Source organism: Anas acuta, chromosome 17, assembly GCF_963932015.1.
Source record: "Anas acuta chromosome 17, bAnaAcu1.1, whole genome shotgun sequence".
Classification (NCBI taxonomy): domain Eukaryota; kingdom Metazoa; phylum Chordata; class Aves; order Anseriformes; family Anatidae; genus Anas; species Anas acuta.
The window spans coordinates 9,216,944-9,277,891 of record NC_088995.1 but is presented as its reverse complement, the minus strand read 5'-3'; the positions used below and the strand labels follow the sequence as shown (position 1 = coordinate 9,277,891).

At 57.0% G+C, this 60,948-nt stretch overlaps 8 protein-coding genes across 14 annotated transcripts in view; 2 read left to right on the top strand and 6 right to left on the bottom strand.

The window, feature by feature from the left end:
- Window positions 1–5,772: 5,772 nt before the first annotated feature.
- Window positions 5,773–8,156, bottom strand: LOC137841278 (vacuolar protein sorting-associated protein 29-like). The gene is made up of 4 exons (XM_068654009.1): window positions 8,078–8,156; window positions 7,580–7,768; window positions 6,777–7,012; window positions 5,773–6,209 (listed from the first exon to the last, which is right to left on the bottom strand). Exons 1-4 carry the CDS (start codon window positions 8,078–8,080, stop codon window positions 6,092–6,094), a joined length of 546 nt encoding a protein of 181 aa, XP_068510110.1. The 5' UTR covers window positions 8,081–8,156; the 3' UTR covers window positions 5,773–6,091.
- Window positions 8,157–8,616: 460 nt separating this feature from the next.
- LOC137841150 (pre-B lymphocyte protein 3-like) lies at window positions 8,617–9,571 on the bottom strand. Its single transcript, XM_068653743.1, has 2 exons — window positions 9,439–9,571; window positions 8,617–9,216 (listed from the first exon to the last, which is right to left on the bottom strand). Exons 1-2 carry the CDS (start codon window positions 9,485–9,487, stop codon window positions 8,888–8,890), a joined length of 378 nt encoding a protein of 125 aa, XP_068509844.1. The 5' UTR covers window positions 9,488–9,571; the 3' UTR covers window positions 8,617–8,887.
- Window positions 9,572–10,849: 1,278 nt separating this feature from the next.
- On the bottom strand, window positions 10,850–15,976 carry LOC137841147 (polymeric immunoglobulin receptor-like). Its single transcript, XM_068653739.1, has 6 exons — window positions 14,726–15,976; window positions 13,661–14,014; window positions 12,971–13,327; window positions 11,827–11,901; window positions 11,172–11,314; window positions 10,850–11,059 (listed from the first exon to the last, which is right to left on the bottom strand). Exons 1-6 carry the CDS (start codon window positions 14,769–14,771, stop codon window positions 11,009–11,011), a joined length of 1,026 nt encoding a protein of 341 aa, XP_068509840.1. The 5' UTR covers window positions 14,772–15,976; the 3' UTR covers window positions 10,850–11,008.
- Window positions 15,977–16,099: 123 nt separating this feature from the next.
- On the bottom strand, window positions 16,100–20,162 carry LOC137841146 (uncharacterized). The gene is made up of 6 exons (XM_068653738.1): window positions 19,980–20,162; window positions 18,914–19,267; window positions 18,224–18,580; window positions 17,100–17,174; window positions 16,422–16,564; window positions 16,100–16,309 (listed from the first exon to the last, which is right to left on the bottom strand). Exons 1-6 carry the CDS (start codon window positions 20,023–20,025, stop codon window positions 16,259–16,261), a joined length of 1,026 nt encoding a protein of 341 aa, XP_068509839.1. The 5' UTR covers window positions 20,026–20,162; the 3' UTR covers window positions 16,100–16,258.
- A 3,380-nt stretch (window positions 20,163–23,542) lies between these two features.
- LOC137841145 (polymeric immunoglobulin receptor-like) lies at window positions 23,543–31,304 on the bottom strand. Of its 7 annotated transcripts, XM_068653734.1 has the most exons (7): window positions 30,606–31,293; window positions 28,093–30,509; window positions 26,943–27,296; window positions 26,253–26,609; window positions 25,130–25,204; window positions 23,878–24,065; window positions 23,543–23,752 (listed from the first exon to the last, which is right to left on the bottom strand). In XM_068653734.1, the coding sequence occupies exons 2-7, from the start codon at window positions 28,136–28,138 to the stop codon at window positions 23,702–23,704; spliced, it is 1,071 nt and encodes a 356-aa protein (XP_068509835.1). In that variant the 5' UTR covers window positions 28,139–30,509; window positions 30,606–31,293; the 3' UTR covers window positions 23,543–23,701. The 7 variants fall into 7 exon arrangements, with proteins under 7 accessions (XP_068509835.1, XP_068509836.1, XP_068509834.1 ...); XM_068653735.1 differs by lacking the exon at window positions 28,093–30,509 and having other exon boundaries at window positions 31,186–31,304; XM_068653733.1 differs by having other exon boundaries at window positions 28,093–31,293.
- Window positions 31,305–31,397: 93 nt separating this feature from the next.
- Window positions 31,398–35,306, top strand: C17H22orf15 (chromosome 17 C22orf15 homolog). Its single transcript, XM_068653741.1, has 5 exons — window positions 31,398–31,520; window positions 32,628–32,714; window positions 32,959–33,084; window positions 33,436–33,510; window positions 33,970–35,306. Exons 1-5 carry the CDS (start codon window positions 31,496–31,498, stop codon window positions 34,083–34,085), a joined length of 429 nt encoding a protein of 142 aa, XP_068509842.1. The 5' UTR covers window positions 31,398–31,495; the 3' UTR covers window positions 34,086–35,306.
- CHCHD10 (coiled-coil-helix-coiled-coil-helix domain containing 10) lies at window positions 35,291–36,638 on the bottom strand. The gene is made up of 4 exons (XM_068653742.1): window positions 36,468–36,638; window positions 36,206–36,374; window positions 35,978–36,131; window positions 35,291–35,552 (listed from the first exon to the last, which is right to left on the bottom strand). The coding sequence occupies exons 1-4, from the start codon at window positions 36,521–36,523 to the stop codon at window positions 35,533–35,535; spliced, it is 399 nt and encodes a 132-aa protein (XP_068509843.1). The 5' UTR covers window positions 36,524–36,638; the 3' UTR covers window positions 35,291–35,532.
- Window positions 36,639–45,784: 9,146 nt separating this feature from the next.
- Window positions 45,785–60,948, top strand: part of MMP11 (matrix metallopeptidase 11) — a 17,243-nt gene continuing 2,079 nt past the window's right edge. The window contains exons 1-6 of the mRNA XM_068654370.1: window positions 45,785–46,021; window positions 53,428–53,672; window positions 54,891–55,034; window positions 55,983–56,116; window positions 58,685–58,932; window positions 59,082–59,295. Coding sequence (XP_068510471.1) covers window positions 45,929–46,021; window positions 53,428–53,672; window positions 54,891–55,034; window positions 55,983–56,116; window positions 58,685–58,932; window positions 59,082–59,295 — 1,078 coding nt within the window. The 5' untranslated portion in view covers window positions 45,785–45,928. The remainder of the gene's footprint in view (window positions 46,022–53,427; window positions 53,673–54,890; window positions 55,035–55,982; window positions 56,117–58,684; window positions 58,933–59,081; window positions 59,296–60,948) is intronic.

Genomic DNA, 60,948 nt, shown 5'->3' with positions numbered 1-60,948 from the left:
TCCAGTGATGGTTAATGTGGCCGTGGAGCCAGATGCAGAACCAGAGAATTGTGAAGGGATGCCCGAGGGTCTGTAGGTGTTGCTATAGATCACGGTGACAGGAGCACTGCCAGAGGTCTTCTGCTGGAACCAGGCATAGTTGCTGCTACTCCCGGAGCAGGTGATCTGCACGGTTCCTCCCAGGTTCACCGACTTCGAGGCCGGCTGAGTCAGTGCTGCCTGAACCAGGGAACCTGGAGACGGAGAGGAGAGAGGGGGGAAAATGGGGATCAGCGAGTGCCCCACACACACAGCCCTCACCCCACAGTAGCGGGACAAAAACAAACCTGGAGGCTCTTACGACACCGAGGCAGTGACAGCCCTGAACACTGAGCCCATGGCCTGAGCCCCACAGCCTTACAAGGACACCTGCCAGAAAAAGGAATGCTGAATACCACAAACAGTGGAGAAGGGATTGGGCCCGGACCGTGTTGGATGAGTAGACCCCAGCCCAGTCCCAGAGATGTCCCCAGGGCACTGGGGCATGAAAGGGAGGAAACTCACAGCTGTGGCCATGCAGGGGGGCCAGGAACCTGCCTCAGCCCCACAGTGCTGCTGAATGCTTAGGGACAAGTGTAGAAAGCCTCTGTTTCTAGCTGTGGTCCGTCCCTCACTTCCACATTGCTCCGTGTCACTATACCAGCACTAGCACTGCTGTCGTGGCTGCCACAGTAAATAGACTGTCAATGTGAAGCCAGATGCAGAACCAGAGAATCTTGAAGGGATGCACAAGGGTTCCTTGATGTCGTCATAGATCACAGTGACAGGGCCAGTGCCAGGGGTCTTCTGCTGGTACCACCCATAGTAACTGCCAAAGTAGTTGTAGCTACCCACAGAGCAGGTGATCTGCACGTTGTCTCCCAGGTTCCCAGACTTCGAGGCAGTGATGGTTAACGTGGCCGTGGAGCCAGACTGGGAACCAGAGAATCGTGAAGGGATGCCCGAGGGCCTCTGGTTGTTGTCATAGATCACGGTGACAGGACCAGTGCCAGGGGTCTTCTGCTGGTGCCAGCCATAATAATATTTGCCATCACTGCCAGCGCTACTCCCAGAGCAGGTGATCTACACGGTGTCTCCTGGGTTCACAAACTTCGAGGCCAGCTGAGTCAGCGCTGCCTGGACCAGGGAACCTGGAGAGGGAGAGGAAAGAGGGGAGAGAACGGAGCTCAGCGAGTGGTCCACATGCACACACCTCACTGTGCAGCTGCTGGACATCCTCATAGCTCTCTGACACCCTGACACCAACATAGCTGCTGTCGTAGCTCCCACAGTAATAGACGGCCTCGTCCTCGGCTTGGACCCCAGTGATGGTTAACGTGTTCGTGGAGCCAGATGCAGAACCAGAGAATCGTGAAGGGATGCCCGAGGGTCTCTGGTTGTTGCTGTAGATCACAGTGACAGGGGCAGTGACAGGAGTCTTCTGCTGGAACCAGCCATAAACGTAGCTGCTGCTACCCCCAGAGCAGGTGATCTGCACGTTTGTTGTGGTTTTACTTGGGTGGGCGGCTGAGCTCCACCACAACCAATCTCTCTCTCTCCCTCCTCAAAGGGAAAAGAAGAGAAAAACATGATGCAAAGGGCTCAAGGCTTGAGATAAGGACTAGGAGATCACTCAACAATGATCGTGACAGGCAAGACAGTCTCAGCATAGGGAGATAGTAAGATTTATTGCTCATTACCAACAAGCTAGAGAAGTGAGAAACAAAGAAAAGAAGCCAAAAGCACCTTCCCTCCATCTACCCTCTTCCACCTCCTCTCCCCAAGCAGCGCAGGGGAAGAGAGGAACGGGGGTTATGGTCAGTCCATAGCGCTTCTCTGCCGCTCCTTCTCGGTCACTCTCGTCCCCTGTGCTGTGGGGTCCCTCCCACGGGATGCAGTCCTTGATGAACTGATCCAATATGGGCTGCCCACAGGCAGCAGCTCTTCCAGAACTGCTCCAGATATGGGTCCGTAGCACGGGGTCCATCCCTCAGGAGCAAACTGCTCCAACTTGGGTCCCCTACAGGCAGCAGCTCCTGCCAGGTCACCTGCTCCTGCGTGGGCTCCTCTCCACGGGTACAGCTCCGGCCCGGAATCTGCTCTGGCAGGGGTCCTTCACAGGCTACAGCCTGCGTCGGGGCAGGTCCACCTGCTCCACCGTGTTCTCCTCCATGGGCTGCAGCGTGGAACTTGCCCCACCGTGGTACTCCTTGGGCTGCAGGGGGGCGGCTGCTGCACCATGGTCTCTCCAAAGGCCACAGGGGACTTCTGCTCTGTTGCAGGGAGGACCTCTCGCCCTCCTTCTTCACTGACCTTGGTGCCTGCAAGGCTGTTCCTCAATCCTCTCACTCTCCCATATGCTGTGTGGCACAGTGGTTTTTTTTTTTATGTTTTTGTTTCTGTTGTTGTTTTTCTCCTAGTTTCACAGAGTCAAGGTCAGCTGAGTCAGAGCTGGCTGGACCAGGGAACCTAGAGAGAGAGGAGAGAGGGAATAAATCTGGGCTCAGCGATTCTTTAAACTCAGTTTTGGTCCTGTAGAGGGGCCAGGAACCTGTCACAGCCCCACAGCACTGCTCAGCCCTGAGAGTCACGGACAAAAAGCCAGCACAGTACTGCTGTCCCAGCTAGCACAGTAATAGACGGCCTTCTACTCGTCTTATACCTCAGAGATGGTTAAAGTGGCCGTGGAGCCAGATGTGGAACCAGAGGATCGCTTAGGGATGCTCGAGGTTATGTAGGTGTTGCGATAGATCACGGTGACAGGGGCACTGCCAGGGGTCTTCTGCTGGAACCAGCCATAGCTGTTGCTACTCCCAGAGCAGGTGATCTCCACGGTGCCTCCCAGGTTCACAGACTTCGAGGCCATCTGAGTAATCGCTGCCTGGACCAGGGAACCTGGAGAGGGAGAGGAGAGATAACAGGGCTCAGCAAGTGCCCTGCACACAAAACCATCCTCATATACTGGGAAAGGGAACAGCATCACTGCAAGAGAAGAGGCCTGAGCTACACCCATGAGAGAGGAGGACAAAGAAACTGTTTTTATTGCCTGTCTTTCACTCAATTCCACATCTCCCTGCATCACTAAACCAGCACCACTGCTGTCATAGCTCCCACAGTAATAGACGGCCTCGTCCTCAGCTTGGACCCCAGTGATGGTTAACGTGTTTGTGGTGCCAGATGTGGAACCAGAGAATCGTGAGGGGATGCCTGAGGGTCTGTAGGTGTTGCTATAGATCACAGTGACAGGGGCAGTGCCAGGGGTCTTCTGCTGGTACCAGCCATACCAGTAGTTGCCAGCACCATCAGCACTAGCACCAGAGCAGGTGATCTGCACGGTGTCTCCCAGGTTCACTGTCTTTGAGGCTGGCTGAGTCAGCGCTGCCTGGACCAGGGAACCTGGAGAGGGGAGAAAACCGGGCTCAGCAAGTGCCACACAGAGACCTTCCCATGGACTAGGAAAGGGAACACCAGCACTGGAAGAGAAGAGGCCCTTCATATTTAGCTTTGGTCTGTTTCTCACTTCCACATCTCCCTGTGTCACTTAACCAGGAGCACTTGGCTGGTGTGCCTTGTTCCTGTCCCTAAAACAGGCACGGATTTATATTGTCCCCAGTCAAACTGCCTGCTCCCGTTGGTGCCTCTCTTGCTACTGCCTCCAGCTCTCCTTGCAGTGGCCCTGGGACTCTGTCTGTTGTTTGTGTGTGGGGCTGTGGTCCCTGGGTGGGAAGAAGATGTTTTGGCACTGGGACCACCCCCATCCTGCTGCTACATGGTGAGGGCTGTGCGTGTGGGGCACTCACTGAGCCCCGTTTTCTGCCATCTCTCCTCTCCCTCTCCAGGTTCCCTGGTCCAGGCAGCGCTGACTCAGCCGGCCTCGAAGACTGCAAATCCAGGAGACACCGTGCAGATCACCTGCTCTGGGAGCAGTGACAACTACTATGGCTGGTACCAGCAGAAGACCCCTGGCAGTGCCCCTGTCACCGTGATCTATGACGACACCAGGAGACCTTCGGGCATCCCTTCACGATTCTCTGCTTCCACAAACACGTTAACCATCCCTGGGGTCCAAGCTGAGGACAAGGCTGTCTATTACTGCGGGAGCTCCGACAGCACTGGTGGTGTTTCAGTGATGCAGGGAGATGCAGTCCAGAAGCTGGTGCTGGCCTCCAGTTATCCTACTCCGCTTTTCCTGGGTGACCACTTTGGCAGACGAAGTCATAACCTTCAGCAGTTCTTACGGACATTTTGGGAGAGGATTGTCAAGTGATAGAAGTACCTGTTTGCGTGTCTGTTACAGGACAGGGAACGGTGCTGATGCATGTAGAGCCTGAGTGTGATACAGACGGCATGGAATAACGGGTGGGGATTGTGCTGGGTCTGCCTGGGATCGAGTTAGCTCTCCCTGCAGCGGCCCATACAGTGCTGTGCCCTGCACTTGTCACTAGAACACCACTGCTATGACAGCGGTGCTGTGTCTGGTGCTGAGGGGTGCTGGCACAGCACCAGGACTGCCCCCAGCTCCCCCCAGCAGCCTGGGGATGGGCAGGAGGTGGGGAAGGGACATCACCAGCCAGCAGGCCCAAACCGACCAAAGGGATATGGCATGCCATACGAGGTCACACTCAGCAATAAAGGTGGGAAAGGGGAAGGAGAGGGGGGCTCTCATTACAAAGCCATCTGTCTTCCTGAACAACCACTGCACCTATCATGGTCCTGCATGTGGCTCAGCATCGCTTGGTGAGGCAAATGAAAGAATAACTTTTCCTCTTTCTGTGCTTCCACATGGCCTTCGATGTTTTTTTCCCCTTTCTTCCTTTGCTTTTAACTATACCCTCCATAGCTCAAGCTGTGAGCTTTTCCTTTTTTCCTTCCAGCATACTTTCTTCCTCCCCTCTCCTTCTGAGGAGAGGGAGTGAGAGCACGGTTGTGGTCGAGTTCAGCTGCCCAGTGAGGTAAAAGCATCCCAGAGGTACAGACCAGAGTGAAAAACGGAGGCTTTCTGCCCTTCTCCCCGACAGAAGAGGAAGGTTTCTGTCTGCACAGGTGGCCATGGCTGTGAGCATCCTCCGTGTTCTACTTCGCTGTGTGGGAGGCGATGCTGGGGACAGGACTTTCACCATCCCTGTCCCCTCCATGGCACAGCACTGCACTACCCCCAGCCCTGCCACCCATCAACACTGGCAGCCCAGTCCTTCTGCTACTGCCAGAACTGCCTCTGTGCTGGGCTCTGATGCTCCACTGTGGCCGTGGCTGCAGTCCCTGCTCCTCAGATAGTGGCGATCCCCATCCCGCTGCAGCACGGTGAGGGCCGTGCGTGTGGGGCACTCACTGAGCCCTGTTTTCCTCCCCCCCCTCCTCTCTAGGTTCCCTGATATGGGCAACACTTACTCAGCCAGCCTCAAAGTTGGTGAATCCAGGAGACACCGTGCAGATCACCTGCTCCAGGAGTAGCGGTGGCTATGGCTGGTACCAGCAGAAGACCCCTGGCAGTGCCCCTGTCACCGTGATCTATGGCAACACCAACAGCCCCATGCTGCAGCAGCACCTCCTGCCCACCACGGGCCTCACACAGGCACCAGGAGGGGACCGCAGGGCCATCAGAGCTGTTACCAGTCCTCAGGCAGCTCCAGGCACTGCAGAAAGGTTTCATGGCATCGCTCAGGAAGCAAACAGCAGCTCCCTTTCAGGCCCCAGAGAGGCCCCTCAGACTCAGTTCCTGCCCCCATTCTCAGTTAAGGAATAAGTAGGATCCTGTCACATGAAAATATAGGTTTATTCTATGCTTATCTTACATATGTTCAGTCCCAGCAACCACCACCATTGCTACCTCTCCCGGCCAGGAGCACAGCACCTGCTTCTTGGACACATGTTTTTGGATGAACTCATCAAGTTTCTTCTGCTTCAAGCCTCGACCACAAACCAAGACTAAGCTTTACGAGCTCCCAGTCACTGATACAGCCCATTTACAGCTAACATGCTGCTGCAACAGCACCCCCCCGTGGCCTGTCCCCATTTAAACTTGGAAGAGCAGGATGGAGGCAACAAGAAGCTAGCAAGCAGGTTTAACGATGTATCAGTATTTCTTGAACTCAATCCTTTCCACTTTCACATCATCCTCAATTAGTTGGTAGACATAGGTCACAACCGTGGAAGCCTGGATATCCATCAGTACAAACGAAGGGATAATGTTCCTGGAATGAAAACATACTTTGTCAGTTACCTGGATTAGCTTATAATTCTTGTTATTAAGTTATTTTGTGTGAATGTGTTCTAAAATATTGATTGCAAAGGGCTGCAGGGATCAGGGTACTACCACAGCTCAGAGGCAATGGCAGCAGCAGCTCAAACAGAGGTGCAATTCCCAAGAACAGCCCTCAAGATTGGATGTCCCAGCTGCTGCGTGGCTCAGCCCCCGGCAGTGCCTCAAAAGGCCTCATTTCCTACAAGAGGACAGCACACAGCTCCTGGAAGGCACCAGAAGGCAGGACAACTCCAAGAAGCTGCAGCAGCTCACCCCTCTGGTGCTGGCTGGTTCCTGAGCCCGCAAACACGCCAGTGCTAGGCCATCAGGCCCAATTAATGAACTAAAAGTCTCGTTAACAGGGGGAATGTTAGGCTGCATTCTCTGGGAAGAGGAGAGATGACCTGCGTGTCACAGCTGCTCAGCACTGCTCTGCAATGTGGGGGCTCAACACACATATTTGGGGTAACATGCGTGAGCTGTGCTATACCAGGCAGTTCAAGCTCATTTCACTCACGTTTCTAAAGCACTGTAGGCTCCTGTAGCTGATCCTGGGTTGATGTAGAACTTATTTTCATGTTCAAATGCTTCAAATTTGTGCGTGTGTCCTGAGATGAGAATGTCCACATCCAGCTGCCTCTGTAGCAGTGCCAGGCTGGCCACATCACCCCAGGGAATAACCTGATGTCCGTGAATTAACCCAATTCTGAACTGCCCAACAGTTACAACCTTCTGTTCAGGATAACTCAGACTCTGAGAAGGAGAAACACAAGGGTTAGAGATCAGCCAAAGACCCCTCACCGACACCGTGCAGGCTCACGCGATCCAAGACACAAACCCACCCGTCTGCACCCAAGCTCCCAGTGCCTCCCTCTGTCTGTGTGCACACCTGGGGATGCCTGCACCATTCGCCAGCTAAGAGCAACTGCAGAGCAAAGAACTGGGATCTCGTGCCCGACAGGAACTGCGTGGGCATCAGGACCTTCAGGGCTACTCAGCAGTAAGGAAACACGCACACGTCCCCCGTGCCTGTGACTCCCAAGCCAGCTGCAGTGGCTTCACAAGTCACAAGCAGACTTGTACAGGCCTTTGTACAAATTAAGTGCCTGTTTTACCACTGCACACTAAGTCCTCCCTTGTTGCAAATGCAATGAGAAACATCTAGAAAGGTATTTCGTTTCTTCAGTCTTACTTATTCCTATTTCCTATGCCAGCACCTCACCTCTAATTGCCAACACTGAAGGACCTCCCAGGTTTCACTGAGACAACCACAGCATGCAGGACAGCAAACGGGGGAATTAAGAGCAGCAAGAACATTACCTCGGAGTCCCCCCTAACAACGTGAATGTCCCCAGCCAAAGTTCTGAGGTAGTCATAGCTCTCCTTGGTGCAGAGGTTTCCCGTGCACAAGATATGCTGGATCTTTCCTGGAACCAGCAGGTTCTTGAACTTCACGGGCAGACCGCTGCATCGGTGCGGGATGTGAAGGTCCCCGAGTACTAACACCAGCTTCACACACAGGAAAGAGAGAGTTTTAAGCCACGTTACAAAGCCAGTTAGCAGCTCCGGGGCGCTTGCTAATTCCAGCAGCCTTTACAGGCCCGGGATCAGCCCCTCAGTGCCCGAGGGGCCGGCAGGGCAGGCCCACGGTACTCCCCCCGGGCAGCACTGCGGGCTCCAGGCTCTCGCTCCCCGGCGGAGGGAATTCACCACCCAGCAACAGTGGGGGCGCAGCAAGCACCGCGGCAAATCGAGCCTCGGGGCCCGGAGGCACCGCCGCAGCCCCGCGGTGGGAGGCGATGCGGGGCGTCCGCTCACCATCGTGCTGCGCCGCAGAGCTCCGCCCGCCCCGTTACCCCGACGCGGACTGCGGTAACCAGGAAGTGCCGCGCCTCCTTTTCCCCTCCCACAAGCCAATGGCAGCGCTCGCTCCGCCCCACGTGACGCCCCGCTCTCCAATGCCACGCCCCCTAGCGCCCCCTCCCCGAAGGGGGGGTGCGCGGCTGTGCTGCGCATGCGCGCTGGTGCGGTCCCTGCTGCGAGCGGGACCCTAACGAGTTGTGCCCCCCCCACCAAGCATCCCCCCATTTTTCCCATAGCGTTTTTACGTAATCTGCGAGAATTTAACAGAAAAATGCCTCGCCCCCCCTGCGTGCCCATGCTCATAGGGAGCGCCCAGCGGCGCCCGTGACGCCCCGCGCCCCCTGTCCCCCCCTCAGGAGCCGGGGGAGCGCTGGGGGGTGCCACAAAATGGCGGCGGGGGGCGCGGGGGGCACCACAAAATGGCGGCGGCGGGGGGGGGGGCACGATGGCGGCGCGGGGCAGGGCGCACAGACACGAAGCCAGCAGCGCGGTGGTGGGGGAGCGAACATTTTTATTGCCTTGATCAAACCGCAGCCCCTGCCGGCCGCCAGCCCAGGCACCCCGCGGCACGGCCCCGTGCTCCCACCTCCGCTGGGATGAGGGGAGAGTGGGGCTGTGAGGGGAAGGGAGGGGAGGAAGGTGAGGGAGGGAGGGAGGGAGGGAGGGAGGCGGCTGCAGCACCGTGCCAGAGGAGGTCTGTGCCCCTTCCCTCCAGCCCTGCATCGCATCACGGCGCATGGGGCAAGCCGGTTTCGCTCCCTGCTGCTACAGCCAGCTGTTGGTGGAGGACAGCGAGCAGTAATATCTGCCGTTGTCTTCCTCCTGGGCGTCCGTGATGGAGAGGATGCAGGCGTTGAGGGCAAGGTCTTTGGTGGCGAAGAAGCGGTCGGGAATCCTGGCGGGTCTGTGGTTGTCGTACTCCGAGTTGTAGTAGAGCAGGTAGCGGAGGGTCTGCCCTGGGCGCTGCTGGTACCAGGTGATGCCGAAGTCGGTGATGTTGTACTGGGGGCTGAGGGTGCAGGACAGCCGGGCGGTCTGCCCGGGCAGCACCAACACGGTGGTCGGCTGGGTCAGCACCTGCTGAGCCTGGCAGGCTGCACGTACCGGGAATGTGGTTACTGATGGAGAGCCATGCCCCACCGCCCCCAGCCCCAAAACATTCCCCTGCCCTCTTCAGGTGTCCCCGCTGCCCAGCCCTGCTCGTTGCACCATGCAGCTTTAGATCAAACCTCCCAGCTCAGCTGAACATCGCCCGTACACACCTCAGTCCTGCCCACCTTCCCCAGCATCAGCTAGCACAGCCACCCTTCCCTTACCTGTCCCTGCTGTCCCCACCAGCAGCAGGACCACGAAGCCCAGGGCCATGGCAAGGACTAGGATGGGGAGCAGAGGAAGGGAGGCTGTTTTGGAGACAGGCTGTGGTACTGCACAAGCCGGGCTGCTGTGCTGCTGGTGCTGGTGAGGTGTATGTAAATGACACAGGGGGCTGGGGGACTTCAGCTGCCCGTGTCACTCCATTTGCTGCAACTGGTCTTCAGCAAGGGGCCTTGAATCAGTGGGGCGAGAGCCCAGCATCAACACCTTTGCCTCCAGGCACAGCTTGCACATGTCAGCCTGCTCTACTGCCTTTGGTACTGGGGTACAGCGTGGGGACACCACCAAAAACAAGTTGACCTTCTAGAAGGCATTTACTGAGGGACACAGTGCAGGGGGCTGTGGCTGCAGCACAGGTGGTGTCTGGTGAGGAAGGACTGCAGACCGGTAAAGCAAAGAGCTGCCAGAATCAGTGGGTGTGAAGGCCCTCCTGTCTGAAACGCCACCACATGGCATGCACAGCTCTGCAGCCCAGCTCCCAAAGCATCTCTAAGCCCAAGATTTTTGTGAGCGTTTGGGCATGCTCTGTGTTTGAGGGAAAATGGAGCCACAAGATCCGGGACAGGGTCCTGCCTCGTTAGACCATCCCAGTGCTGCATCTCTGGTCCCAAAGACTGAGTACTATAGCCCGCCAGCAAGACGGATGTTCGCTCTGCTTCAACACGCTGCAGTAGTCTCAACAAGGGCTCACGTGCCCAACGGCTCAGCTATTTTTGTCTTCTCTATCAGCTGGTCTAACAAAAGCAAATACTTCCTCCTACACAACCTGGACCAATTTACTGTGATGCAGCCTCCCCAGGGAGCAGTGAGAGCAAAATGAGAGCAGAAAGTGGTGGCTGAGGCTCCTCAGAGCCACCATAATGCCATCGCCTGGGAGCGGGCTGCATGCTCACAGCACAGGAGGCAGCAAGGATTGGGTTGTGCCTGGTGGGACTGCATGGCCCCATGTGTCTCGGCTATGGCACGCAGCTGCCGTGGTCGTACAACCCCACGAGGAGGCTGAAACGCACTGGCCCTGCTGCTCAGGGCTGGGCAGGGATTTGCTGTCTGTGCTTCCCCTGAGGCTGTGCAGTGTTGGAGCATTTTATTGATAGGACAGCGACAGGAACAGAGACATCAGCACCTCTCTGCTGCCCTGGGTTAGAGGAGTCCCCATGCAGGCCTTGCTTCACCCTGCAGAGCTGCCAGGCTTTTCCTGCATGGGAGGAGGACGTGGCTGTGCCTGGTGGGTAGCATCAGCCCCTGGGGTGGTGCAAGGGTTGGGCTGAGCCAGGCTGGACACAGAGCAGCTGAAAGCCAGCTCCACAAGCAGCCAGAACAGCCAGATAGAGCAGAGACTGAATGTACACAGTCTGTCCTCGAGAGGCTTTAATTGAATACAAAAAACAACCATCAAGGGAGAGAAGGCTTTGCTAGGGACCTTGGCATGATACGCAGTGGAGGGGAGCTATCCACAGTGCCATGAGTACAGGAAACCCAGCACGGCTCCCACTGGGCTTTCCTGGGCTGTCATCATTGTCCCCAGTCCCCTGCAGCGGTGTTCCTTCCCGGGAAAGTGAGGAGCTGTGAACAAAAAACAGCCTCAGTTAGCATCGGTGGCCCCTGGGCTCCATCACCAACCCCTGCACTGCTGCAGGAGCCAGCAGTGGCTGTCTCTGCCCGGCACCCCACTCACCCTGCACTCTGCCGTGCTGCCAGTGCTGGCACTGACAGCTTCCCCGCCTGTGGGCTGCCTCGCACCCTCCTCTGCGGGCCTGTGGCAGGGATCCGAAGCGTCCTGCACGGTGCGCTGCCTTCTCAGCTTCATGTGGTGCTTGTCTGAAGCAGAGCAGAGGGGACACAGCTCTGCTGGAGCAGCCCCCGCTGAAATAGCATGACTCTAACACAGCCTTCCTGCTCACAGACCAGGACTGGTCGCTAGCAGAAGGATTTTCCTGATGGATTTACCTCAGTATAATGGGCTGCTCTGCACCTCCTTGCAGCCCAAAGGCTGAAAGACACGGCAGTCTTCTACCTAGTATTCTGCCAGGCCATGGAGGAGCTTTCAGCCTCCTGTCGCTCCTCCTCATGACAGCAGGGGAGAGCAGCGGCCTGATGCAGTGCCACCCACGCCAGTCCCAGCTGCTCCCAGTGCCCCACGCTTGGCCGAGCCCACAAGGGATGCAGCGAGGTGTCAGCAGAGGACACAGCGCAGGGCAGGTGAGGGCCTGGCCATGTTGCTGGAGAGCCAGAGTCCTCACAGCAAGGCAGGATACAGCTCAGGCCACTGCTGTGATAAGGCCTGAGGTGATGTCTGGGTGAAGCCCAGTATCCTTCCCAGTATTACTTACACACAAAGTACGAGCACAGAGCCATGACGGCAAACTCAACAATCCACAAAATGACCAGCAGGACAGCCGAGGAGCCTAGAAAGGAGAACAGAGCCTTGTACTCCTAGTTCATATTGTCATGTACACTGGGACGCGCAAACCTGCCAGCGGGTTGGTGGTTTCAGTGAAAACGTGGAAGGATCCGATCTCTGCAGCTGGGGGCCGTGGGTAAGACGTTGAAGAAAAGATGTGAAAAAAGGCTAACAGCAGTGAGGAGGCCCATCATGGGCATGATCAAACGCAGGGTGCCTGCCCCTGGTGTGAGGATGAGGGAACGGGAGCACAAGAACCAGCACAAATTGTAAGAGCTTCTTCTGAAGTATGAATCACATCTTTTTGGCACCAAATCAGCAGGGACACGGCATGTCCTACACTTCAGAATAGGGACCTGCTTCATCCTCACATCTGGTATTTCCCAGTTGAGTCATGGTGAGTCCAAATTACTGCAAAATTGCAACTAACTGTGTTCTGGATTAATTGGCCGGGCTGCAAACACAGCAAACAATTCTGCTGGGATTTGTTACTGAGTTACCCTGGATAAAGGTACTTGTACACATTAAAGTAAATGCATTAAAAATCCATGTCTTCGTTAGGTAGAAATGAAATTCTGTTCCTGAAATGAAATACCTGTTCCTGAACCTTTAACCATCAAGGCAACCAGTATCTTTTCCAGATAACCCCCTGCAGCAAGGGGCACGTAACCCGTGTCTCTTCACAGATGACATTCTGTGGTTTTGTAGACACTTTAAATTTATCCGTGCGTCTCACTTTCATGTTCTGTGACTCTGCAAAGCTTTACCATTGCAGTACAACAGCAGCTCACACTCTGGGCAGCCCGCCCTCTCAGCCCGTTGCAGGTAGGAGCGTGCTGCAGACACAGCTCCAGCTGCTGCCTGCCTGCACTCCCCACGCTCTGCAGGACAGCGCAAGGCGAATGAGAAGCACCCCGCACGTTGGGATGTGTCCCAGCTGAGGAGTGTCACACGCACCCTGTCATCAAGCCCCGAGCAGATCTAGCCCGTGGGTTAGACTGACTGTGAAATACGAAGCCTTAGCAGAGCAGAAAGCTTTCTCTTGCTCACAAGGTCCCAGAAAACAAGCTCACCTTGCACAGCGAGGTGGGTTCTCGTCCCTCTCTGCCAGCCTGAAAGCTCTCCCAGGCCCTCACACTGGTACCAGCCGCTGTCCTTCTCTTCCAGCCCGGTAATGGTGAGATGGCTCCGGTGATTTTCCAGGTCAAATACGCTCTGGAAACGACTTCCAGTGCTGCCGCTGTTGTTCTGGAAACTGGACGTGAGGTGCCACGCCACAAGTCGGGGTGGGCTCTGGTCTTGCTCGTGCAGCCAAAAGAGGTAGGTGAAGCTGCCGGGCAGCTTGGCGGGGAAGTCACAGTCCAAGGTGACTTCGCCTCCTGGAGGTTCAGAGAAGCTGAGGCCCCCAGAGGCTGCCCACGGCTGCCGACCTGCAAAGAAGAGAGGTTCACGTGGGTGCTCATGTCAGAGCTGCTTTGATGCCTGTATACCGCCAGCTCGGGCAAAGCACCGTGCCCACAAAAGTTGTTGGCGCTGCACAAGCCAGTGGGAACGTAAAACAGAGCTCTGTAAGGCCAGGTGCTGCAATGCAAACCATTCTCCCTTTCTCACCACAGGGCCAGGTCCCTTGCCTGAGCTCTGTCCAACACTTCCCAAAGGCCTGGGGAAGCCTCTTGATGACAAGAGAGGGCTACGCTTGCTCAGGGATGCGCAGGTGGAATGCTGGAGGGACAGAAAGGGGAAAGCAGGAGAGACGGACTCACCTCTAACGAGCAGGTGAGTCACCTTTTCGGTCGGGTTGCTGCTCCCTATCTTCACATAGCAGTGGTAAGGGCCAGTGTCGTTCATAAGCACCTCTGAGATGTTGAGAAAGCTCACGCTCCTTTCATAATCCACAGTGCCGCTGAAGTGACCTTCGCTGCGATGCACACAGGAGGCATTGGGCCGCCTCATCCTAAACTGCAGGATCCTTCTCGAGATGTTCCTATGGCTCCAGACGAACTCATCGAAGTAATCACCGCTGACATTGTGCTTGCGGAAAGGACACTCCATCACCACAGGCTCCCCTTCGGTCACGAGAACCACTCGACTCTGAGGACGTCCAAGCGTCCCTGCACCTGAAAGCGAGAGTTGGAGGAGAGCCCCGACTCCTGCTCCCAGGCAAGCAGCAGGCTCACTGGCTCCATCCTGCACCACTGCGCTGCCTTCAGGTATTGAGCACAGAGCAAACGCCCCAGGCGAGGGCCCGACAGCTGCCCCACCACTTCCATCTCTTTGGGTGGCACACGGATGCCCCAACCAACTTCTCCCTCCCTAAACCTCTCCCTAGCTCCAGACAGAGCCGCAGGAAGCCTGGGGCTCATCTGCATGCCCAGTGAACCCTAAAGCCACGGGAGTCCCCAGTACTCACAGTACCCTGCAGAAGGTAAGATCTCATCAACTGAAATACGCGATGGGGAAGTGGCAGCGAAGGTTTCACACCAGCAACTGTCAAAACCTAGCAGGCTTATTATTTTTGGCTATCAGCACATTATATCTTGATCAACAAACGGATGCACTCAGGTTCCTTACACCGTGCCTCTGAGCTAGTATTTCTGGCTCCAGTTCAGCACCCAGGCACTTTTACAGAAGACATCAGGAGCTGTTTGATCGCTTCCGTCAAGTTCAAGGGTCTCTAAGCAGGCCCAACATGGCTGGGGACAACAAGCAGCACTAGGGAGTAAGGCTTCCCAAGCACACCCACCCAAAAAATCTCAAACCAGGGCGGGGCTGAGGCGGTTCAGTCCCAGTGCCTCCCAGCAGGGCGAGGGGACAGAGCAGGCACTTACCCCAGGGCAGGAGCAGCAGCGGCAAGAGGGCGAGGGCGAGCGCCATGCCCAGCCCGGGCACACTGCAGCAGCCAAGACAGGAGGAGGCCTGTGAGCAGCACCCGGCCTCCCACCTCGCAGGGAGGAGCTGCCCGCACGCTACGCGCAGGACGGTGTGAAACAGCTCCGCCAACAGCCCTCAGCATGGGCTGTCCCTCAGCGTGGCTTTGTCCCACCAGGTCACGTCTGTTTGGGACCAAGCCCAGGGCACAGGGAGGCCGCAGCCGCCCGTCATGCTGGGGTCTGCTCAAGGCAACGGCACGGGGTTGCCCCCAGCCTCTCGGCTGCCCAAGGCAGCCCCCAGGTCTGGCCCCTGCTGTGCTCGGAGGCAGGAGAGGAGCCCACCCGCTGGAGGATACAGCCCCTGTGGGGCAGGGGGCAAAGTGCTCCCCGTGCCTTCCCACCAAGCTGCCCTGGCGTGAGGCTGAGCCCCTGGGGCAGGGCAGAGTATGAACACCCAGGCTGGGGCAAGGGGGCAACTTCCTCCACATAAGAATCACTTTTAATCACAGGAACGTGCTCTCCATGCCCGTTCCGCTTGCTCCAGGGACTCTCCCGACCCACACTGGGCTCTGTCACCACCCTGAGAGCAGAAATACCAAGCAGAGGTGCACAAAATCTCCCGGTGCCTTGGAACACAGCCCCCCTGCTGTGGTCATATCTTGGCTCACGTGCCCAACGGCTCAGCTATGTTTCGTGTTCTCTATCAGCTGGTCTAACAAAAGCAAATACTTCCCCCTACGCAACCTGGACCAATTTACTGTGATGCAGCCTCCCCAGGGAGCAGTGAGAGCAAAATGAGAGCAGAAAGTGGTGGCTGAGGCTCCTCAGAGCCACCATAATGCCATCGCCTGGGAGTGGGCTGCATGCTCACAGCACAGGAGGCAGCAAGGTTTGGGTTGTGCCTGGTGGGACTGCATGGCCCCGTGTGTCTCGGCTGTGGCACGCAGCTGCCGTGGTCGTACAACCCCACGAGGAGGCTGAAACGCACTGGCCCTGCTGCTCAGGGCTGGGCAGGGATTTGCTGTCTGTGCTTCCCCTGAGGCTGTGCAGTGTTGGAGCACTTTATTGATAGGACAGCGACAGGAACAGAGACATCAGCACCTCTCTGCTGCCCTGGGTTAGAGGAGTCCCCATGCAGGCCTTGCTTCACCCTGCAGAGCTGCCAGGCTTTTCCTCCACGGGAGGAGGACGTGGCTGTGCCCGGTGGGTAGCATCAGCCCTAGAGGATGGTGCAAGGGTTGGGCTGAGCCAGGCTGGACACAGAGCAGCTGAAAGCCAGCTCCACAAGCAGCCAGAACAGCCAGATAGAGCAGAGACTGAATGTACACAGTCTGTCCTCGAGAGGCTTTAATTGAATACAAAAACCAACCATCAAGGGAGAGAAGGCTTTGCTAGGGACCTTTGCATGATACGCAGTGGAGGGGAGCTATCCACAGTGCCATGAGTACAGGAAACCCAGCACGGCTCCCACTGGGCTTTCCTGGGCTGTCATCATTGTCCCCAGTCCCCTGCAGCGGTGTTCCTTCCCGGGAAAGTGAGGAGCTGTGAACAAAAAACAGCCTCAGTTACCATCGGTGGCCCCTGGGCTCCATCGCCAACCCCTGCACTGCTGCAGGAGCCAGCAGTGGCTGTCTCTGCCCGGCACCCCACTCACGCTGTACTCTGCCGTGCTGCCAGCGCTGGCACTGACAGCTTCCCTGCCTGCGGGCTGCCTCGTGCTGTCCTCTGCGGGCCTGCGGCACGGATCCGAAGCATCCTGCACGGTGCGCTGCCTCCTCAGCTTCTTGTGGTGCTTGTCTGAAGCAGAGCAGAGGGGACACAGCCCTGCTGGAGCAGCCCCCGCTGAAATAGCACGGCTCTAACACAGCCTTCCTGCTCACAGACCGGGACTGGTCGCTAGCAGAAGGATTTTCCTGATGGATTTACCTCAGTATAATGGGCTGCTCTGCACCTCCTTGCAGCCCAAAGGCTGAACCCCGTATCACACCAACTGCTGAAAGACACAGCAGTCTTCTACCTAGTATTCTGCCAGGCCATGGAGGAGCTTTTGGCCTCCTGTCGCTCCTCCTCGTGACAGCAGGGGAGACAGCGGCCTGATGCAGTGCCACCCACACGAGTCCCAGCTGCTCAAGGTGCCCCACGCTTGGCCGAGCACACAAGGGATGCAGCGAGGTGTCAGCAGAGGACACAGCGCAGGGCAGGTGAGGGCCTGGCCATGTTGCTGGAGAGCCAGAGTCCTCACAGCAAGGCAGGATACAGCTCAAGCCACTGCTGTGATAAGGCCTGAGGTGATGTCTGGGTGAAGCCAAGTATCCTTCCCTTTATTACTTACACACAAAGTACGAGCACAGAGCTATGACGACAAACGCAACACTCCCCAAAACGACCAGCAGGACAGCCGAGGAGCCTAGAAAGGAGAACACAGCCTTGTACTTCTAGTTCATATTGTTATGTACACTGGGACGCGCAAACATGCCAGCAGGTTGGTGCTTTCAGTGAAAACGTGGAAGGCTCCGACCTCTGCAGCTGGGGGCCGTGGGTAAGACGTTGAGGAAAAGCTGTGAAAAAAGGCTAACGGCAGTGAGGAGGCCCATCATGGGCATGATCAAACGCAGGGTGCCTGCCCCTGGTGTGAGGATGAGGGAACGGGAGCAAAAGAACCAGCACAAATTTTAAGAGCTTCTCCTCAAATATGAATCACATCTTTTTGGACTAAATCAGCAGGAACACGGCATGTCCTACACTTCAGAACAGGGGCCTGCTTCATCCTCACATCTGGTATTTCCCAGTTGAGTCATGGTGAGTCCAAATTACTGCATAATTGCAACTAACTGTGTTCTGGATTGATTGGCCGGGCTGCAAAATCAGCAAACAATTCTGCTGGGATTTGTTACTGAGTTACCCTGGATAAAGGTACTTGTACACATTAAAGTAAATGCATTAAAAATCCATGTCATCGTTAGGTAGAGATGAAAATTGGTTCCCAAACCTTGAACCATCAAGGCAACCAGTATCTTTTCCAGATAACCCCCCCGCAGCAAGGGGCACGTAACCTGTATCTCTTCACAGATGACGTTCTGTGGTTTTGTAGACACTTTAAATTTATCCGTGCATCTCACTTTCATGTTTTCTGACCTTGCAAAGCTTTACCATTGCAGCACAACAGCAGCTCACACTCTGGGCAGCCCGCCCTCTCAGCCCGTTGCAGGTAGGAGCGTGCTGCAGACACAGCTCCAGCTGCTGCCTGCCTGCACTCCCCACGCTCTGCAGGGCAGCGCAAGGCGAACTAGAGGCACCCCGCACGTTGGGATGTGTCCCAGCTGAGGAGTGTCACACGCACCCTGTCATCAAGCCCCGAGCAGATCTAGCCCGTGGGTTAGACTGACTGTGAAATACAAAGCCTTAGCAGAGCAGAAAGATTTCACTTGCCCACAAGGTCCCAGAAAACAAGCTCACCTTGCACAGCGAGGTGGGTTCTCGTCCCTCTCTGCCAGCCTGAAAGCTCTCCCAGGCCCTCACACTGGTACCAGCCGCTGTCCTTCTCTTCCAGCCCAGTAATGTTGAGATGACTCCTGTGATTTTCCAGGTCAAATACGCTCTGGAAACGACTTCCAGTGCTGCCGCTGTTGTTCTGGAAACTGGATGTGTTTGTCCATGCCACGAGTCGGGGTGGGCTCTGGTCTTGCTCGTGCAGCCAAAAGAGGTAGGTGAAGCTGCCGGGCAGCTTGGCGGGGAAGTCACAGTCCAAGGTGACTTCGCCTCCTGGAGGTTCAGAGAAGCTGAGGCCCCCAGAGGCTGCCCACGGCTGCCGACCTGCAAAGAAGAGAGGTTCACGTGGGTGCTCATGTCAGAGCTGCTTTGATGCCTGCATACCGCCAGCTCGGGCAAAGCACCGTGCCCACAAAAGTTGTTGGCGCTGCACAAGCCAGTGGGAACGTAAAACAGAGCTCTGTAAGGCCAGGTGCTGCAATGCAAACCATTCTCCCTTTCCCACCACAGGGCCAGGTCCCTTGCCTGAGCTCTGTCCAACACTTCCCAAAGGCCTGGGGAAGCTTCTCGATGACAAGAGAGGGCTACGCTTGCTCAGGGATGCGCAGGTGGAATGCTGGAGGGACAGAAAGGGGAAAGCAGGAGAGACAGACTCACCTCTAACGAGCAGGTGAGTCACCTTTTCGGTCGGGTTGCTGTTCCCTATCTTCACATAGCAGTGGTAAGGGCCAGTGTCGTTCATAAGCACCTCTGAGATGTTGAGAAAGCTCACGCTCCTTGCAAAATCCACAGTGCCGCTGAAGTGACCTTCGCTGCGATGCACACAGGAGGCATTGGGCCGCCTCATCCTAAACTGCAGGATCCTTCTCGAGATGTTCCTATGGCTCCAGATGAACTCATGGAAGGAATGTCCACTGCCGTTGTGCTTGCGGAAAGGACACTCCATCACCACAGGCTCCCCTTCGGTCACGAGAACCACTCGACTCTGAGGACGTCCAAGCGTCCCCGCACCTGAAAGCGAGAGTTGGAGGAGAGCCCCGACTCCTGCTCCCAGGCAAGCAGCAGGCTCACTGGCTCCATCCTGCACCACTGCGCTGCCTTCAGGTATTGAGCACAGAGCAAACGCCCCAGGCGAGGGCCCGACAGCTGCCCCACCACTTCCATCTCTTTGGGGGGGAACAAGGATGCCCCAACCAACTTCTCCCTCCCAAAACCTGTCCCTCGCTCCAGACAGAGCCGCAGGCACCCCAGGGCTCATCTGCATGCCCAGTGAACCCTAAAGCCACGGGAGTCCCCAGTACTCCCAGTACCCTGCAGAAGGTAAGATCTCATCAACTGAAATACGCGATGGGGAAGCGGCAGCGAAGGCTTCACACCAGCAACTGTCAAAACCTAGCAGGCTTAATATTTTTAGCTATCAGCACATTATATCTTGATCAACAAACGGATGCACTCAGGTTCCTTACACCGTGCCTCTGAGCTAGTATTTCTGACTCCAATTGAGCACCCAGGCACTTTTGCAGAAGACATCGGGAGCTGTTTGATCGATTCCCTCAATTTCAAGAGTCTCTAAGGAGGCCCAGTGTGACTGGGGACAACAAGCAGCACGAGGGAGTAAGGCTTCCCAAGCACACCCACCCAAAAAATCTCAAACCAGGGCGGGGCTGAGGCGGTTCAGTCCCAGTGCCTCCCAGCAGGGCGAGGGGACAGAGCAGGCACTTACCCCAGGGCAGGAGCAGCAGCGGCAGGAGGGCGAGGGCGAGCGCCATGCCCAGCCCGGGCACACTGCAGCAGCCAAGACAGGAGGAGGCCTGTGAGCAGCACCCGGCCTCCCACCTCGCAGGGAGGAGCTGCCCGCACGCTATGCGCAGGACGGTGTGAAACAGCTCCGCCAACAGCCCTCAGCACGGGCTGTCCCTCGGCGTGGCTTTGTCACAGAATCACAGAATTTCTAGGTTGGAAGAGACCTCAAGATCATCGAGTCCAACCTCTGACCTAACGCTAACAGTCCCCACTAAACCATATCCCTAAGCTCTACATCTAAACGTCTTTTAAAGACTTCCAGGGACAGTGACTCCACCACCTCCCTGGGCAGCCTGTTCCAGTGCCTAACAACCCTTTCAGTAAAGAAGTTCTTCCTCATATCTAACCTAAAACTCCCCTGGTGCAACTTTAGCCCATTCCCCCTCGTTCTGTCACCAGGCACGTGGGAGAACAGGCCAACCCCCACCTCACTACAGCCTCCTTTAAGGTATCTGTAGAGAGCAATAAGATCACCCCTGAGCCTCCTCTTCTCCAGGCTGAACAAGCCCAGCTCCCTCAGCCGCTCCTCGTAGGACTTGTTCTCCAGGCCCCTCACCAGCTTCGTCGCCCTTCTCTGGACTCGCTCAAGCACCTCGATGTCCTTCTTGTAGCGAGGGGCCCAAAACTGAACACAGTACTCGAGGTGCGGCCTCACCAGAGCCGAGTACAGGGGGACGATCACCTCCCTAGCCCTGCTGGTCACACTGTTTCTGATACAAGCCAGGATGCCGTTGGCCTTCTTGGCCACCTGAGCACACTGCTGGCTCATATTCAGCCGACTGTCCACCATCACTCCCAGGTCCTTCTCTGCCTGCCAGCTCTCCAACCACTCATCTCCCAGCCTGTAGCTCTGCTTGGGGTTATTGCGCCCCAGGTGCAGGACCCGGCACTTGGCCTTGTTGAACTTCATGCAGTTGACCTCAGCCCATCGGTGCAGCCTATCCAGATCCTCCTGCAGAGCCTTCCTACCCTCGAGCAGATCGACACATGCGCATAGCTTGGTGTCATCTGCAAACATACTGAGGGTGCACTCAATGCCCTCGTCCAAATCATTGATGAAGATATTAAAGAGGACCGGCCCCAGCACCGAGCCCTGGGGGACGCCACTAGTGACTGGCCTCCAACTGGACTTGACTCCGTTTATCACGACTCTTTGGGCCCGGCTATCCAGCCAGTTTCTAACCCAACGAAGTGTGCGCCAGTCCAAGCCAAGAGCAGCCAGTTTCTTGAGGAGAATGCTGTGGGAGACGGTGTCAAAAGCCTTGCTGAAGTCAAGGTTGACCACATCCACAGCCTTTCCCTCATCCACCCAGCGCGTCACTTTGTCATAGAAGGAGATCAGGTTCGTCAAGCAGGATCTGCCTTCCATAAACCCATGCTGACTGGGCCTGATCGGCTGCTTGCCCTGCAAGTGCCGCATGATGACTCTCAAGAGGATCTGCTCCATGAGCTTCCCTGGTACTGAGGTCAAACTGACAGGCCTGTAGTTCCCTGGGTCAGTCCTCCAGCCCTTCTTGTAGATGGGTGTCACATTTGCTAGCCGCCAGTCAACTGGGACCTCCCCCGATAGCCAGGACTGCTGATAAATGATGGATAAGGGCTTGGTCAGCTCCTCTGCCAGTTCTCTCAGTACCCTTGGGTGGATCCCATCTGGCCCCATCGATTTGTGCACATCCAAGTGCCGTAGCAGGTCACCAACCAGTTCTTCGTGGATGGGGAGGGCCACATCCTGCTCCCCATCCCCTTCCACCAGTTCAGGGTACTGGGTATCCAGAGAACAACCGGTATTGCCGCTAAAGACTGAGGCAAAGCAGGCATTGAGCACCTCCGCCTTTTCCTCATCTCTTGTAACTAAGTTTCCCCCCGCATCCAGTAAAGGATGGAGATTCTCCTTAGTCCTCCTTTTTGTGTTGATGTATTTATAAAAACGTTTTTTGTTATCTTTAACGGCAGTAGCCAGATTGAGCTCCAGACGAGCTTTGGCCTTCCTAATTTTGTCCCTGCACAGCCTCGCTACATCCTTATAGTCCTCTCTAGTGGCCTGCCCGCTTTTCCAAAGATTATAAACCCTCTTTTTTCTCCTAAGCTCAAGCCACAGTTCTCTGTTGAGCCAGGCTGGTCTTCTTCCCCGCTGGCTGGTCTTTGGGCACTTGGGAACAGACCGCTCCTGCGCCATTAAGATTTCCCTCTTGAAGAGTGCCCAGCCTTCCTGGACCCCTCTGCCCTTCAGAACCGCCTCCCAAGGGACTCCACCAACTAGTGTGCTGAGCAGCCCAAAGTCAGCCCTCCGAAAGTCCAATACAGTGGTTTTACTGCTCCCCACCAGGTCACGTCTGTTTGGGACCAAGCCCAGGGCACAGGGAGGCCGCAGCTGCCCGTCATGCTGGGGTCTGCTCAAGGGAACGGCACGGGGTTGCCCCCAGCCTCTCGGCTGCCCAAGGCAGCCCCCCAGGTCCATTACCTGCTGTGCTCGGAGGCAGGAGAGGAGCCCACCTGCTGGAGGACACAGCCCCTGTGGGGCAGGGGGCAAAGTGCTCCCCGTGCCTTCCTACCAAGCTGCCCTGGCGTGAGGCTGAGCCCCTGGGGCAGGGCAGAGTGTGAACACCCAGGCTGGGGCAAGGGGGCAACTTCCTCCACATAAGAATCACTTTTAATCACAGGAATGTGCTCTCCATGCCCATTCCGCTTGCTCCAGGGACTCTCCCGACCCACACTGGGCTCTGTCACCACCCTGAGAGCAGAAATACCAAGCAGAGGTGCACAAACTCTCCCGGTGCCTTGGAACACAGCCCCCCTGCTGTGGTCATATCTTGGCTCATGTTCCCAACAGCTCAGCTATGTTTCATCTTCTGTATCAGCTGGTCTAACAAAAGCAAACACTTCCCCATACACAACCTGGACCAATTTACTGTGACGCAGCCTCCCCAGGGAGAAGTGAGAGCAAAATGAGAGCAAAAGGTGGTGGCTGAGGCTCCCCAGAGCCACCATAATGCCATCGCCTGGGAGCGGGCTGCGTGCTCGCAGCACAGGAGGCAGCAAGGTTTGGGTTGTGCCTGGTGGGACTGCATGGCCCCGTGTGTCTGGGCTATGGCACGCAGCTGCCGTGGTCGTACAACCCCACGAGGAGGCTGAAACGCACTGGCCCTGCTGCTCAGGGCTGGGCAGGGATTTGCTGTCTGTGCTTCCCCTGAGGCTGTGCAGTGTTGGAGCATTTTATTGATAGGACAGCGACAGGAACAGAGACATCAGCACCTCTCTGCTGCCCTGGGTTAGAGGAGTCCCCATGCAGGCCTTGCTTCACCCTGCAGAGCTGCCAGGCTTTTCCTCCACGGGAGGAGGACGTGGCTGTGCCCGGTGGGTAGCATCAGCCCCAGACGATGGTACAAGGGTTGGGCTGAGCCAGGCTGGACACAGAGCAGCTGAAAGCCAGCTCCACAGGCAGCCAGAACAGCCAGGTAGAGCAGAGACTGAATGTACACAGTCTGTCCTCAAGAGGCTTTAATTGAATACAAAAAACAACCATCAAGGGAGAGAAGGCTTTGCTAGGGACCTTTGCATGATACACAGTGGAGGGGAGCTATCCACAGTGCCATGAGTACAGGAAGCACAGCACGACTCCCACTTGGTCTTCCTGAACTGTCATCATTGTCCCCAGTCCCCTGCAGCGGTGTTCCTTCCCGGGAAAGTGAGGAGCTGTGAACAAAAAACAGCCTCAGTTACCGCCCAGCAGCCCCATCCCTGGCCCCAGGGCTCCGTCACCAACCCCTGCACTGCTGCAGGACCCAGCAGTGGCTGTCTCTGCCCGGCACCCCACTCACGCTGTACTCTGCCGTGCTGCCAGCGCTGGCACTGACAGCTTCCCCGCCTGTGGGCTGCCTCGTGCTGTCCTCTGCGGGCCTGTGGCACGGATCCGAAGCATCCTGCATGGTGCGCTGCCTCCTCAGCTTCTTGTGGTGCTTGTCTGAAGCAGAGCAGAGGGGACACAGCTCTGCTGGAGCAGCCCCCGCTGAAATAGCACGGCTCTAACACAGCCTCCCTGCTCACAGACCGGGACTGGTCGCTAGCAGAAGGATTTTCCTGATGGATTTGCCCCACTATAACGGCCTGCTCTGCACCTCCTTGCAGCCCAAAGGCTGAAGCCCGTATCACACCAACTGCTGAAAGACACAGCAGTCTTCTACCTAGTATTCTACCAGGCCATGGAGGAGCTTTCGGCCTCCTGTCGCTCCTCCTCGTGACAGCAGGGGAGAGCAGCGGACTGATGCAGTGCCACCCACGCCAGTCCCAGCTGCTCCCAGTGCCCCACGCTTGGCCGAGCCCACAAGGGATGCAGCGAGGTGTCAGCAGAGGACACAGCACAGGGCAGGTGAGGGCCTGGCCATGTTGCTGGAGAGCCAGAGTCCTCACAGCAAGGCAGGATACAGCTCAGGTCACTGCTGTGATAAGGCCTGAGGTGATGTCTGGGTGTCCTGGTTTCAGTTAGGACAGAGTTAATTTTCTTCCTAATAGCTGGTAGAATGCTATGTTTTGGCATGGGGTGAGAAGAGTGCTGATGACACCCCGATGTTTTAATTGTTGCAGAGCAGTGCTTACACCAAGCCAAGGACGTCTCAGCTTCTTGCACTGACCTGCCAGAGGGCAGGCTGGGGGTGCAGCAGGAGCTGGGAAGGGACAGACCGAGGACAGCTGACCCAAACTGGTTAAAGGGGTATTCCATGCCATCTGGGGTCATGCTGAACAATAGATAGGGGTGGCTAGCCGGGGGGGGGGGGGCAGACTGCTCGGGGTTCGTCTGGGCATCGGTCAGCGGCTGGTGAGCAATTGCATTGTGCATCACTAGTTTGTACACATTACTAGTAGTAGTACTATTACAATCATTATTGTTATTATTATTTTCCTGTCTTAAGAAACTGTCTTTATCGCAACTCACGGGCTTCACTTTCACATTTCTCTCCCCCATCCCGGACAGGGAGCGGGGAGGGTGAGCGAACAGCTGTGTGGTGTTTAGCTGCCGGCCAGGTTAAACCATGACACTGGGTGAAGCCCAGTATCCTTCCCAGTATTACTTACACAGAAAGTAAGAGCACAGAGCCATGACGACAAACGCAACACTCCCCAAAACAACCAGCAGGACAGCCGAGGAGCCTAGAAAGGAGAACACAGCTTTGTACTCCCGGTTCATATTGTCATGTACACTGGGATGCGCAAACATGCCAGCGGGTTGGTGCTTTCAGTGAAAACGTGGAAGGCTCCGACCTCTGCAGCTGGGGGCCGTGGGTAGGATGTTGAGGAAAAGCTGTGAAAAAAGGCTAACGGCAGTGAGGAGGCCCATCATGGGCATGATCAAACACAGGGTGCCTGCCCCTGGTGTGAGGATGAGGGAACGGGAACACAAGAACCAGCACAAATTTTAAGAGCTTCTCCTCAAATATGAATCACATCTTTTTGGCACCAAATCAGCAGGGACACGGCATGTCCTACACTTCAGAATAGGGACCTGCTTCATCCTCACATCTGGTATTTCCCAGTTGAGTCATGGTGAGTCCAAATCACTGCAAAATTGCAACTAACTGTGTTCTGGATTAATTGGCCGGGCTGCAAACACAACAAACAATTCTGCTGGGATTTGTTACTGAGCTACCCTGGATAAAGGTACTTGTGCACATTAAAGTAAATGCATTAAAAATCCATGTCTTCGTTACGTAGAAATGAAATTGGTTCCTGAACCTTGAACCATCAAGGCAACCAGTATCTTTTCCAGATAACCCCCTGCAGCAAGGGGCACGTAACCCGTGTCTCTTCACAGATGACGTTCTGTGGTTTTGTAGACACTTTAAATGTATCCGTGCATCTCACTTTCATGTTCTGTGACTCTGCAAAGCTTTACCGTTGCAGCACAACAGCAGCTCACACTCTGGGCAGCCCGCCCTCTCAGCCCGTTGCAGGTAGGAGCGTGCTGCAGACACAGCTCCAGCTGCTGCCTGCCTGCACTCCCCACGCTCTGCAGGGCAGCGCAAGGAGAACGAGAGGCACCCTGCACGTTGGGATGTGTCCCAGCTGAGGAGTGTCACACGCACCCTGTCATCAAGCCCCGAGCAGATCTAGCCCGTGGGTTAGACTGACTGTGAAATACAAAGCCTTAGCAGAGCAGAAGGCTTTCTCTTGCTCACAAGGTCCCAGAAAACAAGCTCACCTTGCACAGTGAGGTGGGTTCTCGTCCCTCTCTGCCAGCCTGAAAGCTCTCCCAGGCCCTCACACTGGTACCAGCCGCTGTCCTTCTCTTCCAGCCCGGTAATGGTGAGATGGCTCCGGTGATTTTCCAGGTCAAATACGCTCTGGAAACGACTTCCAGTGCTGCCGCTGTTGTTCTGGAAACTGGACGTGAGGTGCCACGCCACAAGTCGGGGTGGGCTCTGGTCTTGCTCGTGCAGCCAAAAGAGGTAGGTGAAGCGGCCAGGCAGCTTGGCGGGGAAGTCACAGTCCAAGGTGACTTCGCCTCCTGGAGGTTCAGAGAAGCTGAGGCCCCCAGAGGCTGCCCACGGCTGCCGACCTGCAAAGAAGAGAGGTTCACGTGGGTGCTCATGTCAGAGCTGCTTTGATGCCTGCATACCGCCAGCTCGGGCAAAGCACCGTGCCCACAAAAGTTGTTGGTGCTGCACAAGCCAGTGGGAACGTAAAACAGAGCTCTGTAAGGCCAGGTGCTGCAATGCAAACCATTCTCCCTTTCCCACCACAGGGTCAGGTCCCTTGCCTGAGCTCTGTCCAACACTTCGCAAAGGCCTGGGGAAGCCACTCAATGACAAGAGAGGGCTACGCTTGCTCAGGGATGCGCAGGTGGAATGCTGGAGGGACAGAAAGGGGAAAGCAGGAGAGACGGACTCACCTCTAACGAGCAGGTGAGTCACCTTTTCGGTCGGGTTGCTGTTCCCTATCTTCACATAGCAGTGGTAAGGGCCAGTGTCGTTCATAAGCACCTCTGAGATGTTGAGAAAGCTCACGCTCCTTTCATAATCCACAGTGCCGCTGAAGTGACCTTCGCTGCGATGCACACAGGAGGCATTGGGCCGCGTCATCCTAAACTGCAGAATCCTTCTCGAGATGTTCCTATGGCTCCAGACGAACTCATCGAAGTAATCACCGCTGACATTGTGCTCGCGGAAAGGACACTCCATCACCACAGGCTCCCCTTCGGTCACGAGAACCACTCGAATCTGAGGACGTCCAATAGTCCCCGCACCTGAAAGCGAGAGTTGGAGGAGAGCCCCGACTCCTGCTCCCAGGCAAGCAGCAGGCTCACTGGCTCCATCCTGCACCACTGCGCTGCCTTCAGGTATTGAGCACAGAGCAAACGCCCCAGGCGAGGGCCCGACAGCTGCCCCACCACTTCCATCTCTTCGGGGGGCACAAGGATGCCCCAACCAACTTCTCCCTCCCTAAACCTGTCCCTAGCTCCAGACAGAGCCGCAGGCAGCCCAGGGCTCATCTGCACGCCCAGTGAATCCTAAGACCACGGGAGACTCAGTTACTGCAGCTGGTGCATCCCCACTCAGAGACAGCCCAGAGCTCTGCCAGGAACAGCTTCCTACCCAGTGCCAGGTGGGCTGCCTAGACAACAGCAACCCTGCAGAAGGAAAGAGCTCATCGACTGAAATACACAATGGGGAAGTGGCAGGGAAGGTTTCACCCCTGCAACTTTCAAAACCTAGCAGGCTTATTATTTTTGGCTATCAGCACATTATATCTTGATCAACAAACGGATGCACTCAGGTTCCTTACACCGTGCCTCTGAGCTAGTATTTCTGGCTCCAATTCAGCACCCAGGCACTTTTGCAGAAGACATCGGGAGCTGTTTGATCGCTTCCCTCAATTTCAAGGGTCTCTGGGGAGGCCCAGCGTGGCTGGGGACAACAAGCAGCACGAGGGAGTAAGGCTTCCCAAGCACACCCACCCAAAAAATCTCAAACCGGGGCGGGGCTGAGGCGGTTCAGTCCCAGTGCCTCCCAGCAGGGCGAGGGGACAGAGCAGGCACTTACCCCAGGGCAGGAGCAGCAGCGGCAGGAGGGCGAGGGCGAGCGCCATGCCCAGCCCGGGCACACTGCAGCAGCCAAGACAGGAGGAGGCCTGTGAGCAGCACCCGGCCTCCCACCTCGCAGGGAGGAGCTGCCCGCACGCTACGCGCAGGACGGTGTGAAACAGCTCCGCCAACAGCCCTCAGCGTGGCTTTGTCCCACCAGGTCACGTCCGTTTGGGACCAAGCCCAGGGCACGGGGAGGCCGCAGGTGCCCGTCGTGCTGGGGTCTGCTCAAGGCAACGGCACGGGGTCGCCCCCAGCCTCTCGGCTGCCCAAGGCAGCCCCCCAGGTCCATTAGCTGCTGTGCTCGGAGGCAGGAGAGGAGCCCACCTGCTGGAGGACACAGCCCCTGTGGGGCAGGGGGCAAAGTGCTCCCCGTGCCTTCCCACCGAGCTGCCCTGGCGTGAGGCTGAGCCCCTGGGCCAGGGCAGAGTGTGAACACCCAGGCGGGGGCGAGGGGGCAACTTCCTCCACATAAGAATCACTTTTAATCACAGGAACGTGCTCTCCATGCCCGTTCCGCTTGCTCCAGGGACTCTCCCGACCCACATTGGGCTCTATCACCACCCTGAGAGCAGAAATACCAAGCAGAGGTGCACAAACTCTCCCGGTGCCTTGGAACACAGCCCCCCTGCTGTGGTCATCTCCTGGCTCAGATGTGAGAGCTACAGAGAGCTGTGAAACCACACCACAGCACCTGGGAGGAAAACATGGGTCCTCCACAGCCCAGAGCTGTGTGCTGCAGCACAGCGAGCCCTCAAAGGTGTCAGATCTGGAAACCAGGGTCAGAGGACAACAAGCTGTGTTTAGGCAGGCCCCGCAGTGAGAGCTGCAGCACAACCGGCCCCAGCTCTGAGAGGCTGCCGGGAACCAGACTTTTGCTCTGCTCTGTGGTTTCACAGCTTCTCAGGAGAGGAATCACAACAAATGTGCTGTGAGCACAGCTCTGCCCACACATGCCCTGCTGCATCAAGCACAGCCATAGGGCCCTTTCTCCATGCGAGGAGATTTGGAGAGAGGAGATTTGTCCACAGAGCTGTGAGTACAGGCTACGCAGCACAGCTCTCCTCCTGCCTCAGCGTCTGTACTAGCTCCCACCATTCAGGTCCTCAGGACAGGATTTCACCTGTGGGTCTTGGTACCTCTGCAAGCAAAGGGGATGTTGCTACAGGGGATGATGTTACAGTGCCCTGTAAGCAGTGCTGAACACCTGCACAGCAACATCTGGGTGCTAAGCAGCTGCTGCACGAGCAACGCAGAGTGCTCTGGTGGCACAGAGGGGCAGGAAGCAACTGCCTGGGCAAAGCACAAGAGCAAATGTGAACACAGCCCCCTGCTCCCCCTGTACAGCCTATTCCCTCCTGCTGGTTGTGCTTATTGAACAAAAACTCACCCAAACAAGCAGGTTTCATCCCACGCTTGATATGTCAGTGACCAAGATATCGCTATCTCTGTCAGGCCAGGGCAAAACCCAGAGCAGGACTCCCACTGCACCACCCTGCACCCCACTGTGCCCTACAGCTTCCTCCCTGCTCTGCCAGGCAGCGATAGCTGCTGCAGTCAGCTCATCCCATCCCACTGCTCCCACTGCCTGGTGGGCCAGGGCAGGATGACAACAGGCAGGGTCCTCAGGGAGGTGCTGCTGGTGACATCTGACCACCTCAGAGAGGAGCCCGCAGCCACCCTCGCATCGATGCCAGGCACAGCCATGCAGGCACAGTCTTGTTATAAATGAAGTCTCAACTCAATCTGAATTTAGTAATATACTTATAAAAAGGTATAAAAGGCAAGTAAACAGCGCTGGGTGTGCAGGGAGTCTACGCTCCACCAACACGCACACACAAACATCAAACATTTCTAAAAACAGAACATCGCTTTTACATACTAAACCCGAGTATGCCTATCCATATTTACAATCAGAAAAGGTAACAAACAATCCTTTAAGTTCCATGACTTAACAGTCTCCATTTTACATTCCTTTTGAACAATATGTCTTGCTTTAAGTTGTCAAGCAACTCAGACTTTAGGCCTTACGTATCCCGTTCTTCCTGGATCGAAGAAAAGCATATCCATCTCCTTGTGAAGGCCAATGGGCCTGGGTCAAAAGGCACGTCCAGGTCAGCAGGGGGTGGAACAGCAAAGGCCTGCGATGGCTGTAGCAGCAGAGGGGCCGATGGTGTAGAATTCAGATCAGTAAAGGAGCCCACAGCTCCCTCACTGTCTGGCAAACCACACGTTTCTGACTGTGGTCCCACACGGCTCTTTAAGGCCTCGGGACTGCTCACCAGGTGCCGAGCAATCCCACTGCAACCTTGTCGTTTTCAGTTGCAGAGTCCCACACCTTGACCTCAGTTTGGTCCCATATTTCAGGCTCATAATCTGTCCGATTGTTAATAAGGAGAATAAGCTGTAAGGTTACCAGGACAGTCTTTGTTCCTAAGGATGTATGATTCCCCATAATGTGCAGCTGCTGACCAACGAGGGGCAGTTGTGTGCTGGCTCCGCTTCTCTCAGCTCGAGCTTCTTCCCAGCTCCGGTGCGCCCATTTCCAGCAACTTTCAGTACGAGCTTCTCTGAGCGGTTTGCTGAGTTTGGCCGAACCCATCTTCATGAGGTGATCAATGTGCCTGTTCCCATCCTGGTCTCTGTTCCGCTAGCCTGTTCCTTTTCATTCCTTCTTTCTGCTTCTTTATTGATGACATAACTTCAACACATCGCATTGCCTTTTTTTTTTATTTTTTTTGAGGGCAGGCTCCCCTCCTATACTGTTCTCCCCACAGCAGTTTTTTTCAAAACAACTTTTCATTGCTCAAACAACTTTGAATATAACAACAGCAAACACCCAGAAACTTCTATGCCTTAAGGGCTGGAGAACAAGAAACCCGAGACTGCATGGAGTCTCCTGAACCACCCTTCTTTGTTCCCTCTAAACTTTTATATTCCTGATGGCCTCATCGTTAAGAGTCTACTGTTATCTCAACCACAGGGCTTTCCAACCCCCATGGCCACATTCCCAAATCTCCCCCTTCTTTATTAATATCAACCATTTTCTCACCACTCCATAGGTAACAGTCTGGCACCCAGCAGGGCTGCAGGGCAAACAAGGGGCAGGAATCAGCAGCACAGTGAAGAGACAGACTGGGAGCAGCCTCCTGAAAGGCCGTTAACCAAGCCCTGCTCTACCCCTCCTCTCCCAGCGCCCAGCCACAGGCGGCTCAGGAATCTGCAGGGGCCGTTCCCCCGTTGCTGGGAAATCTGCTCCTGAAACCACCACAGCGTTGGCTGGAAACACTGCCCCTCCTCTCGGCGCACAACACCGAGGCGCTTTGTCACCCCGCTGCCTGCAGCCCCTGCCAGGAAGCACGATGTTCGTCACGGTGAGATACGGAGGTACGCGGGGAGAGCACCGGCTTCGAGGCAGCTCTCGGTGCCAGGCGGTGGCCCCACGGGGAGGGAGGGACGTGGCACCTTGATGCACAGCAGCGCCCCGAGGCCAGGGAACAGGGCAGCAGAGCTCTACCAGAGCACATCAGCACGCTCTGCTCCAGCTATTTACTTTAAAAAGTTAGGTGATGGAGGTATTTAATCCCTACATGCTGACTCACAGAGGAAAACCATGTCAGCAGAGCTCGGTTACCCACAGGAAGGGAGGCCAGGCGAGGGGTGGGTTACTGGGCTGCAGCCAGCACCACCTGCTGGGTAGGACTCCCTCCAGGTTGTCCTTGCTGCGTGTTCCCAGCCTTGCAGCTCTGAGGAAATTGCTGGAGGGGGCTTTGCTTGCCTAGACAGAGGCAGAAAGTCACCAGGCAATGACAGCTGCCAGCAGTTCCTCTGCTCCCCGCTTTGTGGGAAGGGTTCCCCTGGCTCTAACTCCAGAGCTTGGCTTTGGAGTGCAATATCCACAGCAGGGAACGAGGGAACAGGCAGACTCTGTCCTGGCCTTGCCCCCACTTGGCTAGGAGCCTTCACCTGACCCCAAACACTCGGTGCTGCAGCTGCCAAACACACTTGGTCCTACACCTTTGCTCCCTCTGCTATTTCAATTGGCTCCCCGGCTCTGGCTGCTGACGTTTGTCAGCCCTGGGGATTTCTCCATCGTGACACACTCGGTGAGAGTTCATGGCCAAAACGTCCCCCGATGACTCAGCTGAGATGCCCAGCTCCTTTCCCTCGTGACCTGGACAAGTTCGTGGAAGGGGACTGTCAGGGCCAGGGCTCGTGGATTTTTCCTGCTCCTGTTTGAGGAACCTAAATTAAAGGACAGATGCTTCATGAAGCAGAACAACTTTCCCCAAATCAGAATGCTCATCCCAGCCCCTAGCGTGGTGCGTTCCCAGCACAGACGACACAGCCCATAACACCACAGGCTCAAAGCCCTGCTCAGAGGCCACGCAGGGTCCCCCACTTTGCTGCCCGTGACAGCACCCCCTTGGATGTCAGCGGGGTCCCCGGATCCAGGGTGACCTCACTTACTCACCTCTCTCTCCCTGCCCACAGCCAACTGCCAGGAGCTGGTGAACCTGCAGAGCCGCGTGCTGGCCCTCACCGCCCACCTGAGGAGGAAGTGTCAGTGCGGGACAGGAGGTACTGAGTGCTCACGAGCAGCCACCGCCCCGGGACAGACCCCTAGAGAAGCAGCATTGGGTACCAAAAGGGTTGTGTGGGAGTTGCAGCCCATCCCAAAAACGCAGGGGAGGCAAACCTCCTCCCCTGCAGACCCCAACACGTTCTCTTCATAGCGTAACTTGCCAAGTCAACACCTCTAAGCCTGTACCAGCTTGTGCAGGTTGAAGGGGCACGTGGCATTTTCACATCTCTTCCCCTCCAGACTGCATCGACCTCGTGGATGAAGCAGGAACCCTGATGAACCTGAGCAAAGTGGAGAATCCTGCAGCTGAGTATGCCAGTAAATACCTACGGGAAAGGCAGCGCTACATCCTCGTCAGGGTCATCAGTAAGTTCCTCAGCAAGGCCACACAGCTCAGCCTCCGGGCCAGGACGGGTCTGCTGCAGGGGTGGGCAGCACTGCAGGAACTGCCCCACACACCAGTGGCACCTTGTCACAGCCTACAAACAAGGCTGTGCCTTTGGACAGGGTCTCTGCCCAGCAGTTGTCTGGACACCACACAGTAGCTGTCAGAAAGAAAAGCCAGCTCACAAAAACACTAGAGCTGTATCCTGAGTCTGAGGTAGCAGCTCTTGGGGAGGAGCTTCTCACAACAGAGCCACCTGCCCCAATTCCAAGTTTTGATCCCAATTTTCAGCCAAGATAGGGACTGACCCACTTTTCCCATTCTGCTGCTAGGAGAACAAAGCACTGAAGCTACCTGCTATGAATCCTTACTGGAGAACCTGGGGAAACACCACCCTGACCTCGCAGGTAAGAGTCAGGCACTCAAGTTGTCTCCAGAGGAGCTGAGGGTGCAGGCCTGACTCCCCTTGTCCACCGTCCAGGGGACAGAGCTCCTCCGCATCGCCATGCCCCCTCACAGCACAGCTTTGGGGCTGGTACTGCTGTGGCAGCATTATTGTCACCTGTGGGTATCCCCAGGTGAAATCAGGGACAAGCAGCAGGCAGCACTGCTCTGCAGAGCCCCTCCTGGCTGTCACAACAGCAGCACCACTGCCCGCCCTCCCCACACCAAGCTGTACCAGGCACAGCCCCACAGCTGGGAGGGGCGCAGGGCAAGGAGTCAGCTCCTGGGGACAGGCAGGGAGGGACAACACGAGCTGGGGGGACTCAGATGCCCACCTCCCAGCTCAGTATCTCCTCACTTAACACACCAGTGGGCAGCTGACACAGCAGGAAAGCACCCAGCTCTTGGGGTTTGCTCCACAGATCGGCTGCAGAAGCTCTCGGCAAACACCTCGATGAGAGAGCAGTGGAGGAAAGGCTCCTTGCAGAGGAGGGCTCAGCCCAAGAAGAGCTCAGAGCTGAAGAGCACCCCCAGATGAGGAAAGGGCCTGATGGGAACAAGCACAAGTGCAGTGACCACCGCCAGGACTCACCATGGTTCTGCCCAAGCCCCCAGCCCCACCAGGACCCCCACTCTCCTCAGATGTTCTGCAACTGAAGCTGCACTGGCAGCAGACAGCACCCCGGCCAGGCACAAGCAGCTGCCTCCTGCTCCAAGGTGTCATTCACATTCCCACACCACCACCTGCACTGAGCAGCAAGGAACCACACCTCCTGCCTCAGCTCTCTGGGTAAGCCTGCCCTGAACACCATCACACCAGCGGGGGCCTCCTAGGGGCTCACAGAAGTCCACAGAAAAAAGTCACTGAAGGGACAGTCAGGGTGTCAGCTGCAGAACCATTGCTGGAACTTGCCAGGATGGGTCGGAAGACAGCACACACACACTGCAGGTATGCTTGATAACCTTCCCTAATAGCCTATCCATGCAGACCAAGAAGTGTTTAATTTGGTGTATGCTGAAGGCAGCAAGGTGAGGCTTCCTTACAGTGGTTCCTCCCTGCTCACAGTGGAGCAGCTCAGCACACAACAGCGCTTGGCCATGAGTCTCTGGCACCTTCCTAACTTGGCCACCGCTCAGGAGAGCACAAGGCACCCCAGCTAGGCACAGGCACAGCTCAGAACACCAAAATTCCATCAAACATTTAGGTTCTGACATTTGAAAGGGACAGGACCTTCAAGAGCCCCCTGTGATCTGCTGCCAAGCAGGGTCTCCTGAGAAGAGCCTGCAGGCAGCCGTAACGAGGCTGATCTGCCATAATGGCAGAAATAGAAAGCAGCCCTGAGCTTCACCTTCAGCTGGTGACCTTGGGAACATTGCATAACTCCCTAAGGAAGATCAGCTGGCTGTATCCGAGTCATGCAGACAGACAGGTCACGCTTTCCTAGCTCCTGGGTCAGAACAGGAAGAGATTATCAATGCAAGAAGAATGTTACTGAAAATACTGTCGGATATCTCAGATTACCTCTCTCCAGCCCCTGCTCTGGTTGGAGTGCTGACACTCTGGTCTCAGCTCAGTTATGGATCTGCTTTTGCCAAGCCACGCAGGCACAGTTCTTGCTGCTGGGCTGCACCTCCTGCTTGCAGAAATACACAAAGACATGCCTGGCCCTGAAAGGGGATCATATGGGTAATATTTGCGTAGCTTAATTCACACTCAAGTATTAAATAAAGGAAAAGCACAGGTGATAGTTCCAAATAAGCTTCTTTATTTCTCTGTAGTAAATACAGCACTATCTGAACTCCAGAATCATAAATCCAACCGTTCCTTTACTTCCCTACTACTCCAGAAGTAAGTTACCCCAGAAGGCTCCGATCTGGTCAGCCTGTTCCCTCCAGCACATCACCTGTCCATCCTTCCTTCCACTCCTTGCAGGCATCAGGGCTCTACACCAGGCTCTTCTTCTCCCTACAACTGGACAGATTCCTCACAGGAGAGAGGAAACACCTGCATGGGAGAAAACGAGGTCAGCATTAGGTGCACATTCCAGCAGCTGCAGTTAATAAAACTCTCCTGCTTAAGTTGATCACCTTAAGACTAAGACATAAGGACTGAAATCTGCTATTAACAGGTGCAGCAGGAACTAGGAAAGCAAGTGGTGAAAGCAGCAGGCTTCTCAGGGCAGTAAGAAGGAAGCTCTGTGGAATTATCTACAATCCTGTCACCTTCACAGACACAACCAGGGCCACTTCTCCTGCCCTTTCCTGTTCCCTTCGTCATTCCAGGTGACACAAGAGGCACTCACACGGGCAGAACCACTTTCTACGTGCAGCCTTACAGGGCACAGCTCGCTCGGCAGCCTGTTTGCACAGCCTTTAGCCCCTCTGGCGCTCTCCCAGCCGCAGCTCCCTCCCCCCCCCGCCCCCACTCACCGTTACTGTACTTGCACTGCTTCAGCGCCTCGTTGAAGCCCTCGCACAAGGTCAGGTCCCTCTGGGTGGTGGCGCACTCCAGGAACTGCTTCACCTCGTAGTGGCAGGGCCCGAAGGGCGGCTGCTGCTGGGACGGGGGCTGCTGCCGGGGCTCCTGCGGGCGGGGACGGGGTCAGGGAGCGGCCGGGGCCCCTCGGCACAGCCCCGCAAGGACATTCGGGCGCCTACCTGCGCCGGGGCCGCCTTGCTGGGCTCGGAGGAGCCGCCGAAGGCCCCGGTGAGGGCGCTGCCCACGACGTGCCCCACGGCGGAGCCCACGGCCACGCCGGCCGCCGTGCTGGCCATCTGCGCCATCAGCCCGGGCTGCGCCGGCGGCGCCGGGGCGGCCGGGGCCGGGCTGCGGGAGAGGAGCGGGTCAGGGGGGGCGGGGGGCGGCAGCGGGGCGGCAGCGGAGCCCCGCCGGGACCCCCCGGGCCCCCTCTGCCCGTACCTGGCCGGTGCCGGTGCCGCCGCGGGCCGCGCCGCGCTCCTCCCGCCGCGCGCCATCGCCTCACACTGCTCACACTGCCCCCCCCCCCCCGCCCCGCGCGCCGCTTTAAAAGGCGGCCCCGCCGCCACGTGACCCCGCGCGCATGCGCGCCCGCCGCTCCCGAAGCCGCGCCCGCCCTCGCCCTGCTGAGGGCAGGAGGGGCCGCCCTGCCATACCGGGGGGGCGGCCCCGTGCCCGCGCGCGCTCGGGGCCGCCAGGGGGCGCGCGGGGCCGCGCCTCAGCTGAGGGCAGGGCGGGCTGAGGGGGAGCCCCGCCTGTTACACTCGGAGTTTGCCTTTCCCCCACTAACGAACAGGAGATGTGTTCTGCCAGACTGCCAAAATGCCCGTGACGAGCCCCGCGGTGTCAGCAGCTGCCCCTGTGCCCCTCTCCTAGCCCCAGTCCCCCGGGGGAAGGGCGTGCACAGCTCCTGCAGCCCCTGCAAGGCACAGCCGGCCCAGCAGAGGGGGACAGGAGCTGAGGAAAAAAAGGGGAGAAAAGGACGAACTCAGAGAGCACCCTGCTGGGAGGAAGCCCCCCGAAGGGACCCAGCTGCACACAGCGGTGTGCAGGTACCGCACCGCGTCCTGTTCCCTGCGCCAGCGTCCACGGCCCCAAAAAGAAGCTGGGCATGTGCTGGAGGGGATTTGGGGGGTGTAGGGGATGCGAGACATCCAGCCCTGGGAAATGAAGGCTGCCTGGTCCCACCACGCACACAACAACTTGCTGAGGGTGCCTGGGCTTCAAGCTGAGGGCGTCCCTTTAAGCTGCCCCTCTGGGACCCTTCGCTTTGGTTAATTAGATAAAGTCGTTCCTTGCTGTGAGGGAGGGCAGGTGCTGAACAGCCTGGCCACCGATGCTTTGCTAATGAGGTAATTCCGTGTGTCTGCCCGATGAGGCTCTGTGGGCACAGCCCCACTCAGCCCTGTGCCCCCAGCCCCTGTGCCCAGGTCCCGCTCCAGCAGCACCGCGTCCCTCAGCACAGCCCTGCTGGCAGCGCCTCTCCTCTGGGGGTTGTTTCACACAGCCCGTCTGCAGCTGAGCATCCCCACAACAGGGCCCAAAGCTGCTAATTCCCTCTATTTTTCAGCTTAAATATTATCTTTGGTTCTATCAGGTAACTTGTTTCTACCTCTCTCTTCTGCCCCAGAAGATCCCTCCTCACATAACAGGAATTAGGGCTTGCTTACACTTAAAAGGTAATTTAGGATTAAGGGACCCATAAATCTGAAAGTCAGCAGTTAACTTAATTCCCGACTAGTTCTGGAACGATTTAGTAAAAAATGGTCCTTTCTGAATAACTCAGCACGCTGGCTGCCCCCTCCAGTTAGCAGCAGGATCGGGGAGGACAAGGTTTGTAGCAAGTGGGTCTCGTTTTTCCCACTGCTTTCCCTCTTAGTCTGAAAGCCGATAACAATCTCCCCCTTTGGAGCCAGCCTCACTTAAATCCTCACACTGTCACCGCTGAGATGTTGCTACAGCGATCTAGGAATTCCCCGAGCATTTGGACTTCACGGGGTTATTTCACAGGTAAGGAATGCAACGCTCTGCCTCCACGGGTCTCTCACACGTCTCCTTCCCCTCCATCAGGGCGACAGACGGCCGCCCTTTCTTTCCCAGTCTCGCAGGGCGGCTGCTGAGGGCACGGTGCCACCCCCATGTTCCCACAAAGCCTTCTCCAGGCGGCTGCAGGGAGGGACGCGGCAGCGCGGCGCATCCCTTCCACCAGCAGGTAGCCACCGGGAGATGCCTGCAGAGCCTCCTGCCTCCCCAGCTACAGGTTGGCGCTTGGAGTGCCCTAATTACTGCGTGCATGGGCAGATCTGGGCAGTGCTATGGGTGTACCTGAATTCGAGTTATTTAGGTTAACAGCAAATTGCATGGGGTGGTTGCTCAGGGATCTGGGCAAACTATTCAAAGAAAAAAGAAAGCGTCTGATGAATTAGCCAATGTTTTTGTTTGTGGGCCATCCCAAAAAAAAAGAAACAAAACCTCCAGTTCTTACCAATGTGTTTGTTACTCAAAATTACTCCGTGAATCATTTATGACTGAATAGATTGCAGTCAGTGGGTTTCTCATGTCCTGTTTGTATTTGTATCTTTGAGCCCTGGCTGGCCCTAATTTTGCTTGTGCTGAGTGGTTGATTTCAGTCTCCCAAGTCTGCACAGAGCTTTCAAGTCAGACCTAAATATGCAAGCCCCACTTTTTTTATCCTGTGAAGTTTTTTGCAAACAAGTTGCAACTGACAATACAAAATCGAGCAAGCTGCTTCCACTATGAGGAATTCACAGATTTTTCATGAGCACGTGGGCTCGTTTTCTCCAGTGTTGCCTCTCTGCTGGCTCCTCCGACAGACAATGAAGCAGTAATGTCAGAGGGAGGTGATACCCGATGGCACATCTGCTGCAGCACGGCGTGCGGCTGCACCTCGCACTGAACGCCACAGGCTCTGAGCACCCACTTCCCACACTGATCTCTTGCCACCTGCATCTTTCCTCTGTCCCTTTTTAGCCAAAACACAAGGCTTTGAAATGAAGTACTTGCACCGCAGGGTTGACTCCACTGCAGAGTCAGAGATGAGAACAGGGAGGAATTAAGAATTGTGGTGTTGAACTGGAGGAGCCGCAGATGGCTCGACAGGACTGCACGGGAAGCGAAGGCAGCGCTGCAGAGCGCAGTTTCAGCTTTCAAGTCTTGTGCTCCCAAGATCTACATGCCATTTCTTGGATGTGGTTTGCCCTGAGGGCAATCTCAACAGCTGTGAAGTTTCAGCAGATGAACAATGTAGTTTTTAATAAATTTCACAAAGCAAACAAAATGATTTTAACTCATTCCTGTAAGCCCACTGTCGGTGCGAAGGCTCTTCCTGACCTGAACCCATTCATGTCACGAGTGCTCCCCATTTGAAACCCAGGGCCTGGCTGCTGGAGCACACCTGAGCTACCGGCTAGATTGCTCTGCTCAGGGTTTTTAGGGAGCCCTTCCCCATCAGAAGATGTTTTTCTCAGCCATGCCCATGGATCCTGAGAGGTGTAAGTACATTTCTGCATTTACCAGTCCCCCTACCCCCCCGCCCAGTAACCTGCTTGTGCAGAAAGGCACCAAGCGGGGAAGCTGGATTCATTTTTCCAGGGGGCTGTGGCCTCCCAGCTGCTGCACAGACTGCTGAGTCGTGAACTCCAAACCTTGCAGGAGGGATTCCCCTGGTCTCTTGGTGCGGAAAGAGGAGCCATGTGCTGATCCCAGTCAAGGGCTGATGTCGTTAGTTGCGACTTAAAAAGGGCCTGCGTGTCCCTGAGTTCCTCCTTTAGTCCTAGCCAAGAAATCACCTCTTCCAAATCACCTCCAGCATCTACTTGGACCACGAGGACAGGAATCACTGGGAGCAATGTGAATTCACCTGCTGAGACAAGATGGCAAACGTGAGCCCTGTTTTGTTTCCTCCTCCACAGCAGAGTGCCCATAAGCAATACAACAAAAAAGTCAGGGCACGTTTGTTTCGTGTGTAGCTGAAGGATCTGAGCAGTAAGGCTGCAGTTTGCTGCCTTTTCTCCAGACGGGATCCGCCAGGCTGTTCCACGGAGTGCAGAGCTGTGAGCTCACACGCCCTCACAGAAGATCCCCGTGCTGAGCAGCCCTGGAGCGATCTCACACCTTCACAGGCTCCCTGTCTTACCTGTGCTGTCCCGGCTGATGGCCCTGGGGCTTGGCATTTCCTCCTCATCCACATGCCTACCCAGAGGCCATTCCCCTCCACTCTGCCCCCTGTCTGGTCTCACTTCCCTCCCCTCCGCTGCAGACACAGCAAACATCTCCGGGGAGCTGCTCTCAGCTGCTTTCCCAAGCCGAGCGCTGCGTGGGGACTTGGGGCTCAGAGGAGCCTGCAGTAACACAACACGTGAGCGAATTCAGGAGCGAGGACGGAGGCTGTGTGTCAGGCAGAGGCATCTGTGACCTTTTAGGAGGCTGTTAGCACCGACTCACGAACAGCTACTGCTTTGAACTAGAACATTACACCAGCAGCTGCCTGCCCCCGTTTCCCCTTCCCAAGCAAGGACACAATGCCTGTATGGCGGCCTGAAAGATCCCAAGCAATGGTGCAGCCTCTGCACGCACAGCCCACGGCCACCTGTGGCTCAGGGCCCTTTGTCTCAGCTCTCCAAAATGTCTCAGCACCACATCGCGCTCCCCTGCCCCGCTGATGCTGTCCAGCCCAGCAGCTCCCAACATCTGCTCTCAGTTGGAAGTTTCTTCCTTCCCTTTTCCTTCCTCTTTGGAAGAAGCTGACGGTGTCTTTTCTTTGCACAGAGGCTAACACCTGGCCAGTCCAGCTGTGTCCCGAGCGCTCGGTCCTGCAGGGACGAGGGGAAAGCTCTCTCCTGGGTAGTGACAGCTTGCCGAGCTGGCGGGCACATCCCGGGGACAGGTGCTTTCTGCTTACCACAGGCAAAAGCACGGGCTGGGGTGGTGCCTGAGCAGTGCAGGGGGCAGGAGCGGAGCCTGGTAGTGCAGTGGGGTTTGCTGAGGAGGGGGGGAGCAGGAGGGAGACAGGGAGTTTGTTCTGAGCAGAAACGAGTGTGAAGAGCGCCTCAGCCCACACCCTGAATTCCACAGCTCAGTGCCGGGGACAAGGGGAGGGAGGACAGGACGGGACATTTCCAGCAGACCCACGGCGTGTTCGTAACAGCCTCATCCCCGCAGCCCTGCCTGCCTCCCTCCCCCATCACCTTCACATCTCGCCCTGCATTTTATTAACGCAGTCCCCCTGAGGCTAGAGGGAATCATATCCCAGGAGACATTCCGATCTCGGCTCCGCTTCGGAGGGGATCAGAGGGAGGCAAAGGTGGGGGTGTTTCACCAGGGCTCATCTGCGCAAATCTGGCAGGCCGAGCGCGCTGCAAGACGGCACTAGCAACCTCCTTATCAGGAGCCGCGGGCTGGAGCCAGCTCTGCTCCGCGCTCACACTGCGTCCCGGTGCCTCCCTGGGGCCGGTTCTTTGTGCTGTGCCCACACCACGGGCTCAGAGCCCTTCACCTGGGCTGGGGGCTGCTCAGCACAGCTCTGCTGCTGGGGTTTGTCCTTTTGCTCCGGGATGAGCACCGCTGGGTGCAGCATGCAGCCAGGCCCCTGCTGCCATGGGGCTTTGGCCGGGCCGGCACCCTGCTCCTGTGCGCTCAGCCGCCAGCTTCTCACCGCATTCGCCCTCTGTGCAAGCCGGGGCTGACACCTCTTGCCCGAAATGGGAGCTGGCTCCCAGGCGTCTGGCTCCTGAGGTGAATTGTGTTGTGCGCTGAGCCCGCGCCAGGAAAATGCCAGCAGATGAAACTCCGTCTCAGGCCAAGAGACGCGAAGATGGATGTGTTTTCCTTGCCCTGCTTATCTCGCAGGCAGCGCTTCCCAGCGGAGCCCCGTGCTGTTTGTGTGCGCTCCGCTCCTGGCACGGGCTGGGAGCTGATGAGACAACAAACACCGTGGGCTACCTCTCCCCGAGCCTGGAGCCCGCCGGTGCCCGCGCCGACCACAGCGGAGCAGGGAGCTGCTTGCTGGGGCCAAATCCCAGGGCTGGACACAGCTGCAACAGGGCTGCGGGAGGAGAGGGGGAGGAAGAGCTGCACGGCCCTGCACTGCTCCGGCACCGCGTGAGCTGCCGGGTGTGCTACACAGGGGGAGCTAACGGGGAAACGAGGGGGCTGCAGCTGCTTTAGCTGCTCCCCCATGGACCCACTCCTGGTCCAAGCCCCTGACAGACACACAGCAGGTCCCAACCTCAACAGACTCCACGGCAAACCCAGAATGAAGGTCAAACAAGGTTTTTTTAAAAAGACAAAAACAAATAAATACAGAATAAGTAGTAGTGGCCTAAGCAAAATTTTCTGGACCAAGCAAAACTTTCTGGAAATCCATACCGAGGCTGCTGTATCAGCAAAGCTGAAATGCAAGCTGAAAAAAAAAAATCAAACATTTTATTTGGGAATTTTGAAGGTTCATGGTTTGGATTCAGGACAGCCTGTACAAGTCATTACATTCAAAAATAAATAAAATCTAAAAAGGGCTTTGAAGCAAAGGATTTTGCCAACCAACAGGCATTTTTACTTATTACTTTAGATACCACTTTTCCATCTGTGAGTCCAGGCCCAAAGGCCAAATTTCCAGGGACCCCAAGTCCTCTTCTTGCCCCTTCGCCATGCCCATGCTTTGGGCTGCCAGCTGAGGAAGAGAACTGGGTAATTCACAGCCTGTTCAGGTGGGAAATCTTCCCCAGCCCTGGTGTTTACAAGGGCAGCTCACCGTGCGTGGCCCCCAGCCCTGTTTGCACCTACCACCACCTGCACAAACACCCACTCTGGCTGCCCCTGGGAACATGGTGCCAGGGCCAAAGCAAAGGGGAAGCAGGAGGGGGAGAACAGAGACCTGCCTGATGGGGATGCTTTCCCATTTGTCACCCACTGGGCTGATGCTGGAGACACCAATTCACGAGGCCGTCACCTACAGAGAGAACAGGAAAGACGTTAGAAAAATCAAAAGGGTTTCTCTGTCCTAGGGCGCTGGCTCCCGGGCCCTCCTCCAGCTGCTCTGGGAAATGCCCCAGGGGTGCAAAGCTCTGTGCTGGCTTTGCAGGGAGCCTGAAGCCAGGCCCTGAGCCACACAGAGCACAGCTGTGAAAGTCACACCAGGGAGGTGGCAGGAAACAAAAGGACTTTGGACAGACAGCCTTAATCCATTTAAATTCAGTTTCTCCCTCACCTCCCCCTTCCCCTTCGCTCAGAGACCTCTTCCCCCCCTGCTCTCAGTCCGAAGTGCCTCAGCAGTGTCTCACAGCAGCTTTGCAGTGAATTGGCCCCACTGACCGGCAGAGTTATGCCACCTCTGTGCTGCTCACAGCAGAGGAGAGTCGGACCTGCCCTTGCTTTCCTGCCTCTTGCACACAGGTTGGTGCCTTGCTGAATTTTGAGGCTCATGTTGCGATCAGCATTGAAGGAATTAAATGCTCTGGGACTACACCCAGCCAAAAGCTAAGACCCTGCAAACCGTCCCCCAAACCCAGGCAAATGGGGATTCCCCAGAGAGCTGGGAAAAGTGAGCAGAGGGAGCGAGCTGTGAGCAGAAGGAGAGGGGATCCTCCAGCCACCCATGCACACCGTTTGTGAGACCACAGAGCTCGCTGTGCGTGTGACAGCACAGCAGGACTGAGGAGAGGTTTCCCCGTGTGCTGTCATCCCCAGTCCCATTGGCTTCCTTCCCCATCCCTGGTCCCATTGGCACCTTCCAGAGGTGCAGGGAGACCCCCGCACTTTTCTCAAAATCTATCCTCCCAATCACGACGGCTTCCACGGATCTCCTGCAGCCACCACGAGCTCGCTGAACTCCAGATTTGGCTCCAGCTCGGCCGGGGCTGCAGGAAAGCAAGCAGGCAGTGCCTGCACGGAGATGTCAGGCTGTCGGTGCTCTGGGGCTGGGGTGGGAGCCTGTGCTCATCTGCCAGCAGCCCCGGTACAGCAAGTGGCAAACTGAGGCAGGGATGAGGCATGAACAGAGAGAGCTCCCAGCAGAGGAGGGTTAGCAAAAGGGCCCAGGCTGGCACCGTGCAGAAGGTGAGCTCCCAACCCACCCAACGGGCCGTCATCCTGCTGCTAACCACGTCCCTGTTCTGCTGGGAAATGTCGGGAAACCCAAACACACCATGCACTTTCTTTTGTGTTCAGTGCCTTGGCAGGAGCCGGCCGTTCTCACGCGCAGTCCCGTCTCTGGAAGGGCTGTGTTTCCCAGAACACCCCCTTCCAAAGTCTCCCTTTTTTAACAAAAGCCAAACTGCCTGTCGCTGCCTCGCAGGCTGCTCCCACGCCTCTCCCTGCTTCCCCAGGGCACCGACAGACTCCCCTGGCATGGGCTGAAGGCACCGAGCTCCCAGAGACACCAGCCATTCAAATGAAAGGCACTCAAGAAAAGAGACACAAAGCTTCCCTTGCTAAGCCCCAGCTGTCTGGCTCAGAGCAAGGCAGGAAAGTGGGAACTGCTCGGCGTTCCCGTGCACAGCTGGACCAGCAGGAGCGCTCCCTGCGCAGCGTGCAGCCCGAGCCCTGCGAGCACAGCACTGCCTCCCTGCTTCTTCCCTCCTGGCTGCTCCTGACACTCTGCTCCGACGCAGGGACGACTCCTGACAGTCCCGGTGCTTGTGGTGGTGGCACTTCATTCGATCCGTGCCCTGCTGCTGGTGGGGCCAGGTCAGGGCACGGCTCCCCCCTGCCTGCTGTGTGATGCCGTGTGACTGCTGGCCAGGATTTCACTTTTCTGCCTCCTCGCCCGTTGCTCATCACTGTGGCGCCATCCAAGCCCAGCCACCACCAGGCTCGTTCTTCCTGCATCTGCTTATCGTGCTCAGTATTTACACCCTAAATATGGTTCCCATAAAGCAGAACACGAACAATTGATCGCAGACAAATAAAGCCGTCACACGGTCGGGGATGTCAGGCAGCCTTACCAACTCCCCGCGCACCAGCCCAGGCAGCTGGAGATCAAAGCCTCCTTATTTACATACATTTCTTGAACCAATTTGCAGTTCAACTCTGTCTGCCGAGGGGATGCTGACACAGTCCAGGGCTTCTCCCACAGAAACAGGAACCAAGAAACCAGAGCCGTGAGCTGCCTGCCTGCGTCTCCAGGCTGTGTGAACGGGGGCTTTGGCATCTCCGGGACGGGGTGCCCCCTTCCTCAGCACCCTGCACAGGGAGAGCCTTCGGGCAGGTGGGCAGCAGAGGGCTGGGTGCACACGGCTGGCTCCAGACGAGCCCTTGACAGGCAAAGCAGCGATGCGGACACGTTTCCTGCATTAAATCCAGAGGTCACATCTTCCCCGTGGGCACTGCGAGGCCCAGGCAGGCACTAAGGATGTAAAAGGATTGGGCTTTGTCCCTAGGAGGTCCCAAGGGATGGGGGAGCTGGAAAACACCTCCACCACCCTCCCACCCAGCCCTGTTTGCAGCAGCACAATCAGGGCATGTCCCGAGCTGGGGAGGGACCCACAAGGACCGAGCCCGAGTCCCAGGTCCGCCCCAAAACTCAGACCAGAAACCCCGGGGGGTGGGAGCCTGCCCCTGGGTGCAGAACCCGTGGGGAGCTGCCCTTGGGGTCGGCCCCTTTGTGAACCCCCAGGGCTGGAGGAGGAGGAGGAGGAGGAGGAGGAGGAGGAGGAGGGCGGCCTTATCCCTGCCCGGCTCCGCCCGGGGGCCGGCGGCCGCGTCCCCTCAGCCCCGCAGCGCCGCGGCCCGGCGAGGGGAGAACAAAAGGGCGGGCGGGCGGTGAAGGGAGGGAGGGGGGGGAGAGAGATAAAAGGCGCTGCGGGACACCCCCATCGCCGCCACACAGCGCACCCCCAGCCCGCCCCTCAGCCCCGGCCCATGTCCGAGCCCGGCCGCCGCCCGGCATGGCCCGGCCGCCGCTGCCCGCCGCCGCCCTGCTCGCTGCCGCCCTCCTGCACTGCGCCCCCGCAGCGCCCGCCCGCCGCCCGCACAAGGCGGTGAGTTTGGGGGGGGGGCCCTCGGGGCTTTCGGGGGTCCCTAGGGGCTTAGGGGGTCCCTCGGGGGTTGGGGGTCCCGCGGGGGTTGTAGGAAGAGGAGAGCTCGCTGGGGACGGGAGAGAAGTGGGGGGTGAGGAAATTGGGTGCTGGGGCTTTGGGGGGCTCTGGGGCTCTGAGGAGTTTTTTTTTTTTTTGGGGGGGGGGGTTCTGGGGGGCTCTGGGGTTTCTTCTTGCTCCTGCCAGGCACCCGAGCCACGAGCTGTGTCTGTGAGGGACTGGGATGGGGGCAGACGGAGGGCTCCTTGTGCTGGCAGCCGGGTTCTCGCCGTGCCGGAGCGCGGTGACAGCGGGCGGCAGCAGCCGGGGGTTGGCTGGGGTTGGGGGTTTGTTACCAGCTCTGGCATCCGAGCGCTTTCGGACTTGGCTGCTAAAGAGCCTGTGGGCTGGGACCTGGCACAGCTCAGCCTCGGCCCCCAGCGTGCTGGTGGCATTGCCAACAGTGTCACCGTGCCCGGCTGTGCCCCCGAGGAAGGGGAGCCGGGTGCCCCCGCAGCGATGGCAGCGCTCTGCACGCTTGTTTCACCTAGACCGGGCACAGCAAGCGGTGAGCTGGGCGCTGTGTGGGGAGGGCAGGGCTCTGCCGGCGTGCAGCCACCACCGGCTGGTTCGTGCGGGACGTGTGCCGGGCTGGCGGGGTGCCTCACGCTCGGCTGTGTGCACGCCGAGACGCTGCCGCTCCTGGAGGCACCCGCACAGCCTCTGGTGCCAGCCAGGACCCGTGGGGATCCCAGGGGATGGGGAAACCAGCCGTGGGTTTCACACCCTCGGTCTGCTCTGTCTGTGACTCTCATTCTCGTGTCCTCCCGATGTGTGTGCAGCTGCCGACTGCCTGCAGAGGTTGGTTGGGCCCCCCAGTTGGTAGCTGGCTGCCCCGAGCTGGTTTCCTCCTCGCCCTGGGACAGTGCTCTCCATCCCCAGTGCTCATACTTTTGTCTTGGCTGCAGTAACTCCACGTGATGCTCCTACAAATATGTTTTGTTAGGGAACATCTCGTGCCGGTGTGTTTGACCAGCCATGTGGAGCTCCGGGTTGGAACTCGATGTTTCATTCACTCCTTGTGGAGATAGGGCTGCGTTGCTTTGGGGTCTGAAATGGCCAGATGTCTTCCCATCCTTTCATATAGATGTCCTCTCCATCCCAGGTAGATTCCTCTTTGGGTACATGTTCCTTAGCTGGTGTCAAGGCTTCTGAAAGTCATTCTGGTGCCTCCAAGGTACAGCCAGTGGCTGCTCTCACATACAAGTAAGGTGACAGCAACGCACCTTGTCCTCTCCCAGCACCGGAGCCAGAGCACACAGTGTGGAACAGCTGAAGGGGCACTGCGGGGTTGGCAGTAGGCTGAACACGAGTTTCTGGCTCTCACAGAGAGCTCTGCCATTCCATCGCACGTTCTCCTGGCTATGTGCAGTCCCTCTGCACAAGGAGATATTTCCCCGTGGCTAACTGCAACTCTCTTCCTCCCTGTGCACCTTGTGCTCGTGGGTGATGAATGAGAAAGGAGCCAAAGGGCTGAGCAGGGAAGAGACTCGCTCCCAGGAGACAGACGGTGGTGACTTCCTCGAGCTGTGCTAGTAGAAGGGGCGGGCACGGACCACGCTGCCAGCGCCTTGCACCACGAGTGGGGCTGTTAGGTGCTCCAGCACCATGTCACAACAGCGGTAGTTTGGGGACAGAGGGCAAACAAGGGTTAAGATTCATTGTAAGACCCGGCTGCACAGGGCAAACTGCAGAGGAAGCTGTGCTCTTTGTAGCAAACTTCACAGCCCTCCTTCCCTTTTACATTAACACCTAAAGAAAGAGAAAGCTGAGAGCAAAACACAGGCGGTGCCTGGTGTCCACTGCAAAACTCGAGAACAAAAGAGCTGCAGTCCTGGGGCAGTGCACGCGCACTCGCCGAATTCCTGCCTTGCTTCCGTCTCCCCTGGGAAATCCAAGCCAGTCCCCTCGCTGGGAAGCTCCCTCTCGGTGGAGAAGCGGTGGCACCTCCCCAGCTGCCAGCATCCTCGCTCGGAGCCGGTCCCTGTGGCTGTCCCCCTGCAGCCCGCGGATCCCCGGGGTGCCCTGTGCTGCCCTCCCTACAGGCGCCGGGGGGGAGCGAGGCGGTGAGGCAGCTCCTGCAGGAAGGGTTTGATTTGCACTGTTTGGTTTGGCTATTTAAATACCGCAGTGAGCGTTGGGGTAATTTTAGGCATGTTTATCCTCTGCTCTGGGAGAGACTCAAGACACATGTAAGCAGTTATTCTCCAGCGGGCTTGTTGTGTTTGTGCGTTCACATGCAACACACGCACACCCTGCGGTGTGGCAGACTCGGGCGGGCTGGAAAGGGAGAAAAGGGCAAGAGGAGAGGAGCACTTGGGAGAGGAGCAGACCCCCGTGCACTTTACTCGCTCCCCTGGGCACATCCTGCCTGGTTGCATAGCTCAGGGGGTTTGCAGAAGCAGGGTGCAGGTGTAGGTCTGTTGTTTAGAAAGGGTCTTCTGTGGCAAAACTGTCCTGCAGTGACTTCTCACACCAGAGACGCTCGTTCATGGCAATCCCAAGTATGGCAGACGGGTAACTGGAGGGTTCCTGGGTGTTCTTATGCTGTGCTGTGCCACAAGTGGAAGCACTGCTGGATCTGCTTCTCGCTGCTCTCCTCACAGTGGGATTTAAGCAGCGGAGCCGTCGTCATCTCACAAGTGGCTCTGAAAATTAGCAGAGGGGAAAAACCCACCAGATATCTTCAGCAGATTTGGCAGGGAGACAGTGTTTGTGGGTTTGGAGGTTTCCCAGCCTGCACACTCGAGCAGGACGCGCTCCCTGAGGGCAGAACATCTCCCATAGCTCGGGAGAGGGCTGCACCGTGCCCGGCAGCTGTACCGTGGGAGATGTCCTGGCTGCTGTCCTTGGGCTGAGCACCAGTAGCTCGTTGCTCACCTTAACCTGGATGTAAAAGCACAATGAACAAAATCTCAACCCCGTTCCTCCTCTGGCTGCAGTGTGCCGCATCCCAGAGCGGTTTCTTGGTTCCAGGGGTATTTCTAGGTCATCAGCCTAAGGGCTCCCGGGACCTTTTGCTGTCCTGGCATCCTGGGGCTTGTTTCCTTGTAAGTACTGCTGTTTCTGGCAAACTGTTGCTTGGGTGACACCAGCAGTGTGGTCGTGGTGTTATTGATGGACTAGACTCACAAACTGTCACGTAATTAAAGTGTCTGATAATAAAAATAGTCCCGCAGTGTTTATTCATTTGCTTTCTCTTGTTACACTGGAGCCCGGGCCTTTTCATTGTGACTGTGGCCATAAACATTTGCAGTCCATAATGTTTCATGTTCCACGTTGCTTAGGAAAAATAAACATTTTCCCTTTTTCGTTGCCAACAACAACTATCACCAAATCATCCAGAAACAAACCGTCAGGCCCCGGGAGGTGATGCCTGGTGGTGCCACGGGGAACGGGAGCGAGCACAGGGGAGCCTCCAGCTGCGTGCACGAGGCCAGGCACTGCAGCACCTCCCTTTTGGCCAAGGTTTGGCCTCACCCTTTGTGTTCCCTCTGCTCAGCAGCAGCACGGGGCTGCAGCCCAGCACGGAGGAGCCAGTCCTGCTACAGATGTATTCATGCAAGTAAAGGATTCCCAGTTAGAGGCATGGGGAGACCACCTCGTTCTGGGGCAGGATCAATAACCCTGGTGGCTTTGCCTATGCGTTATTTCCAGTGAGTTGTCATAGTCTGCACTAACACTGCTTCTTGACCAGGAGCTGACCAGACCACAAAAGAAACTGTCTTTGCCGTGAGCTTTCAGCTGTGGCGTTCACACCTTTGCAGACATCCGGAGTGGAGTGGCTCCAGCTTTACCATTTATTAGCAGCTGTAGCTACGCTTTCAAATCCAACCCCTGCAAATCCATGCTGGGCTGGGAGGCAGGCTGGCCAAAATACTCTGGGCACGAGGAAACCAGTGCTGAGGTCAGGCAAGAACATTGCTGCAGGCTGCTCAGGGGGTGCAGGGCCACCCGACAGCGGTCAGCAGCAGGGTGCTGGAACTGTCCCGCATGAGAAAACCTCTTTGTTCTCCTTCCCCACGCACTGAGCTACAGGACGGAGTGCTCCAAGGTGCAGACTCAGAGGTAGGAGGAGGATAATCCTGCTAGCCAAAGGGGCAGCAGGGACCAGGGCCTTGCCAAACAGCCTGAGTAACAGGAGAGCGCAGGGAGAAATGGAAAGGCAGCAGCAGAAGGGGCAGGGAGGTGGGGAGAAAACCCATCAGCTCGTCTCCCAGCAGAAGAGGAAACAGCCCCCAGCGACAGGGGAAGTATCCGAGACTGCTGGGATTCGTGCTGCAACTTGCCCAGTCCCCCCGATGTGACGGGAGGGGGGCTCCTTTCATGTCCCTGCTGCAGGAGCAGGCAGGAGCCCAGTCGGGGAGGTGATGAGCTGCACGACAGAAGGCAAGTTTACATCCAGGGCAGGCAGCAGGGGATGGACCCAAGCCTGTCAGCATCAGGCAGCAGTCTCGCTCTGGAGTTTTTTATATACCCATTTAAGCTGTGCTGCTCCAGCTGCTTCTCCTGGGAGGCTCTGGGGGGCGAGTGCTGCCCAACACACTGAGGTTAAAGATGCTCCTGGCTCCTCGGGATGGCTGGGACACTTCCTGGGAAGCTTGGCTGGTGTTCATCTGGCCCCGGCAGAGCCCGAGTGATGTCTGTTGTGTCACAGCACTCGAGGGCTGATACAGCTGGAAGGAACCGAGTGGGCAGTCTGCACCTCCACAGTGGTTTCTGCTCTCCCGTGGGATCTGTCCTTTCCCTCCTGTTCCCCATCAGCCTTTTGGTCACAAGGCTGCTAGGAAGAGGCGCTTTCTTTGCGCAGCCCTCTTTGCCCACAGCTTTGTTCTTCTGCTGTCCTCACTGCCTTCTTCCCTTGGTTTCGGGCCTGGCAGCCCCCCAGTGCTTTTGTTGTGCAGACCTCTTGCTGCTCAGTCTCTGTTGCCAAGCCCTGGCCCCTTCCCCTGGCTGCAGGCTGCCTCTTGGTGCTCAGCAGCCATCCCTGGCTCTGGGCTGTCCCGTGAAAGGGGTGCAAGTGGCTGCACACAGCCTGAGCTGCAGGCTCAGAGGCAGGCCCGTGCATGGGAGGGTTTTGGGGGGCCGGGGGCAGGCTCCCTCCCCTGCAGCCCTCAGCTCCCCCCGGCTGGAGGAGGGGGATTGGGAGATTGCTGGAGGGTGAGGCAGGCTCTCCTCCTGTCTGGTTTCCCATCTTCCCTGCAGGCGTTGTCCCAGTGCTCTGATCCAGCTCTGCACTCTGAGTGCCTTCCCTGGCTTGCAGGGCCCTCCCTTTACTTCTGGTCTCCGGTAATCCTTTCCCCTCCCGGGCTGGATTGGCGGAAGTGGGGGTGCCCTGATGGTTACCCAGCACCTTCCTCAGCCCCCCTCAACAGGTTTGTCCCTCCTTCAGCAGCAGCACAGCCCTAAGCAAACCCCCAGGCATACAGCCAGGGCATGCCATGGCCTGGGAGAACAAAGCAGGAGCTCCCCGAAATTCCCACCCGTCCCACAGAGGGGTGGCTGCCGCGCTCGGTGGGAAGGATGCAGCCCCAAGCGAGAGGATGTCTTATCGAAGCCCTGGGAAGTGACTGCAGCGAGGTGTGTCCCGACAAGGAGGCCGAAATCTCCAGCCTGACACGTCTCCTGAGCATTGTTTGGCGAGTGCTTTCTGCCCGTAACATTTCCCCTTGCCGGCTGCGCCCGCAGTGGCATTTTCCAGCCCTTTCCTGCCATCGCATTAGTGTCGGTGCGGTGACGGCAGAGAGCGACTCGCTGCCCTGCCTCTGTTTGTCTGGGGGCGAGGGGGCAGCAGGGCAGGTCTGACCTCCTGCCTCCGGACAGGGCACCTGCAGCTTCCCCTCCCCGGCCTGGTGACGTAAAATGGCTTTTTTTGCACTTGTTAGTGGAGCAGCTCCTGGTGTGTCAAAGTGCAGAGGGACACCAGGATGGGGGCAGCGCAAGGTGGCAGGTGCTGAGCCGCAGGCTGGCTGCAGGGGAGGACAAAGCAGAGGACAAAGCTGGAGTGGTTATGGATGTACCACGGGCAGGACACCTGAGCTGCACCTCCTGCCACCTCCCCGGCTCCTGTACCCATCTGAGCATCGCTCCGAGGCACGGGGCTGGGGCCCAGTGGCGGAATTAATGCCGAGGGCTTCACACTTCATTTCTGCCCGCATGAATGGGCTCATTGTAGGGGAGCAGAGCGCCGGCAGCACGCCGATTACACGGCACCGGGGCAGCGCTGGCGTCCCGCCAGCCCGCCCCCGTGTCCCCAGCTGAGCAGAAGGAGAGCTGGGCTGCGAGAAGGCAGCGCGCTGCGGGGGGACGAGGGGACCCCGAAACCCTGCCCAAGCCCTGTGGCACGGAGCCTGCCTGAGCAGAGCTGTGTCACTGCTGCACCTCGAGCCCTGTGGGTGCTCAGTTTGCTCTTTAAATTTGACTACACAAAAAAAAATAATCAGCATTTGGACCTGGGGCCGGCGCGGTGTGGATATGCAGGGACCAAGCACCCCCCGACCTGTCAGCCTCACAGCAGGTTGGAGATTAACCTGGGGTTGTGTGTCGAGGTGGCTCTGTGCCCCATAATCCTACTGTTAGGTGAGAAACCAATGGAAGTCAGCTCATTAGCACTAATTAATGCTGCCAAGAGGATAAACACTTTTCTAATTAAGTGCAGGAGAGCGAAGGTGACCTTATCGCCCAAGCAGTGCCACAGGCACAGTGAGGCAAGGGGAGGTGGGAGAGTTGGTGACCTCAGGCGGTGACGGGAGCAGGAGGGACAGTCACTGCTGCTCTGTGCGGGCTCGGAGTCACCCCGGAGCCGTGTGTCCTGCTTTTCCTCCAGCCTGTGCTGTCCCCAAGCCGTGCTCACCATGCCAGGACACCACAGCGGGGAGAACAGGGAGCACAACTGTTGGACTAAAGCCTTCCTCCCATTCACATCACCCCTGCCAGGCCCAGGGGGGAATGCAGGCTAAAGGGATGTGGGGCAGAGGGGGAGAACTGACTCCCTAGCGAGTTGGTTCGTTGTTGGAGGGTCTGGTTCTCATCCACAGTTTGCAGAAGCATTTCCTGCAGGCCAGCAGCCAAGGAAAAGCTGGACAAAAATAGGCCGATGCTTAGGGGGTGCCGTGGCACCAGGCTGCTCCCAGGTGTGACCAGGGAATGAACGGGGGATATTTGTAGGGAGCAGGACATGCCCTAGCAGCAGGGGAACAGCCAAGGGAGAGGTGGAACTCACCAGTGCAGGGCTGCTGTGGGCAGCATCCACCACTGCGTCGCGACCTCTCTTCCCAGTCCCGAGTCACGGCTTTGCTTTTCTCCTCTAGGACGCGGCTCGAAAACATCACCCCTGGAAGGAGCAGAGTCCCTGGCTGCTGCTGAACGCCCTGGGGACCGGCGTGCCCACCAAGGGCTTCCCCATGGGGGCGGGTGAGCAGGCGGCTCGCTGGAACCCGCCCCGCTGCGGCGTGCCCGACCTGCCCGCGCTGCCCGACGGCCAGAACGGGCGCAACCGGCAGAAGAGATTCGTCCTCTCGGGGGGGCGCTGGGACAAGACCGACCTCACCTACAAGTAAGGAAGATGTGAAACGGGAGTGAGGACGGCCTGCTGCTCCCTCCCCAAACCCCTCCAGCTCGTGTTTGCTGCCTGCAGCTCTCACAGGGCTGCCCTCACCCGGGTACAGGCAGCCAGGCAGGGCAGCCACGCACCAAGAGCCACCAGCGGGCTCGTACCCAGCGCCTCCCCGTCCCCTCACACACGTTCCCCTAAATGCAGCTGCTCACCCACCCCTGTCCAAACATTTGTGCAGCCCCAGCATCATCCCCCGCACGTGCGTTCGCTTCCCAACACCAAACCCCACCTCACGCCGAGCGCAGCCTCCGCCACCAGCCCGCTCCTGCTGTGCTTTTGTCCCCCCCTCCCCACCCCCAGCCACCTCTCCGAGGGATCAGCTCACAGTTTATTTTAAAAAGCCCCTTTCATGCTGCTGTTATTGATGTTCCCGTAAACAGGACTTCAGGGTAAAGTTTTGCCCAAATCAGCCCACACCTTCTCAATCGCAGATCTGCTGAGCAGGCTCCAGGGAGGGTTGTGCTTCCTGCCCAGCTGCCCACAGGGGCACAAGTGAAGGCGTGAGCACACCCGTATGGACGCTGACAGGGTGCACATCGTGCTGTGTTTAATTGAGTGCAGGAGACTCTGTTCCTCATGCTGTGAGGAGGCTACAGATAACAGAAAGGCTTCTTCCTTTTTTTTTTCTTTGGTCAAGAGTGTTAGAGAAAGGAACACAGCTGAGATGAACGCACACCAGCACTGTTAATGGAAGGGAGAGAAGGCTCCCCCTGCGACAGGCCTGACACGGTTATGTTGTAGGGGGGCAGAAGAGGCAGCAGCTGCTCTGAGCAAGCCCAGGGTTCCAGGGGCAAAAAGTGCAGAGGCTGGGGAGCTGCCATCCCGTCCCACCACTGCCAGGCACCTCTGTGGGGGTGGACACACAGGACAGAGCTGGAAAACGCTGCAGCCCTTCGCTCTGAAAAAACACAGCTCTGCAAAGCTCTGCAGGGAGCTCACCTCTGGGCTCACAGCCTGAGGGTTTTGGCACTGGTGGGGTCTGTTGCTTGGAAGAGGGTGTCAGAGCAGCACCTCTGTGGATTGGAGGTGCTGTGGTGCTGCAGAGAGGAGGGAGTGGCAGCCCTAATGCCACTGACCCTACAGATAGTGTCTTCGTGACAGCAGCATCCACGGGACAGTGGCTGATGCTCTCTTCACCTGATGTCTGTTGCCTTTCAGAATTATCAGGTTCCCGTGGCAACTTGTAAAAGCCAAGGTGAGAAGGACCATCGAGGAAGCACTGAAAGTCTGGAGCGACGTGACGCCACTGACCTTCACCGAGGTGCAGGAGGGCCGGGCTGACATCGTCATCGATTTCACGAGGTGAGCGCGGTGGGCAGCCGGAGCAGCACCCTGTGCGAGACCCCAGGCTGCAGCGGGGGTGCAGAGCTGCCAGCACCCAGCACAGGCACTGGAGCGCTCACATTTCTGCCTCCAGACGCGGGGATGTTTTCGTTTGCTGTCAGATGTGGGCTGCTTGGTGTGAGCGCAGCTGTTCCGTGCTGGCTGTGCACAGCACCGTCACCGATCCTTCATTAATTTTCCGGGTACATTTACGTTCCTCTGCCCACAGGCTGTTTTCCCAAGTGTTTGTTTTGACGTTACATCTTCAGGTCCTCCATCCTGTCCCTTGACTGAAAACGTAACTGTCTGCCCGAAGACAAATATAGCTCCTTGGTTAAACGAACCTTGGCTCTTGGCCTGAAATTCGCTTTTGGCAAACGACGCACGGGGGCAAAGACTTCCCTCTGCTGCCTGTTTGCACAAAACTAGTGACAGCGGTGGAGGCTGTCCAAGCAGTGATGTGATTCGTGTTCTGTGTATCTGCCTGTGCCTCCCTCCGCTCTCTGAAGTGGCCACATCTCTCGTGGGTTTCCTTCATGTGTCACCAGTGGGCTTGGCTTGAGCGAGGACCCAAGGGTTTGGCTGGGTTCTTCGCATCCCCCCGCCACTCAGCTGCCTCAGCTTGATCTCGGTTCTGGCAGCCACCTCCTTAATTCTTCAGGCTCCATCCTCAGCTTGGTGCTGAAAGCCGAGCAGGGGGGAGGAGAGAAACATCCTGAGAAACCCATTCAAAATTCCCCAGGGCTTGGTGCGACCGGGCTCTGCCTCCTCAGTGCCCCGACACAGAACCCGGTCTGCAACCCAGAGGGCTCCTGGTGGATGGCAGTGAGGGCTGGTGAGAGCTGCTGTCCCTTTGCAGCCGCTCCCCGCCTCTGGCCGTGCACCCGAGCTCCACGGCCGTTTGCCTGAGCTGTGCTTTCCCCCCAGGTACTGGCACGGAGACAACTTGCCCTTCGACGGGCCCGGCGGGATCCTGGCGCACGCGTTCTTCCCCAAGACGCACCGGGAGGGGGATGTCCACTTCGACTACGACGAGACCTGGACGATTGGGAACAACCTGGGTACGGCACGGCTTTAGGGGAGCCCTAGGGGCTCCAGGATGCCTGTCAGCACACCTAGAAGTGATTTAATTGTGCTGTGAGCAGGGCCCCTGTGAAACTGAGAGGCAGCCACCCTTTTTGCGGTGGATATTGTCACCTCCCACCACGTACAAGCCTGCTGGCAGGTAGCGTTCGGGTCTTTTCTCATCACCTTCCAGCCACATCAAAGCCCGAGCCCAGCAGGACGCTGTGGTCCCGGTGAGGACAGCGGCTCCAGCAGCGGGTGACATGCCAGCTGACACAAAAACAGCGCCGTCCTCCAGAGGACAGCATAGCAGCCAGTCCTGCCTGCCCACAGAGTAATTTCTCTTTGAACAAGTCCATAAAGGGAAGCCACCCAGGCTCCAGCTCTGTCCCCGTGGCCTGGGAATGTTCTGACCATGAACAACACCACAGCAAGTCAAGACTTTTTTTTTTTTACTTTTTTTTTTTTTTTTGCTAATAATAGATCCACGCTGGTAGCTCCCTGCTCGGGAACTCGGGGCCTGGCGTCAGGACCCGTGCTATACCGCAGGGCTGCCTGGGGCCTGCTGGAGCAGTGCCCAGAGCATCCATTTCCGCAAGACCCACCAAAATTAGTGCAGGGACAAAGAAACAATCACAAAGCCCGAGTTCAACCTCTGCCTCCCTGGGGTTTCCCAAACATTTTGTCAGTGTTCAGGGCTCAGATGGGTGCCCCAAGTCAGCAGGTTGGCTCTGGGGGGGGGGTCAGGACCCTCACATATCCTATTTGGTCCATGCTGCCCCGAAACAAGGACGACAGAGCACCAGGTCTTGCTGCAGAAGCCCTTCTGCTACCTAGGGGTGGGTGGGCCCTGCCCCTTTGCAGCCTCTGTCGGGGCTGCCTGTGTTGTTGAAGAATTTCCTCCATTCTCCCACAGACAGTGTTGGAGGCAAACCAGGAACTGTCAGAAGAGATGCCAGTTCCCATCAGAATCCAGCCCTGTTCCGTGGCCTTTTTCCCTCTGTGCCTTCCATAAATAAATGTTGTAGGAGCTCGTTGCAGCTAATTGCCATTTGATATGCCGAAAAGAGCTTTACGATATAAACATGGTTTAATCCTTGCCTGAGCTCTCGGAGATGGGGAAATCCTTAGCCTCCTGATACAGACGGGAGAGCAGAGCTACGAGGAGGGGAAGGTGTGCCCTGGGGGCAGCCCGGAGCCGTGCGGGAGGCAGAAGCCCACGCCGAGGACCTTCTGTGAGGGACGGTGATGCTCCCAGCACAGCTCCTGCGGGCGTGCTGTCGTTCACCTCCCCCGGCGCATCTGACAGTGGTGCAGCAGATCTGCCAACACTGGAAAGCATCAAGCAAGGAGCCTGCCAAGCTAAACAGAAATGTCTGAAAGTTTGTAATTAATCACTGACACAGAGATCCCGCTTTCTCAGCTGCCTTAGATGTGTCGATTTAATTGTGTCAGTGCTGCAAAAATCCACGGCTTCAACACGAAGCTGACCTGCAGCCTTCCCAGGCGTCCTCCCAGCTGCACCCCCGGTGCCCTGCTCCCCTGGGCCAGCAGGGAAATCCCTCTTGGAGCAGTGAGACCAGCTGACTCACGGCCCTGCCTTTCCCATCACTTGGGCTGCAGCTCGGAGGATTTCTGGCTGTGAACGAATGCGCTGGGACTTGTCAACAAACAGTCTCTGCTCACAAGCCCAATGCCTCTCTTACAACTTTCTGTACAATTTATCTGCTTCAAAAAGGATCCATTGGAAATAACACCTGCCAGCCAACTGACATGTTTTCGCAGACTGAAATCTGCTTTTCCTCCCCCTCCTTTTGTAGCTGCTGTTAAGTCGTATTCCTAAAGTACAACCTCCCTTACCTCCAGCAAAGAAGGGCCAGGCCTTGGCACTGCAGGGATTTTGATGTGCTGGTTTTTAAATGTCACCTTCTTGTCACAGCCAAGCAATAAGTGAGCTCCCTCTGCTGCCTGTGTGGCTGTAATCCCGCAGGGTTCCCCACTGACACCGCCAGCTGCCACAGCGGACACAGACACGATCTAAACACAACCTGGTGTGTTACAGCCTTAGACAAGCACCACTGCAAGCCTGGGTGGACAAAAATCAGCCTTCCCACCCCACCAGCTGCTTGTATGGGCCAGATTCCTTTTCTCTGCTAAATTCTCCTGTCCAAAAGCACATGGAAAACATTTTCTTTCCTGATAGCTAAGGAGTGCAGAAGCCCCCGGAGACAGTTACAAATTACCAACATGCCCAGGCTAATACCTGAGTGTCTGAGTTCCCTTGCAGTGCTCCAGAATTAGTGGATCCCTTTAATTATGCCCTTTGATTCCTTAAAAATACAAATAAGATGTAGAGCTACATGTGAAAATGCCCGAACAACCCGTGAGCCCAGTAGCCAAGGCAGATTTCTCTCACCACACGTTAGACTCCCGCAGCATGCTTCTGCATCGCCGGGAGCTGTCGAGTAGCAGGAATGAGCCTCAGGGGCAGGCACCCCCTCTGCGGGCACAGCTCGCCCACCTCCCTCAGCTAGGCAAAAGCATCTCCTGTCTCCCCTTTGCAGGCACTGACCTCCTCCAGGTGGCTGCCCACGAGTTCGGCCACGTGCTGGGCTTGCAGCACACGGCTGTCTCCAAGTCTCTGATGTCCCCGTTCTACATCTTCCGCTACCCGCTGAGCCTGAGCGAGGACGACAAGCAAGGCATCCAGTACCTCTACGGGAAACCCAAGCTGGATCCCGAGCCAACCCCGACGCAGCCAGCAGAGCTGCCCCAGCCAGACCTTGAAACGAACGAGATCACCAACGTGGAGGTGAGTGAACTCTGCCTCCTCTAACACCGCGGCTTGCTCCCAGCTGCTGGGACTGCCTTCCCCAGGAGGGATGTCCCATCAGATGAGCCCAGGGTGGGCGAGGGGGGCTCCCGTGGGTGCCAGCCGCTGACCAGGCCGTGCTTTGGCAGTCTGTGCAGCCCGACGCCTGCGACACGGCTTTCGACGCCGCGGCCACCATCCGGGGCGAGCTGTTCTTCTTCACGTCCCGCTATGTGTGGCGGCTCCGAGCTGGAAAGCTGCAGGCCGGCTACCCAGCTCTGGCCTCTCGTCACTGGCAGGGGATCCCGAGCTCTGTGGATGCCACCTTCGAGGACCCCCTGGGCAATATCTGGTTTTTCCAAGGTAAGAGCTGGACTGGGATTAGACGGCTCAGAAGTGCGTCTTCTTTACTGAGGGGTATTCAGGACCCAACAAGTCCCTGAGAAGAGAAACCTTCCAGACATCCTCAGTAAATCAGTGATCCTGGCTGTTTGTTCCTTTCTCTGTTTAGTTCAAACTTTTTAGCAGATATTGAGGGGGAAAGGGAGAAGGAAGGGTTGCTTTTAGTTTAGACACAGCCCAAGTATCCCATTCTCCTCCTCTGAAACACAAATGTTTGTTTTGAGCTTCTGCCCTGGCAATGCTGCTGGCAGAAGAGGAGGAAAGAAACACTTGCTTCATCTTCCTTGGGGATGGAAACAGGAGGAAAAAAAGAAAAGTCTTCCCTGCAACAGAGCCCTCAGCAAGATAAGTGGAGGCCACTGTGCTTCCAGCAGCCCCAGTTGAGGGAAGGTGGGAATGGGAGCAAGCACCACTATTAGACACTCTAAAACCTCCCAGCAGCTGTCCTGGTTGCAGAGCTCCTCTAGTACCCCAAGACTGAGTGAGCCCACATCCAGGCAGCCTCCAGCCACTGCAGGGATTAAAAACCAGTCACCCACGGTGGGGCCAGACCTCCTCGTGGCCACCTTTGGAGTTCAAGACCTGCAACAACCCCTGTTTCAGCTCCACTGTTTTCTCTAGTGCTCTTTCCAAGCATGAAAGTAACAGCAGGGATGCAGAATGTAGCTACCCAGCTGCCCTGGGTGTGCGTACCCTGTCTGCACACCGTGAGACGAGCACCAAAAAGCACCGAGCGGCTCTGCAGGCAGTGTTTCTGCATAACCAGGTTGCTCAGCACCTCACCTGCAGACGAGGGTTTACAGTGTGAAAATTGGCAGGCTCCCACCGTGAGCTAAAATGAGATAAGGGGAAAGTATTACACGCCGTAGGGTAATTAGAGACTCCCGTTTTAATCTAAACTGGAAATATGCTCCCAGTCTGCTTCAGCTTGGCAACTTCTTCCTGGTTTCTGTAGCTTCCTTCTTTACACTGCATGCCCCCCTTGTGCCCGTGCATGCCCAGGTACGATCCCCAAGAGCTGAGCTGGCAGGGTAGGGGCTGGTCCCTGCGCTCTGTCCCACACAGAAATGTGGCACACAAGGAACGTGTCCCCCTCAGTCAGGCCATGACCCATTTTGCTTCTCTGCCCCGACTTGGCAGCCCCAGGCTTCACCACAGAGGCGTTGCAGGAATCAGCCTTTGCCCTGTCAAACTCCACAGCTTTGTACATTTCTTTATCCAGCAACGGGTTCTGTTCTTCCTTCAGCATGACCAGAGCAAACTCAAAGGCCAGGGCTGATTCATCTGCCCAAAGGACTGCAGCCAGTCCCATCGGAGTGGAGCAGCCGGAGAGAAACATCCTTCTGCACGCACACAGGGCTCTCCAACACCTCTGAGCCTCTGAGAAGCCAGGCAGGGCAGCCGGGCAGCTTATAAGGAAAGCCAAATCTTTCATTATAACGTCCACAAATACAGACAAGGCAGCTGCTAAAAGAGCCCTCCTCATCCCAGCATTGACAGCTCTGGGTCGGACTGAGGGGGAAATTCAACCCCTTGCCCTCCTGGCACTGTGGGCACTGTCAGCAACAGCGCGCCTCTCACCGACAGCTCTCCCTGGGAGCTCTGCCAGGGCAC

Coding starts and splice junctions, on each gene's coding strand:
- LOC137841278 (XM_068654009.1), bottom strand. Junction 7,013..7,579: donor TTGTTAGGGGGGACTCCGAG/GTAATGTTCTTG, acceptor TCTCCTTCTCAG/AGTCTGAGTTATCCTGAACA. Junction 6,210..6,776: donor GCCTACAGTGCTTTAGAAAC/GTGAGTGAAATG, acceptor TTTTCATTCCAG/GAACATTATCCCTTCGTTTG.
- LOC137841150 (XM_068653743.1), bottom strand. CDS start 9,487: ATGGCCCTGGGCTTCGTGGTCCTGCTGCTGGTGGGGACAGCAGGGACA. Junction 9,217..9,438: donor GGTGGGGACAGCAGGGACAG/GTAAGGGAAGGG, acceptor CGGTACGTGCAG/CCTGCCAGGCTCAGCAGGTG.
- LOC137841147 (XM_068653739.1), bottom strand. CDS start 14,771: ATGGCGCTCGCCCTCGCCCTCTTGCCGCTGCTGCTCCTGCCCTGGG. Junction 13,328..13,660: donor GACTCACCTGCTCGTTAGAG/GTGAGTCCGTCT, acceptor TCTTCTTTGCAG/GTCGGCAGCCGTGGGCAGCC. Junction 11,315..11,826: donor TCTGTGCTCGTACTTTGTGT/GTAAGTAATACT, acceptor GCTCTGCTTCAG/ACAAGCACCACATGAAGCTG.
- LOC137841146 (XM_068653738.1), bottom strand. CDS start 20,025: ATGGCGCTCGCCCTCGCCCTCCTGCCGCTGCTGCTCCTGCCCTGGG. Junction 19,268..19,979: donor GCTGCTGCTCCTGCCCTGGG/GTAAGTGCCTGC, acceptor TCTCGCTTTCAG/GTGCGGGGACGCTTGGACGT. Junction 18,581..18,913: donor GACTCACCTGCTCGTTAGAG/GTGAGTCTGTCT, acceptor TCTTCTTTGCAG/GTCGGCAGCCGTGGGCAGCC.
- LOC137841145 (XM_068653731.1), bottom strand. CDS start 30,741: ATGAAGATGGGTTCGGCCAAACTCAGCAAACCGCTCAGAGAAGCTCGT. Junction 27,297..30,605: donor CACACAACTGCCCCTCGTTG/GTCAGCAGCTGC, acceptor TCTCGCTTTCAG/GTGCGGGGACTATTGGACGT. Junction 23,753..23,877: donor GCAGCACGGCAGAGTACAGC/GTGAGTGGGGTG, acceptor TTTTGTTCACAG/CTCCTCACTTTCCCGGGAAG.
- C17H22orf15 (XM_068653741.1), top strand. CDS start 31,496: ATGTTCGTCACGGTGAGATACGGAG. Junction 33,085..33,435: donor CATCCTCGTCAGGGTCATCA/GTAAGTTCCTCA, acceptor TTCTGCTGCTAG/GAGAACAAAGCACTGAAGCT. Junction 33,511..33,969: donor ACACCACCCTGACCTCGCAG/GTAAGAGTCAGG, acceptor TTTGCTCCACAG/ATCGGCTGCAGAAGCTCTCG.
- CHCHD10 (XM_068653742.1), bottom strand. CDS start 36,523: ATGGCGCGCGGCGGGAGGAGCGCGGCGCGGCCCGCGGCGGCACCGGCA. Junction 36,132..36,205: donor GCAAGGCGGCCCCGGCGCAG/GTAGGCGCCCGA, acceptor CCCCGCCCGCAG/GAGCCCCGGCAGCAGCCCCC. Junction 35,553..35,977: donor GCAGTGCAAGTACAGTAACG/GTGAGTGGGGGC, acceptor TCTCCCATGCAG/GTGTTTCCTCTCTCCTGTGA.